This window comes from Leptopilina heterotoma, unplaced genomic scaffold (genome assembly GCF_015476425.1).
Source record: "Leptopilina heterotoma isolate Lh14 unplaced genomic scaffold, ASM1547642v1 Lhet_606, whole genome shotgun sequence".
Lineage (NCBI taxonomy): Eukaryota > Metazoa > Arthropoda > Insecta > Hymenoptera > Figitidae > Leptopilina > Leptopilina heterotoma.
In genome coordinates, this window is record NW_025111139.1 from 53,050 (window position 1) to 125,138 (window position 72,089).

The following is a 72,089-nucleotide window of genomic DNA, read 5'->3' on the forward strand; positions in this document are numbered from 1 at the left end:
CAGTTTATACATATATCCGCTTCGGCGTACTCGAAAAAGTTGGCTCATATAAAAAGATATGTTTTTATATAAACCAATCGTCTTTTTAATATTGCATGTTAAAAAAAATTGACTGTCTCACAACTGGAGAGTCTCCCCTATATTTTAATTAAATTTTTACAACAAATATGTAGCAAAGAAATTTAGTTAATAATTTTATATTTAATTAAAATAATTTTGTGCTTGTGAAAAATAATTCTACATTTTTGTTGCGTTCTACTTAACATATATTTTTAAGTGCGTAGTCGATGTGTAAAGCCATTAGTTTTAACCATTCATATGTAGAAAGTAACTGAAACATATTTAAATTTAATGTAGTTATTAGTGTCAAAAATAATGCATCCTCTAGTCAGTGTACAATGTGAACAGAAGCCTTGCAACTTATTTTTGTAGTAATATAAAGTAATACAACAGTAAGCAAATATTTATATTAATTTCTCTCTAATAGTTATCATGAATTATTGTTCATTTTTTGTTATAAGTTTACTCTTTTTCGAATGTGTTATAGCTACTATCATCGTTAATAGTCACAGTAAGTATGACACTCACCAAAATTTATATTATAAAAATACTATATGTGAAATCTGATTTGAATATTAAGAATCATGTATTATACAAAAGAACTCCGTAAGTTCTTATTCATTACATAATAATTATCAGTTACATAATTATTTTCTCTCCAGTTACAGTAATGAAATGACATTTAGTCTCACACAATAATTTAATTAGTATAAAAAAAACAAAAGAAAAATTAACCACTTTACCATCACGTCCATATTGTAGTTCTGGATTAGGTTAAGAGTGCAGTATCGCAATAGAAGTAGCAAACAAAAAGAATCACTGACACTAACATTATGCTCAGTTAGCTAATGATTTTCCCAAGTTATGATTTGTGAAGAATTCTTGAACTTTAGTATTAATAAAATACTTTATATCAATCCAAATAGTCTGGTTATTGGAAATTAATATACCTTTATCTCTACAAAATATGTTTGTTAATTAGTATAGTTTTTGATGAAAATGAGTAGATAGAATTTCATTTGAAACGGATTTTGACATTATGAAATCTCTATAAAATAAGATGTCAGAAACCATTTCACAGAGCATTTTCGTAAAACTTTTTTTTGTTTAAGGACACCCGTGATGATAAGAATTCCTTTTTTCTTATTAATAATTATAATAACTTTCTAATTTCGCAAAAATTTACTTATATATTCAACGACTTCACACTAACTGTCCGATAACCGCCAGTACCTCTATCCTATATACCGAGAAATTTAAGTTAATTCCTATGTGGGAGAACACGTTTTTTATTGACTGGTAAATGTTTCATTTGTATAAGTTTAATAATAATTAAACTCTATAGAACTTTACCAACAAAGTTATATTCGCAAAAGTAGGGTTTAATAATTTGTTAACAAACTTAAATTTATTCGTTTCAGATTTAAATAAACTGACAGGTTTCTTCTCATCTGCATATATTTACACTATAAATCAACGAAAATGCAATTGCCAACCGTTGGCATTGTCTTGTACATGCTGCGAATCAGTTTTCATATGGTACAGCCAATTGTCAAGAAAATGTAAGTAAAATCTAAACACCTTTGTAAAATTTGTCTCGATAATGGGGGGTCCCTATACTGTAATGACATTTCGTAGAAATGATAATTAGCAAAAATGAAAATTCGTAAAATTGGCAATTCGTCAAAATGACATTTCTCAAAAGTGATATACACTCGACTCTCGGATCTTTTGCACTTACGGGACCAAATCCTCTCATACCTTTTACCAAAACAAATGCCATGGTAACACAAAACAAAACAATATGTATAACCAAATATGTAAATTAATGACAGTATTTATGTTTTAGTTTTAATATTTACATTTATAATAATTAAAACTTTAACATAATTTTAATCACATAATGGAGGAGCTGTTCTAATTTACTTTAGATAACCAAAGTTATCGCGAAATTAATGTTTTGACAATTTGATAGTCATTTATTTATTTAATATAAAAGGTAAAAGATGCGGGAGAAAAATTGCAAAAGAAGCGAGAGTGTAAAAGAACTGAATGCAAAAGATCCGAGAGTCGAGTGTATTTCGTAAAACTGTCGTTTCGGATAAATAATAATTTGTAAAAATTACAATTTACAAAAGTGAAAACTCGTAAAAATGTCGCTTCAAACAAATGACAATTTGCAACAAGGGCGATTCGTAAAGCTATAACAATTCGGTTAAATTTAATTTCGTCATAAAGGCAGTTTGATTACAATACTTTTCGTGAATATGATAGTTTATCAAATGAAATTCGGTAAAATCTCATTTCAGTCAAATGACATTTGGGAATAATCATGTGCCTCTTTGTATGTCCTTATTTTAATTCAAGCACGCATTCCGTGCTATAAATACGCATGAATACTTATGAAGAAATTAACTTTACAGTATGCCTTAATTTTCGATACAATATAAATGTATTGATGGTGGAAATAAAATTTGATGAATCTACGCTACGATCACAAGTTTTATCTAGTAAGTAACTTTCAATTGCAGTTAGTTTTTAAAGTGGAACGGTGCTCTAAATACACTGAGAAAACGCTTTATTTGATTTAAATATATTTTGTTTAAATCAAACTTGAAATATATCTTTGCTATACAGTTAAACATATTCAAGTTTAATTTAAACTAAAACTTAAATTGGTTCATTTAAAGAAATAATGTATTTAATTCAAACATAAGTTGTGGCTGATTTTAAATTATTTATAATCAACTTTTAAGTTTGAATCAAACATAAAATTTTTAAACATATTTCTTGTTTAAATAACAACAGAAAATATGTTTGAATCAAAGCAGTATATATTTTCTATATTGGAATTAAGCTTACAAACTAATTTCAATTAAACAAAATCACTTAACCCTTTGAGGGGCACATTATTCATATGGACGGATTTTCTTTACATCTCATGTCTCAATATTTTTGGGGTGGTTGATTACGAATTTAAAGTTAGTTTTTTAAAATTCAAAATGTCAGATCCAATATGGCGGACATTATTTTAATTAATCGGTTTCGCTTGAAAATGTTTACTTGGAGGTTTTTGAGGTCGCTAAGGGGCCATCCATAAACCACGTTGCCTCTTGAGGGGGAGGGGGGGTCAAGCAATTGACTACGACAAGATGAAAAAATGGCGCTAATACATGTAATAGCGTACTACATGGGGGAGGGGGGGGGCAAAATTCCCAAAAAATGGGGCTACGTGGTTTATGGATGGCCCCTAATTACAAATCTGATGTTAGTTTTTAAAAATTCGAAATGGCGGATTCAATATGGCGGACAATTTTTTTTAATTAATCGTATTCGCTTGGAAATGTTTACTCGGGGGTTTTTGGGGTCGCTGATTACGAATCTGATATTAGTTTTTAAAAATTAAAAATGGCGGATCTAATATGGCGGATGACTTTTTACAAAGTTGATACAATTGACCTAAAAGTTGGTTCTCGGGTGATCCCCGGTCACTGATTACAAATTCGTTGATAGTTTTTTAAAATTCAAAATGGAGTTTGCAATATGGTTGATGAGATTTTTCAAAATTTATTCAGATTTGCTTGATACTTATTTTCAAGAGTTAATGCTTTTTAGAAATCTAAGATCAATTTGATAATTGTAAAAACTGAGTTGCTGACTAATTAGAAATTTTTGTTTTAAAATTAGCAGGAGTTTTATAATAAACATATTCCAGTTTATTAATTTTAAAAATTTCTCCTCTAATTATTAATCCACAATCTATATTTAAAAATAGACTTAAGATTGGTAATCAGGGACTACAACAAGCTCCGAGTAACCAGTTTCGTGACAATCTAATAAATTCTTACATTTGCCATCTGTTATATTGGATCCGCAATTTCGAATTTTTAAAAACTAACATCAGATTCGTCTTCAATGATGCCAAAAACCCCCGAGTGACAATTTTCAGGTAAAAATAGACAATTGAAAAAAAATCTTCCGCCATATTGGATCCCCCATTTTGAATTTTTAAAAACTAACATCAGATTCGTCATTAGCGAACCATGAAACCCCCGAGTGATAAGTTTCAGATAAAACTACCCAGTAAAAAAAAGTATTGAGTGGAGCGTTTACGAATTGAGTGAAGCTCTGAGCCAATACGGATTCGAGTAAAAACCGTATTGGGACGTTTGACTCAATCTCTTTTTCATCCGCCGAATACGGTCTTATTTTAGCATTAAAATTAAAATCACATGAGCAAAGTTCACATTATAAATTGAAGGCACAATTGTCCTGGAATGTAAAAATGCCGATTTCGATAAGAAACAGTGAATATTTGTTAAAAATTGGTAAAAACAAAGTTTGACAAGCGCGACTGAATTTACCATGTGAATAAATGAAGTAAGTTTAAATGGACTAAAAGAATTCTACTGTTACTGACAGAAAGTTCTTAGAGAATTGTGGTAAATTCAAATGGAGAAAACAGCTTAGTGGCCAAAAGGCTAAATTGCCATTTTGCTAAACCACGCACAGCAAAACTGTTTTACCGACTGAGTGTTTCGAACCTAACCTCTTACTGTGTAAAATTTTAATTTAGCGAAATAGCAATTTAGTCTTTTGGCCACCAAGCAACAAAACAATGAAATTTCATTGTTAAAAAAAACCAAAATTCTCTAGGAACTTTCTGTCGGTAACAGTAGATTTCTTTTAGTCCATTTAAACTTACTTCATTTATTCACATGGTAAATTCAGTCGCGCTTGTCAAACTTTGCTTTTTCCAATTTTTAACAAATATTCACTGCTTCTTATCGAAATCGTCATTTTTACATTCCAGGACAATTGCGCTTTCAATTTATAATGTGAAGTCTGCTCATGTGATTTTAATTTTAATGCAAAATTCGACCGTATTCGGCGGATGAAATAAAGATTGAGGGTGGAGTCCCATGGCACCGTTTTGTGTTGCGTTTTGTAACTAGGACATGAGTGTGAGAGAGATGGAGACATATGTTTGCTATATTTGCACTCATGGCCTAGTTACAAAACGCAACGCAAAACGGTGCCATGGGACTCCACCCTGAGTCAAACGTCCCAATACGGTTTTTACTCGAATCCGTATTGGCTCAGAGCTTCACTTAATTCCTAAACGCTCGACTCAATACTTTTTTTTACTGGGTAAACAATTTTTAAAAAATCGTCTTCCATATTAGATTCGCCATTTTTAATTTTTAGAAACTGATGTCATATTCGTAATCAGCGACCCCAAAAACCCCCGAGTAACAATTTTTAGGCGATTTTAAAATGTTTTAAAAAATTCGTGATTTTTAACAATAATTTATGAATTTTTTTAAACAATAGGAATTTTTTAACATGATCTAGGTTACATATTTTAAATGCCCTATTCTTTCTGAAGAGAACGCACTAAATTTGACTCAAAAATATTAATTTTCGTTAAAGATATTCAGGTTTTTTGTATGAGGGACGTATACGTCCCACGGCCCCTCAAAGGGTTAAAATTATTTTTCTATTTAAATTAAATATTATATTTTCTCAGTTTATTTTTCAGTAGTAGGGTAATGTCACCTTGAGTGGACCGCCTAAGATTTTTTTCGAAAAAATTCTTTATGATCGAAAGCAAATTAATCGGAGGTTTCTATTCCAAGCTTTAGTTTAGATCCCTAGATAAGTGTTTATACCATAATAGCTTTGATTTTTTCTTATTTATAAATAAAATTGACTTTAAAAAAAGCTAATTTTTAAGGAATGAAAAAAGTGTAACCTTGAGTGGACTACTCCTAAAAAATTGCAAAAGTTATTTTAAATTCTTTAATGTATTTAATATTTCTGATATATTTAAACAAAATTTATGCTTATGCAGCTTCAGACCACGTACGTGTCGCAATGTTTACAAGTGAAACCATTTTTAATAATTTTGGCACATATCACATCAATATCACAAAAGAAATTAATAAAGAACATAAAACATAGTTTTAAACCAATTTATTGTCAATTTATATCCATAAAAATGGTAAACTGACATTAAAAATGGAAAAAACAAACAGTCCATTCATGGTTATAAACAGTGGTCCAATCATGGTGACATGCAACTTTTTATGGCAGTCACCACAATTTTTTTGAGTCAAAACTATCACTTAATTAAACAAAGAGTACTAAGACAATCAATTTCAATGTCCAAAGTAGTAGGAAAAAAATAAGTTACCTTTTAAAACTTAAATTTTACACTACTTTTACACTTCCAAATCACTTTACTTATTGTAAGAGCGACTTTTTGCTGCTATTCGCACTATTTATTTCACGTTTCCGCTGTTAGATAACTTAAAAGCTTAGGCGGTCCACTCAAGGTGACATTACCCTATCTTATTGTACACTGTAAAAAAAGGAGAGTTAATTTTTAACTTCCCAGGGGATTCTATAAAAGTCGCACCCGTTGGGGAGTTAATGCCAGGGGGTTTGGATAAAGAGAGTTAAAACTTTACACCCAAATGCTAACTCCCCAAGGAATAAATAACTCGCGCGGGTGTTGATGAAGGGAGTTGGTAAATTAACTCTCTTTTGGTGTTGATTTTTAACTCGAAAAATTTCACTCCCAACTCCCGAGTCCGTTAACTCCCTAAATTTTTTACACACAGGAAAAAAAAAGTCTGACTCCGTTTACACCTTAAATTCAGCCCATGTATTTCACATAAGTCTGTCCTTGTTTAACGGGGCTGACTCCGTTTACATCTTAAATTCAGCCTCAAAAATAGGCTGAAAGTAAAACTTTTTTTTTAGTGTGCAGTGAAAAAGACAAAAGATATTGTATTCTCTGATGATAATGTTCAAATTATGACTATAATCTGTTACAAAATCGCTATTACTTTTGATTTAATATCATACACTTAGGCCGCAGTCCCATGGCAGCGTTTCGCGTTGCGTTGTAATGAGAGAGAATGCAGCAAACGTATATTTGCGTCTTTTTCTCTCCCATTACGACGCAACGCAAAACGCTGTCATGGGACTCCATCCTTAGAATTTCGTTCGGTTACCCAGATAGCCCAGATAGCAAAGGTATCCTGCCCGCCCGGCACGCTTCGGCCGCCACACTGAAAAAAATACATGAGACATTTTCAACTACATCCCCTTAGTAGAGTAAAAAGTAATAAAACGAACTACTTTTTTAGTTAGTCTGGCTACTTTTGATACTTATTTTAACTGTTTTATGTTGTTAAAAATTATTAATTAAATTAATGTAATTTTATAGTTAACTTTGTACACTGAGAGAAATGGATTCAGGTTAATACAACCAGAAAAAGGTGGTTAATGAAATTCAGTTACTGGACCAACTTAAAATTGTCTCTGTAACATGTTTTCTGGTTACAGTAACCAGAAATTTAGTTATATTAACTAAAATTTAAAAAAAAACAATCCTGGTTGCGACAACCAAGATTCATGGTGAAATTTGTCTTTAACTACAAACGCCTGGTTGTAGTAACCAGGCAGTTATGTTAGATTTCATTAGTCGGGAGCAAGCGCAGTACGTCTTTATACTTTCTGCTATAGTTTGACTTTTAACACAACGTAGAATGCTCTCGTCAAGTTTTTATTTTAAAGTACATACACTGAGAGAAATTTCTGGTTCATACAACCAGATTCTCGTGGTGAAAAACGTCTTTGACTACGATTGAAGTTGTTCGAACATGCACTCAAAAAAAAAACTAGTAGATTTGACTACTTTTTAACTACCCTGAGTGATTCAATAGGTCCTCAACTGAATTTAAAAATTTATATTTACTACCGAAAGTAGTAAAAAGAACTAAGAATTTAGTTGATGTAATTAGATTTTGTAGTTGTTTTTGCAATTTAACTACTTTTTTTAGTTATATAAACTATTATTCTTCAACTATATTCAAAGTAGTAAAATCAACTACACAAAAATTGTTAGTAAAACTAAAAAAGTAATTAATTTGACAACTTTCAACTCAACTAGGTAATAGTAGTTAAAGATTTCGACCGAATTTTTTTCAGTGTGACTAAACATAGTTGCGTTGACGATAAAACCTGGTTAGTATAAATTTAATTGCTGGTTATAGTAACCAGGATCCTGGTTGACACTGAAATTATGGATGTGATTATAAAGCTATAATTGGCAACAATGTATATTATCTATAATTAAGAGGTTAAAATGATATATTTTTTCATCTTATTTTAGAATTCATTTTCATAATATTTATAAATAATGTAGTCCATCCTTCGTTGTCAAAAAAATAATTTTAAAAGTCAAAAATATATAGGTTATATGAAATCATTCATCACATTAATCTAATTAATTGTCAAAAATACTGTCACTGAAATAAGTAAAACGACTTGCATCAACACATATACATTCACTTTTATTTTACACAGTTTTGTTAATAAGAGTATAGATGAAAAAACATAAAGTATGTACTTTAAAATAAAAACTTGACGAGAGCATTCTACGTTGTGTTAAAAGTCAAACTATAGCAGAAAGTATAAAGACGTACTGCGCTTGCTCCCGACTAATGAAATCTAACATAACTGCCTGGTTACTACAACCAGGCGTTTGTAGTTAAAGACAAATTTCACCATGAATCTTGGTTGTCACAACCAGGATTGTTTTTTTTTTAAATTTTAGTTAATATAACTAAATTTCTGGTTACTGTAACCAGAAAACATGTTACAGAGACAATTTTAAGTTGGTCCAGTAACTGAATTTCATTAACCACCTTTTTCTGGTTGTATTAACCTGAATCCATTTCTCTCAGTGTACTTTATGTTTTTTCATCTATACTCTTATTAACAAAACTGTGTAAAATAAAAGTGAATGTATATGTGTTGATGCAAGTCGTTTTACTTATTTCAGTGACAGTATTTTTGACAATTAATTAGATTAATGTGATGAATGATTTCATATAACCTATATATTTTTGACTTTTAAAATTATTTTTTTGACAACGAAGGATGGACTACATTATTTATAAATATTATGAAAATGAATTCTAAAATAAGATGAAAAAATATATCATTTTAACCTCTTAATTATAGATAATATACATTGTTGCCAATTATAGCTTTATAATCACATCCATAATTTCAGTGTCAACCAGGATCCTGGTTACTATAACCAGCAATTAAATTTATACTAACCAGGTTTTATCGTCAACGCAACTATGTTTAGTCATGTTCGAACAACTTCAATCGTAGTCAAAGACGTTTTTCACCACGAGAATCTGGTTGTATGAACCAGAAATTTCTCTCAGTGTAACTGCAGGTATGTTACAGAAATGACTACAGAAAGTAGTAGATTCTACTACTTAAAGTAGTTCGATAGACTAATTTTGTAGTAGTTTTTACTTCTTCTAGGAGTTGAATTATTTTCCATGTAATTTATGTTATAGGTTTTTATAGAAGATTATCAACTGTGAAAAGTTGTAAATGCAACTACTTTAAGTAGTAAAATTAACAATTTTATTTGAAGGTTAAACTTCTAAATATCTTAAAACACGTTATATCCGATTTTGATAAAATTGATGTCAAAATAAAGCATAAATGTAAAAATAATCTTCGACATTTCAGTGGATTTTGAGAAATTGATTAAAATCCACAATCGTTTCAGAGGTTAAAATATGTATTAATTGAGAACCACTTATTAAATACAGCATTATTTGCTTTTTTATTGACCTAAAATTGTTAATTAATAAGTTTTTTAATATTTAAAAAATTTTTAATCATTGATGGAAGCAGCATTTTTTAATTTTTTCAATTTTTTCAACTGTTATCAAAATTTTATAAAAACAAAAGCTACTCTATTTAATAAGTGGTTCTCAATTTATACATATTTTAACCTCTGAAACGATTGTGGACTTTAATTAATTTCTCAAGATCCACTGAAATGTCGAAGATCATTTTTATATTTATGCTTTATTTTGACATCAATTTTATCAAAATCGGATATAACGTGTTTTGAGATATTTAGAAGATTAATCTTCAAATCAAATTTTCTATAGAATTACGTTATTTTTTTAAAAAAAGCTTTTTACTATTATAAAGTTCGATAATTTATCTTTTAAAACTGCTATGAATATAATATGGCGACATATTTTTAAAAAATTTAACGGATTTGCTGGAAACTCTTCACTCGGGTGTTTTAAGGTCGCTTATTACAAATCTGATGTCACATTTTTGAAATTTAAAATTACTGTGGATCTAATATGGTATTATATGTTAGTAAAACACCGACAGATTAGCTCGGTCGGATAGATGCCTGGCTCGTTGGGCGGACCCAAGGGTACTTGGTTCGCGCCCATTAGCCTGGGATTTTTCCGGCACGTGAGATAATCTGAGCGGGAGGTTTGACGTCGAAGTATAATGATGTGTACCGTCGATTATTGTCCGGTACACACTATTAGAATTCGTCTGTCGATAAACCGGTTGTACTCGGAGAGGTTTTCTACAGTTTCCCTCTCCACTGGCGAGAAAACCCATTAGACGGGTGGTCCAGGCAAATGCGAGCACTCCTAACCTCAAAAGTCGTTCTGTAGAAACGCAAATCTAGTTGGTATATAAAAAATGTGTGTGTTCTGACAGTTGGCCTTGCTTAAAGTCATTTAAAAAGAAAAAAAAAAAAAAAAAAAAAAAATCGAAGAACGTAAAATTCGAACATTTAGGGCATAATTTATACACTCTTTTAGTAAAGAAAATTTAAAGTTTTATTTTTCTTTATGAACCTTTACACATTTTTCTTCAAAAGATTTTCGTATAGTTGGTTTCGTTTTTAGAATATAATACAGAATCACTTCTTTGCTTATATCTAGACCTGTAAATACATCTTTTCTCAATTTAGATATCTATGGGTGTGGAAATCTTTTTTTCAAGTACGCCAAAGACTTCGAATTTCACGTTTTTCGATTTTACTAACATATAATACCATATTAGATCAACAATTATTTTAAATTTCAAAAATGTGACATCAGATTCGTAATAAGCGACCTTAAAAACACCCGAGTGAAGAGTTTCAAGCAAATCCGTTAAATTTTTTAAAAATATGTCGCCATATTACATCCGCCATTTTGAATTTCGAAAATGTGACATCAGATTCGTAATTAGCGACCTTAAAAACCCCCGAGTAAAAAGTTTCAAGCGAATCCGATCAATTTTTTATTTTGACAGCCGCCATATTGGATCCGCCATTTTGAATTTTGAAAATCTGACATCGGTTTTCTAATCAACGATTCCAAAATATTAAGAATCAGATGCTTAAGTTAAAGTCCTTTCCAATTATTCTTTTCTTCGTTTTTTCAGTTTTTAGGTCGTGTAACCTAAACTTTAAATTGTTGTACCTTAGTGAAAAAAAGTCGGATCGGATCGGGTGTAAAATATTTTGAAAGGTGAATAATTATACTTTCCTTTAAAATTTGTTCGAATGATAAAAAAAAATTTTTGTAGATTTTATTGAGAGTCGAATGTTGCCAAAAATGGCCTTTTTTACTCTTTTAGGTTAGAATATCTCAGAATCCTGACGTGATAGAGCAATTTCGCTGCCAGTTTTGGATTCAGGGTGACAAATTACATCGGAAATGACTTATCCCGTTTCTGGGTCTGAAATTTGTAGGCCTGTGTAATTACCCAGGTGCGAAAAGTTGGTCGGGCCATGGTCGCGCCGACCAAGTGGATAGTCGTGCCGACCTTGGCAACCAAAGGTCGGCCGAACTAGCGAATTGTAACACCCGCCGTCCAGTGGCTGACATGGTCGGGCCGACTATGGCTACCAAAGTCGGACCGACCAGGGGTGCCAAAGTTTTGCCAACCATGTGAAAGAATGTCGGCTTGACTTTGGCAACCATGGTCGTGCCGACCTTGGCAGCCAAAGGTCGGCCGAACTAGCGAATTGTAACACCCGCCGTCCAGTGGCTGACATGGTCGTGCCGACTATGGTTGCCAAAGTCGGGCCGACCAGGGGTGCCAAAGCTTTATCGACCATGAGAAAGAAGGTCGGATTCACTTTGGCAACCTTGGTCGTGCCGACCTTGGCAGCCAAAAGTCGGCCGACCGATTGCAAAAAATTATTAATTATTTATTATTATTATTAATTATTATTATTCATTATTTATTTGTTTATTGTATACATCTTAACACTAAACGCAATCTTACACATAAATACAAATTAAAATTTCTAACGCTCGCAGGAATCGAACTCGCAACCTAACGCACCGAAGTCTAACACGCTAACCATTACGCTACGCTTACATGAAAGCCTAAGAACAAAAATGATTTTATAAGCTGCAACTTCAAACTGACCATCGGCCCGACTCTGGCCAAAGTCGGCCCGACCAAGTGAAATTAGGTTTTTTGCACTCTGGCTGCCATAGTTTTACCGACCGTCGGCCCGACTCAGGCCAGAGTCGGCCCGACCAATTGAAATTAGGTTTTTTAAACTCTGGCTGCCATAGTTTAACCCACCATCGGCCCGACTCAGGCCAGAGTCGGCCCGACCAATTGAAATTAGGTTTTTTAAACTCTGGCTGCCATAGTTTAACCCACCATCGGCCCGACTCAGGCCAAAGTCGGCCCGACCAACAGAAATTAACCTTTTTAAACTCTGGCTGCCATAGTTTTACCGACCGTCGGCCCGACTTAGGCCAGAGTCGGCCCGACCAATTGAAATTAGGTTTTTTAAACTCTGGCTGCCATAGTTTAACCCACCATCGGCCCGACTCAGGCCAAAGTCGGCCCGACCAACAGAAATTAACCTTTTTAAACTCTGGCTGCCATAGTTTTACCGACCATCGGCCCGACTCAGGCCAAAGTCGGCCCGACCAACTAAAATTAGGTTCTCTAAACTCTGGCTGCCATAGTTTTACCGACCGTCGGCCCGACTCAGGCCAGAGTCGGCCCGACCAACAGAAATTAACCTTTTTAAACTCTGGCTGCCATACTTTAGCCGACCATCGGCCCGACTCAGGCCAGAGTCGGCCCGACCAACTAAAATTAGGTTCTCTAAACTCTGGCTGCCATAGTTTTACCGACCATCGGCCCGACTGAGGCCAGAGTCGGCCCGACCAACTAAAATTAGGTTCTCTAAACTTTGGCACCCATAGTCGGCCCAAACTTGGGTGGAAACAGTAACCAAAGTCGGCCCGACTTTGGCTGCCGACCTATTGGCAGCCATAGATGGGCCGACCTGCGCCCGACCTTCCAACTCTGGCGGCCGACCAAAATTCGCACCTGGGTAGACTTTACAGATTTAAAATTGATTTTTTTAAAATAATTTAATTATTGAAAAACTGCCGAGAAAAAATTATTTTTTATGAATTATTTTGGAATAATTTTTTATTTACAAATTAAAGAAATAATTGAATTTACGAAATTTGTATTTAAAATTTTTTTATTAAGTAATATAAATAAGTAGCAACTGTCACGCCCCAAAATTAAGTATTTAATTTATTATTATTACTCAAAAGAAATAAAATTATCTTTACAAAATTTCAATAAAAAATTCTTCGAAAAATTTATGAAAAATTACAAATATGTTATCTATTCAAATTATTGTATAGGTAACAGCTAAACAAACGCGCGCTAAAGCGCGCGTGTAGTTTCTCTTAGTATCAATAGATAATTAATAATAATGCCTATAAACAATAAAAACGGGATTACACATGTTTAATCACAAAAATGAATTCAAATATTTAAAAAAAACAAAATTTTGTGCGAAAATTATGAAAAATAAATTTCGTTAAAAATTAAAATTTACAAAATTTATCACTGCTTTGCTAACTTTGCATAAAATTATATAAGTGCCTTACTTGTGCCTTCAAAAAATGAATTATTTAAATAATAGAGTTGAAATTATCGATCACCCCGAGTCAGGTTGTTGACTCGGGGTGAAAAAATGAATTAGTTAAAGTTTTTTGAAATGTTACTTCAGTAATTTACGACAAATTCCTGTTACAAATAACAAAAAAACTAAAAAAATTTGTGAGCAAAAATTTTGAATGCTTTGCTAACTTTGCACAAAATTCATTTTGAAACCTCCCAATAATAAATTCAATTTTTGAAAATTTATAACTGATTGCATAAATGAAATTATTTTCAAAAGTAATAAAATTTTCGCAGAAATTCAATTATGTTCATGAATTTTTTAATATTCTCGTCAAAATGTCAATTATTTTTAAACAATTTAATAAGAAATCTATTATTTACAATATTTTTATAAATTTCTTCGCAATAATTTAATTATTTTTATAAATAATAAAATTTCTTTTAGGATTTCTGAATAATTTTTATTTCGTAAAATTGATTTGTAAACAAATGGATTTTAAAATTATCAAAGAACTTTTTTCAAAAATTATTAAAAGTAATTTATTCCTGTGAGAAAATAATAATGATTAAAATTTATTTAGAAAAGAAGTTATTAATGTTTTTAAATAATTTCAGAAATTGGTAAATAAATGTAATAGAACATTTTTTGAGTGTCTAATCATTTTTAGAGTGTATCAGAATTTTCTTCAGGGTTAGGGAAGAAGTCAAAATTTTGTCAAGTAATTAAGTTTTTCATATAAAAAAAAGAAAATATTTTGCAGGATTTATTTTTTAGAAACAAAGGAAATAATGAATAATATAATAACATTAATAATTTTTTTAAATTAATAAAAATATTTTCGAATTATTTGAGAAATAAAAATAATATTATTAAATTAAAAAATTAGTGAAAAAATAATGACGTATAATATTATCTATCAGAATATATCAAAATAACAAAAGCATGCACAATAGTCTAACTTCAAGTGTGGACAGACTGGACAGACCAGGACAGACTGGACAGAATGGACAGAATACGACGATTATTATAGTTAATTTTTAAAAATTTCTTCGCAATATATTCAATAATTTTTATAAAATAGTAAAACTTATTGCAGAATTTCAATTATTTTTAATAAAATTTTAATCAAATTCCTTGAAAAATGTAATTATTTTTAACAATTGTATTAAAATTAGTCGAAAGAATTCAATTATTTCTAGAAACTGTTTCCATAAATTGCATAATTCTTCAGATTTACTAAATTCAGGCACGCGCGTGCCTGTCAACATGGTCTGGCCATATGAGGTTTGTTCTCGCTAGCTACACTGCTACACTCGAGTGTAACAAGAGTGTAAAACGGAGCATGCGCACTTAAACAAAGTACAAAATCTAGCGAGAACGCAAAAGTGTAGAGAAAGTGCACGAAAAAATTTTATATCTGAAATTTTATTTCAAAACAAACCACCTTATAAACAATTATCATTGTGAAGCAATTTTTTAAATAATTATTTATCTTATTTATTAATGCCAAAATTTATTTACTATTAGTGATTTTAAAAGAAAAATTTCTCAGTTTTATGATGGTAAATTTTTTTTCAAATAATAGGATTTATTCCCATTATTACCTGTAAACATTAAAATGGGCAATTCATGAAAATTTGGGATAATTATTCAATTTTACAAGAATTTCGAAGGTTAAATGTATATGTACCGAGCGGAATTAATTTTTTTCAAATTTTTACACAGTTTAAACTCTGACATCTTTGTAAAATTTAATTAATTTCTTAATTTCAACCGAATTGCTCATTTTTACAGAAAATAAAACTAGAATTTTTAAGCTTCATTTTCACATAAGTTTTAAGAAAAACGGAAGCGACATGTTTTGAAATATTCTAAAGGTTATCTTTCAAATTTAATTTTTTTCATAAATTCTATTATTTTTTAAAAAATATGTTTACCATCATAAAATTGAGGAATTTTTTTTAATTCACTATAAATAAAGTTTGGTTTTAATGAATGGGAGAATAATTATTTAAAAATTGCTTTACAATGTCAATTGTTTATAAGGTGGTACTTTATATAAATATTATAACAAAATAAGAATTGCTTACTAATAATTTTATAAATTAAAAGTCACTAAGAAATATATCATAACTTTATGTTCATAAAATAATTAATGCATTTTAAATAAAATGTCCTTTTACCGCCATTTTAATCAGAACACTCAATTACACTCGTTCGCAATCGGGTGTAATAAAATAGGGAAAAGTGCAGAGGCTTCTAGGGAGTTAGGTGTACACTATTGCGTCACTTCTGGTAACGAGAACGCCGTAGTGTACACTTTTGTACAAAGTGTAGAAAGTGTAGCTAGCGAGAACAAACCTATGGCTAACAATGGCGCGCACAAGTGCCTGCGTTATAGCCTGCCGCTCGGTCCTATCAATCGGCCCACGAGCTAGCTCTGGGCTGGCCATAAGCCAAGCATTTTGCTATCTGGGTTAGAGGAATATTGTCACAATTTGGAAAACCAATCAAGAACATGCCTTATTAGAAATTAAATAAAAAACATGCATATTTAGAAACAAACAATTTTCAAGATAATTTTCTTTATTTCTAATACCGGAGAGAAGATTTACAAAGTATTTTCAATTTTTGCTCTCTCAAAAAAATATCTTGAAAACACCCAAAAACACGTGTTTAGGGCCCAGTAAAAAAAATTCGATACACGGACCGCGGAGTTCGTATAGGAGCTCGGTAGCTCGTATGAGAAATAGAGAAATCTCTCATACGAGCCTTTTCCGTAATGAGAAGTGTATAGATGCTTGTATACGAGGTGACTTTTAAAGAATTTTTATTAATGTAACACTATTTTAAAGTAAATGTAGATAATAGAAATGAATTTCCAAAGTAAAACAAAGCTAAATTTATAAGGGAAATGAAGTTTTAAGAAAAAAGGATAATTTTGTTCAAAAAATTTATTCACACTGTAAAAAGGTTTGAATTTGATAATTCCTTGTTACTCTAACTAACCGACATTAGATATTTCTCGGATGCGGTAAGGACGATTTTGTATTAAATTTAATTATTTTATATGAACATTTATATTATAAATAAATAATATTTAAAAGTTTAACCTTTAAATAAAATTTTCTATTATTTAAAAAAATTAGATACTCAGACAAAAATAAAAAATACGTATTCCTTGTATTCCGAAAGAAATAAAAAAAGTAAATATATCTTTATTATAAATATAATATAATTTGATAAGAAAGATTTCTTTCTACAATTTTTGATATAACAAAAAATGATTTTTTGTACTTTGTTTACTAAAAGTATATGGGTGATTAAATTTAAAATGTCATTTTTGATCCTACTAACTTTGATTTTTCGATGTTGGATTTTGAACTTAACGATACTCTATTTTGGTTGACTAGAATATATGATGGACAAAAATAATAGTAATAGTTAAATAAATAGTAGTAGTATTAATAATAATAGTATTAGAATTAACTACTTTTCTTAGTTAAATAGGAACCAATGACAGTTTTGCAGTAGAATTAACTGCTGATATGTAGTTAAAGTTACTAAGATAACTCAGTAATAAAGACAACTACTGAAAATGGTAAAATACAATTATTTATAATTTATTATAAATATTATCGAGTTGTATTTTTTTATATTTCCCCCTACCCACTTTTGTTTACCTATACCTTATTTATTTAATGTCTATATACCTAACGGAGAAAAATCTCTAAACGTTGGGAGTTGAACGCTCGACCCTAAAGTCCAACGCACAATAGGTTTGCGAAAGTCGTTCGCGAACGAGACGCATGCGATAGACAAGGACACAAACATATCTCTGTCCTTTTCTAACTCATGCTTTGCGTTCGCGAACGACTTTCGCGAACCTATTGTGCTTAGGCCTTTACATTCGTAAACCGATAACCTAACCACCTAACCACGCTCGCCCGCTACGATGAGTTGCTTAATACTTAAAGGCATTCCTCACACAGTTCAACTGATAACTGTAGTTAATTTTACTACTTAAAGTAGTTGCATTTACAACTTTTCACAGTTGATAATCTTTTATAAAAACCTATAACATAAATTACATGGAAAATAATTCAACTCCTAGAAGAAGTAAAAACTACTACAAAATTAGTCCATCAAACTACTTTAAGTAGTAGAATCTACTACTTTCTGTAGTCATTTCTGTAACATACCTGCAATTACAAAGTTAACTATAAAATTACATTAATTTAATTAATAATTTTTAACAACATAAAACAGTTAAAATAAGTATCAAAAGTAGCCAGACTAACTAAAAAAGTAGTTCGTTTTATTACTTTTTACTCTACTAAGGGGATGTAGTTGAAAATGTCTCATGTATTTTTTACAGTGAGGTTCATCAGCAGGCAAATCATTTACATCCCTATTTATTCTATCGACGCCTCCTGACGAGATAATATTATTTCAAACGTCAGTTCAGTATAAATCTATCTCAAAAACAAATGCAAGATGAAGTTAACTCACAAATTAATGCGAGACAATTTGATTTCATTCTTTAATTCAAGATAATGCTATCTCACGACCCAATGCAACAAAATGACAACTAAAGGTATAACGTATATGATTCTCTCTCGAAATATATGTTATTAATTATAACCATTTAATTCCGATTAATATATTTAAATACTTTTTATTAATGAATATTATGTTAAATAAATTATAATCGAATTTTCATCTATATAACCTTGTCTCAAAATAATCATATGTTTTACAAATTCACAAAAAATTTTAGTACAAATACAATATTTTGGACTGTGTTCGAAGTGACGATGCTTGACTAATATAATAAATAAATAAAAATATTGAAATAAATAATTAGCAAACAGAAATAATAAATAAATTAGAACAATAAATTGAACAATAAATTTGAACAATAAATTAGACTTCCAAAATGAAAATCAATTTTTTTATTTACATTTAGAATTATTTTAATATTATTAAAATCGAATTAAAAACAAATTTAGCTTCTTTTACAAAAAGTCCTTTTCTTTAAAATGGATTTGATAATTAAAAGTATCTGTTATATCATGTTCTAGTCTTTTTTTAAAATTGTTATTAGTTTTCTTTAAATGCACTGAATTTCTACGTATTATATTACCATTCTGATTTTCTACAATATAAGATCTAGGACTGATGTGTTTTTTTAAAATCTTTGCAGATTCCCATTTTTTATTTCTTTTGTTATATACGACCGCATTATCACCGACATTTAGATCACGTTTTGTTCTACAATTTTTATCATGATATTGTTTATAAATTTCCTGCCTCTTTTTGATCTGCTGATGAGCCCGTAGCTCAACTTTTGGCTTAAGTAATTCTGAATGTATTGGAAGTTTCGTTCGCGTGCGTCTGCTAAAAAGTATTTGTGCAGGGGATACATCAAGACCTGTTATGGGAGTATTTCGATATTCTAATAATGCTACTGTCAATTCTTTGTTATCATCGATACACTTTTTAAGTAATTTTCTAGCTACCTGTACAGCTCGCTCCGCTTGACCGTTACTTCTCGGGTAGTGTGGAGAACTAGTGGTTACATCGAAATTCCACTGTTGTGCAAACTTGTTCAATTTATAAGAACTAAATGGCTAATTATCGCAAACTACAATTTTTGGTATTCCATGTGTCGCAAATACTGTTTTGAGATTTATAATGACTTCACTAGCAGTTTTGTTCTTTAATTCTAACATTTCTAACCATTTCGAATAATAATCTTGTATTACAAGATAATTCTTTCCCGCAAATTCACAAATATCACATGCGACTCTGTTAAACGGAATATCAGGTATGTCATGCACTATTAAAGGCTCTTTACTATTCAGAGATCTGTACCTTTCACAAATAGTGCATTTCGATATCATATTTTCAATTTCACTCATAAGACCTGGCCAATAGAGTAACTGTCTTGCTCTAGATTTAGTTTTTTGAATTCCTAAATGAGATTCATGTAACAATTTCAACATATTTTGGCGTAATGAATTTGGTACAAATAACTTATAATTAAAAAATATCATATTGTCCTGAATACTTAACTCATTTTGAAATTTATAATAATATCTTAAATTCTCTTCTACTTGAGATTTACTTTTGGGCCAACCCTCTTAACAATAATGCTTTATTTGATTCAAAATTGGATCTGATTCTGTGGCTTTTTGAATTTCTATTTTCTTTCCCTCTGAAATATTTAAACTACTACTTATCAAATGCACTACTTCAGAAATCCAATTATTTTCATCAATCGATTCCTTTAAGTACGATCTCGATAGCAAGTCTGCAATATGCATGAGTTTACCTGGAATATATTTTGCTGTTATTTTGTATTTTAGGAGTTTAATTTTCATTCGCTGAAGACGAGGAGATGGTATATCTCCTATATTCTTTACATTTAGTAAATTTACAAGAGGCTTGTGATCAGTTAATACCATAATTTCACGCCCGTAAATAAATTGGTGAAATTTTTCGGTGAAGAATATAATAGCGAGGAGTTCTTTTTCTATTACTGCATAATTTTTTCAGCTTCACTTAAATTAAACTTCTAGACGCAAAATATACGGGTTTCTCATCTTGAATTAAACAACAACCTAGACCAGATTTTGACGCATCAGACTGGATGAAAACTTGAATATTCGCGTTAAAATTTGCAAGAACAGGTGCATTTTTTAAGGCCGCTTTTATTTATTGCAAGGCTTTAGAATGAGATTCAAACCACTGAAATTCAACACCATCCTTTAGCAACTCTCGGAGTGGAGCTGTTAATTCACTTAAATTCGGTATAAATTTTCTAACACAATTCACTGTTCCTAATATTTTTTGAACTTCTGCCTTTGATTTTGGATTTTCAATAGCATCAATTGCTCTAATTCTCTCCGGATCAATTTGCACACCACCCTTCGAGAAAACATGGCCCAAGTATTTAACTTTTAGAACTTTATATTGAATTTTATTTTGATTAAATTTTACCCCTAATTTTCTAGCCCTTTCAAGTACCCGTTCTAATATCTTACCATGCTCTTCTTCTGTTTCTGCAGAAATACAAATATCATCAAAATATATAATAACACCCTCAATGTCTCCAAAATTTTTTTCATTTACTTCTTGGAAATACTCTGGTGCCATATTAACTCCAAAGGGTAGCCTGTTAAATTTCCAGCTGCCAAAGATAGTGCTAAATGTGCATAGTTCACTCGATTTCTCATCCAATTCAACGTGCCAAAATCCGTCCTTTAAATCTAAAACAGTAAAAATGCTTTTGTTACGAAGTTTTTCACTTATTTCTTCCACAGATGGTATAAGTACATTCGGTTTTCGTTTTATCGCTTTATTTAAATCTTTTGGATCTAGGCAAATTCTCAGTGATCCATCTGATTTTTCTACAATGACCAGATTGCTAACCCAACATTTAGGATTTTTAACTTTAGAAATTATTTTTTTCTTTTCCAACTCTAATAGTTTATTTTTAAGTTTCTCTTTAATTTTAAGTGGTATCCTTCTTGGTGGTTTAGCAACTGGTGTAAAACTTGAGTCTACTTCTATTGTACATTTTTCTTCAAACCTGCCTAATCCTTCAAATACATCTTTATTTTTTTTATGAATTCCTCTTTTCCCGAGACCTTGTCTACTAAATCAACTTTTTTGATTAAGTTCAATTTAACACAAGCTTTCAATCCCAAAATTGGCGTTACATTTTTATCAAATATTATAAAGTCGTCATATATTTCACTGTTTTTCACTTTACATTTTAAACGCACTATGCCACGAGGCTTAATTTTAAATCCCCCAAACGTCTCTAATATACCTAATATTCGTCGGCTTTATTTCAAATTGTTTATTTACTTTTTTGAAATAGTAATTTGGTAAAATATTAACTTGCGCGCCTGAGTCTAATTTGAATCGAACATTAGAATTTTCTACCTCAATGATTTCATTCCAAGTATTCACATTACTATTAATTTTCTCTGTACATACCATTTCTACACATAAATTGCTGCTTTCCAGATCAATGTCTTCACTTGTCTTTTGCATGTCTAAATCATCTACTCGAAAAAGTTTTTCCTAAAGACCCGCATCATTTGTACCCATCACTATTCTGTCTCTTATCATTTCATCGTCATGTAGAGTTCCAAAGTCACATTTTCGTGCAATGATTTTTATTTCGGTTAAAAATAGTTCGAACTGTTTTCCTTCTTTTTGAGATCTATTGTAAAAAAGGTAACGTTCATACACTACATTTTTCTTTGGCGTACATACAATACTGTTCAAAAGCATCAATCACATTTTTGCTTACTTTTTTTTGTGCCTCTGTTAACGTAAATGTATTGTAGAGTTCAAGTGCTTCTTCACCAACCAGATTTAAAAACATTGCAACTTTAACCTCTTCATTTGCAGATGAATTTCCGGAAGCTGTCATAAACATGAGCTTGTTTAAATTTTCGCCAATTTTCACTAATATTTCCTTCAAGGCTTAAACTTTTAGGTGGTTTAAAAATAACACTCGTTGATTCCATTTTATTTGCTTGTTTTCTTTTTCAGAACACGTAATAACAACTTTATGTATTGATTTTGTCGAGTGTATATCTGTTTCAAGTTATTTGAATCAATTAAACTTTTCCGACTGCGCCATGTAGTGTTTTATATAAAATAACAGTGAATATCTTTATTATATTACAAATACATATATATATATGAAAACGTCTGTTGAACGTACGTGTGTTGTGTCGCCATGACAGTTGTATATGTGTTCGTAGTCAATATGTACAACGGTGCACTAACAAAGTTACTAGCTAGGGTTATATGGGGCTCATTGTAGCCAACTATTACAATTAATTAGCAATGAAGAAAAACTTATTTATTCTACCGCCAATACAAAATCGTGCTTACCGCATCCGAGAAATATCTAATGTCTGTAAGTTAGAGTAACAAGGAATTATCAAATTCTAACCTTTTTTCAGTGTGAATAAATTCTTTGAACAAAATTATCTTTTTTTTTCTTGAAACCTCATTTCCCTTATAAATTTAGCTTTGTTTTACTTTGAAAATTCATTTCTATTATCTACATTTACTTTAAAATAGTGTTATATTAAGAAAAATGCTTTAAAAGTCATCTCGTATACAAGCATCTATACACTTCTCATTACGGAAAAGGCTCGTATGAGAGATTTCTCATATTTCTCATACGAGCTACCGAGCTCGTATACGAACTCCGCGGTCCGTGTATCGAATTTTTTTTACTAGGGGTCTTTTCCCTAATTTTTCACAAAATCCTGACGCGTGCCGCAGTCAATTTTGCGGATACCAACATCTTGTTTATAGAAGACAAAATTAAATGGAAGAATACTCTGGTATCGAAAATAAAAAAAAGTTTAACTTTGCAGGCGTATGTATAATTGAGGGCGTGGAACGGATAACTGCCTGTAGAGTGTAGCGCATGGCTTAGAGGCGCTCACTATTGTCTGACTGGTATAGTCCCTTTCGACCATGCGCTACAGGCAGTTATCCGTTTCACGCCCTCAATTTTAATATTAATAATAACTTTGATTAATTATGAATAATAATTTATTTCTTACAGGCAATGAGCACATAAGAGTCTGCACGTCTATACCGGGTTGTCTTTTTTCGACTATATGTCTTAAAATATTGGAAGTCAACTTTTTTCCAAGGTGTAGTATTTGCTGGTAGATAATAATGTGTTTATTGCTAGGTATATAGCCCAAGTAATATGACTTTCAGGAATTGAGTTAACTTGAAACAGTGCAAAAAGAATCAACTTTTGGTAAACTTTTCTCAATTGCAAATACCTATAATCAACTTTCCAAATAAAATAGTTACAAAACATGAGATGAACTACAACTGTTTTTATGAACATTTAAACCAAAATATAAAAAAAAAAATTTTCCCATATTTTGACGTTTATCTTTGTTTATACAAGTTAATATAATGTCAAACTATTTAATTGGTATCTGGAAACCTTAATGAATCAATTTTTTCAAAAAACTATAAAATCGGTTCATTGGTTTTGAAGAAACATGTACCGAAAGATAAGAAAGCCAAATTTGACAGGAGACTAAAGTCACTAAAAACTAAATTCAATACTGATATACAAACGTTAAATTGTCATCGATTATTTACATTCCGATATAAAATTGACATCAAATTCTTTAAATCTCTAACCTATAGCACATTTGTCTTTTTAGATCAATTACGGTCTGCCCACAAATGAATGTAAGTTCCAAATCACGGAAATGGCAGATTTCGTACACATGTATCAGCATTAATACTCTAAACACAACATTACCACCAGGAATGGTTATGTCGGGAATTACTACTTTAAGACCACTAATTCAAAGCGGAGGAGTTCCTGCAGGACAGATTGGACAACCTAGACCAGCAGGAATGTTAATTGGTCAGATGGGATTAGCCAGACCGCCAGGAATGATAATTCTTTCAAGTCCAATGAGTTTAGGAACTGTGAGACCTTTATTACAAACTACGGGAATGTTAGCTGGACAAATGGGACAGGTGAGACCGTTAGGAATGATGACTTTAAGACCAGTAGTACCAACTGGAGTATCGGTAGGACCAATTGCATTACCTAGCCCGCCAGGTACGGTAATGATAGGAATAAATCCATTATTGCAAACAACAAGGATAGTGCCTGTACAGGTGGGGTAGGTAATAGCATTAGAATTAATTGCAAATGTAAGAACATTGAAACGACTAGTGGAACATTAGCGATACAAATGGCCCGAAATGGTCATGTTTTTAACAGGTTCAATAATTCTTATGACATTCACAATACAGATTATTTCCTTAACCTTATAAGAATAAGAATTAATTAACAATAAGAATTAATTCTACAAAAGATGAATATATCTAAACAAAAAATACCTGCACGCGTAACCCAAGAAATTTATATATGTGACAGGGACAGTTAAAAGAGATGACCTACGGTTCGAAAAAATCAATTTTTTAATGATTAGTGATTCTGATAGAGACAATTTTTTTTCTATTAGAATCATTAAATAATAAAAAAAATTGATCTTTTGAACCGTAGGTCTCTCTTAACTGTCCCTGTCAAATGTACTGCTAAATTAAAAAAATTGTACTAATTTAATTATTAAATGGCAGAGACTAAAGATTTCTTTATTTATAAATGATACGATAAAGTAGGTAAGAGTAAGAGATTTAATAATTACAATGTTTTAAATCGTAAAGACGACCGTTATAAAAACATTTTCATATATTAATTCAAGTACTGTAAAAGTGATAATTTTGGAGAAATTGTACCGTGTAAAAACTGTAGCTAATGTTTAATGCAATACAAGTAGTTTGTAACAGTAATAAAATGGAGTAAAATATTGTTTTTAATAAAAAAAATTATATATACAATTAATCTCTGCCGTTTTTTTATGAAAATATCTCAATAAATGAAGAAATGTACCAAAATAGGCCAAAATGACACCGCATGCGATAGAACAGGTCAGCCTCCGTTGTGTCTACTAGGGTGTTTTCGCCCTATTGAAAATACCCACATGGGATCCTATATGTGACCGGGTCTGAGAAAAGGGACCTACTTACCAAAATCAACTTTTTGAGAAAAACGCTTTTAAAGTTTTTTATCCAAATAAATTAGATTTGTTGAAACATTTTACATTTTAAATTAACATGATGAGTGTTCTTTATGTATTTTTTTATGCTGAATCCGATTTTCATTCTTAAATAATTGTTCAAACAACCCTGTAATTGTTATAAACAATTTATTTTGCAAAAGTCAAATTATGGAATTTTCAAAATTAATTTAAAGAGTTCCGGATGTCCTAGAGGTCTGAAATTTTTTATGCAAGTTCAGAAATGATACAATAATGAATAATTCTGAACTCTACAATAATCCATAGTTATTTTTTGACTTGCACAACCAGGTTGCCGATGACGGGTATACTTGGGGATAATCATACGTGGGTTCTTATACAAAAACCTATATAAAATCCCAGATCCCACGTAAGAATCCACATGGGATCCCATGTAAAAACAGATGTATATTTGGAACACGATTTGAAGCAGGAATTCATGTGGGAATATGAGTTTGTGTATCTACATAAAAATCCACATGAATTCCTATGTGAGAATACATAAAGGATTCCTTCAAAAATTAAATAATAAATTGTATTATCATTTCAAATCATCAGTAAGAAAAAAAATTCGATAATTTGAAACACTTCTTCTGAGCTATAAACTCTCAGTTATATAGTGTTAAAAAATCATGTTAACAGGGGGGAAGTCGCTCTCGCCACCTGGCGGTGAAAGTATATGAACTGTGGTATTCTGTATCATTAATAAAAAAACCACGTGAGATCCTATGTAAGATCCCATGTGGAAAATTACATGGGAAATAATATACGATCTCACCTGGGATTTCATATAATTTTCATTCCTATGTAAAATCCTACGTAAGATCGCATATGGTTTCATATGCGGGAAATAACATAGGAAATTACATGCGATCTTACATAGGATTTTACATAGAAATGAAAATTATATGAAATCCCAGGTGACATCGTATATTATTTCCCATGTAATTTTCCACATGGGATCTTACATAGGATCTCACGTGGTTTTTTTATTAATGATACAGAATACCACAGTTCATATACTTTCACCGCCAGGTGGCGAGAGCGACTTCTCCCCCTGTTAACATGATTTTTTAACACTATATAACTGAGAGTTTATAGCTCAGAAGAAGTGTTTCAACATATCGAATTTTTTTCTTACTGATGATTTGAAATGATAATACAATTTATTATTTAATTTTTAATTAAATAATTTTTAATCCTTTGAAAATTCTCACAATAGATCCCTAATGTAAACACATATCAAATCTTTTGTGAAATCTTATATATGAAACATGAGAACCCATATGAAATCCTTTATGTATTCTCACATAGGAATTCATGTGGATTTTTATGTAGATACACAAACTCAAATTCCCACATGAATTCCTGCTTCAAATCGTGTCCCAAATATACATCTGTTTTTACATGGGATCCCATGTGGATTCTTACGTGGGATCTGGGATTTTATACAGGTTTTTGTATAAGAACCCACGTAAGAACCCATGTAGGATCCCATGTGGGTATTTTCAATAGGGCGGTGTCAGAAAAAAGTCTTGAGTAACTCACATGAATATTAGTGTTCCAAAGACGGTAAATTACGTCAAGAAGAGAAAGATGATTGTGGTAATTTACCGGTAAATTACTGGTTCGTTTGTCTTCCGAGAATTTTTGAGAATTTAAAAATTTTTTTAATTACTAGTATCCCAGTAAGAAACGAAAAATTGAAAAGGATTGAAATAATTCAAACTCTGTATGGTGTAGTAGAAATTATCCAATACTTTTGAATGCCATTTCTGTCCAATACTTTTCTATACCATGATAGGACCACGTTTCGTCTAAAAATGAATGCTATTCAATTCTTTTTGTAATTTTTAACAAAGACAAAATTTTTTTCTGAATGCTTTCCAATCCCATCCGAAATTATTACAGCCTGTCATTATATCACTTTTCAATTTTTCATTGGAACCGCGTTTCTGCATGCATTCAAGCAATCTTCTGGATTTTTGTAATTTATAAAATACATACAGTGGCAGATTTTGTAAAAAATGTTTGTGTTCAAAGAAAAACTTGCTGAAAAATTGATTGTTTACCAATTTAACGTCATTTAAACGAGTCAGGGCCGTTATTCTGTTAGACAATAAATCATAACCTAAAAATTTCAGAGACCTTTAAACACTTTTAACCCTTATTTTAACTGATAATTTAATAATTATTCCTTTTTAAAATAGCAAATAAATTCATGAGTGCAGTTATTTGAAAGTAATTGAACATTGTATATGTGAACAATATTAGTATTATATTATTATACTACTGTCGCGGAATTCAGAAGCATAGGGCAGAAATGGTATTCAAAAGGATAGAATTTTTCTAATGCTTCTTAATCTTTGCTTTCTTACTGGGTATTCAAGAGGATTGATATCGTTACTATTTATATTGCTCTCACTGGATAGAAAAGTATTGGACAGAAATGGCATTCGCAAAAGAATAGAATCTTTTTAATACTTTTCAATTTTTCGTTTCTTACTGGGATTTCAACATACAATGACAAGCAGGTTATTCGAAAAGCAATGCAAAGAATGCATTCTACGCAAACGCAACTTAACCTAGATTTTTCATTGACTTACTGACTTTGATCACTCTGACTTTTTCTATAAAAATGAATTTTAGACCTAAGCCGAATAAAACGGGAATCTGTCGCAAGCATGAGATAAAAAAAGACATACATATCGTCTATCTTTTCTTATTTCCCTTTTTATTCTGCTTAGGCCTTTGGTTGTCATATCAGCCATGAAATAACGCCATATTAACCCTCCTACGATTTTATCATTTTTCCACTTTGCAGGAAAAAAAATTATAATTTTGTTAAAATTAATTTTGACTAGGTATTTCATATTTATTTTGATATTAAATACAACTATTTAGCTTCAAGTTACAATTAGAGTTTTATTTATATAACTCTCGAATTTAATTTTTTTAAATAAATAAATGAAAGATACACCCCGAGTATACTCGGGGTTAAACGTAGGGAGGTTAATCATTCTCGAATTAATGTGTTTAATTAAAGTCAAATTAATTAACATCGATCAAATGCCTTGCCCAAAAAGTGTGGTTTGGAAGTATTTTACACAAATAAATCCAGTTGGAGAAGCTTACGTAAAGCTTATATAATGATTAATAAATTATGTAATTTCATATAATAACACTTCTATCCTTTATTTTTAACCTACATACTAAGAAAATACATATTTAAATTAAAAAGTAAGTTATTAATCATTTAAATGAATATTCTTGTATATTCTTATAAATTCTCTTTTCTTCGGTAATTTACCACAATTTTCTTTCTTACCTTCTCTGGTTTCAATTTTACCGAGAATTTTAAAACACTAAGGGTATAGTCCCATGTTGAGCAGAAAACACAATGCAAAGCAGAATGTCGTGAGAGTGGAAAGGATAGTGATATCTGACTATCTCCCTTGCACTCACGAAGGCCATGAGTGTGAGAGAGATGAAGATATACGTTCGCTATATTTGCACTCATGGCCTAGTTACAAAACGCAACGCAAAACGCTGCTATGGGACTCCACCCTAATGAATATCGACTCAAATCACTCAAATTTAAGGGTGAAGTCCCATGGCAGCGTTTTGCGTTGTGTTTTGTAACTAGGCCATGCGTGTGAGAGAGATGGAGATATACGTTCGCTATATTTGCACTCATAGCCTAGTTACAAAACGCAACGCAAAACGCTGCCATGGGACTCCAGCCTTACTTTAGGTACTTGAAACATTCCTTCTTCATCTAAAAAGAAGGACTTTGCAAGCTATTAGGTTGAGTCCACAATAGGCATCGATTTCTATTGTTCGAACAATGGAAATCGATGTAGAGGGTATGCATCGCTTTAAGAAAAGTGCCTATTGTGGACTCAACCTTAGATTACCCTTTGTTTAATATGTAAAGTTGATTGAATTATCTTCATGATTGAAATACAGGTAATGGTTTTTCGATTACTACTATGGTACCACAAACATAAAAATTGGTTGTTTTCGTGAAACCTGCTTGTATCGGCTTTGTGTTTAGTACACCAAAATACATGGGGGTAATGTATGTCGTGCAGGATGCCTTTTTTGGTGCTATGTTTTCATTTGGGTTTTTAAATAAACAATTACACTGGCACACAAAAAATATTGATGTTCTAAGCTTTATTAGGTCAGACCATGACTACTTAATGTTTTTGGGGTCTATTTAACCCCATAACGCCAGGGTTTAGAGATGACATGAAAGAAAATTTAAAAATTTAATCTTAAAATTTGTAAATTTTTCGAATTAAATTATTAAACTGAATTAAAAAGAAAATCCTTTCATAGAAATGCGTAAATGAATTAATATTATTTTTTGTGAAAAAATCTAAATCTTGAAAAATTGCTCTTTTACTTCTTTTTTTGTTGTAATTTTATAAAATTAGGAAAAGTTAATTTTTTTAATACCAATTAAAATATACCTTTTCAAGTGATGTGAGCATGTAAATAAAGAAACAGTAATTGAGGCCTTGGATCCAATAACTCGCCCGACGCTCGAAAAAACGCGCAACTGCCAGTCAGTGAGCAGTGAGCGCCTCTGGGCCACTCACTGCTACCCGACTGCTATTAAGGAGAGTCCAGAATAGAGTCGACGTCGGTATCAACGCGTTGATACTAATGGCACGGTCACACCTCGGCTGCCTGCCTGCCTGCGCAGGCAGCCGCCACGAGAGTAAGAGAGAGGAGACGAATAATTTAAATTGTCTGACTCTCTTACTCTTATGTATTGCCATGACGACCTGCAGGCAGGCAGGCAGGCAGCCGAGCTGTGACCGTACCATAACGCGTTGTCCTATGTATTCCATATGGAGGTCACGTGACCAACGCGCTTCTACCGACGTTCACAAACCCTATTCTGGACTCTCCTTGACACTGAGAGAAAAAAGCCGCCGTTTCAGCGGTAAAGTGATGCTATTTTAGCAGGAGTTGCACCGCCAAGCGAAAACTGCTGTTTTAGCATAGGAACACTGCAGTTTTAGCATTATAAAACTGTAGAAGTATCAGGAAAGTCATGCTAAAACTGCAGTGTTCACACAGTCATTTTAGCATGCCATAGTGTTTCTCAACACTGCTCAACACTGCCAAATTTGCATGAGTAAACGGCGCCACTTTGGCGGTTTTTTTCTCTCAGTGTAGCGCGTGCCTTCAAGCGTCGGGCGAGTTATTGGATCCAAGGCCTCAATTATAATTACTACACGGAAAAAAAAAGTTCCCAGATATTTCAGGAATTATTTCCTAACTCTTGGATACGTTGTAACAGCTCTGAACTAGCGAACAGCATTCAATGGTAATCAATGAATGTTTGAAAGAAATTCAGGAACTGTATTAGAAAAAGCTATAAATAGTCCAATAGTCTCTTTTTCATGTAAAGTTCATGGCACTGGCCGCAACTGTTTCTGAAATTTTCGGGAACTCGTCAAGGAATCTTGGTGCGCACCAGTCTCAACAAGTCTCACAGTCAGTAAGACTTGCGTGCCTTATATATTTATTTTATGCTGAGGTATTTAACTCGCCTGTTTAGCTCAGCTGGATAAGACGCCGGACTTTTATTCTCGGGTACGCGAGTTCTGTTCCAGCCGCTGTCGATTTTTCTCTCATATGGTTTTTTCTATTTCAGAAACTTCCAAAAAAAATAAAAATTGTATGTGACCTTCAAGGATCAATGTCTGAGTGTGTGTGTGCGCACGTGTCAAGGAGGGAAAGTGGGAGGGGGGAAGCAGAATCCATTTTTTCTTGCATTCGCCTAACTTTTCGATTTTCTTGAACAGTTCCCGACTTTTTCAAGAACAGTTTGCCGAGAAGTGGTGAAATAGTTATAATTTGTAGAGAAATAGTAAATGACATATTTAAACGAGGCAACCTTTATAGTTATCTGTGTACTACCCGCCGTATCCAAGAGTTTAGAACAAAGTTCCCGATTAATCCTCGAACTTTTTTTTTCCGTGTAGAACAACTTTTCTGCGTACAACAGTTAAGGTAGGTTATGAGGGTGTACTGTAAACTTTTCTTTACAAAATTTAAATGTAAAATACTTTGAAAGATATTTAATTTTAAATAACATTTTAGTTGTAACCTATTGCGCAGTACAATTATTAGCATTGTTCTCTAAGAAAACAGAAGTAACAAATTTTGCATGGTTGATAAATTCCATACTGTGCGATTTTGAGGCATACTCATATTCTAAAACAATAAGCTCATTTTTACCAAGCTTTAAAATGACACCTGGTATGTACAAAGTTATTTGTGGACCAATTAATGGCCAATATCTGCCAATGTTGTATCCATTGATATAAGCAACACCTTTTCCCCATCCACTTGTATCCAGAAATGTGTCTACCGGATTTTCTTTTATAAGAAATGTTGATCTATAAAAAGTAGGTCCACGACGTAGGCATTCAGATACTGGGATTGTAGAATTTACATTGAAAAGTTGTTTTACATTTTCTAATGTGAAGCCGGTCACATTCCACGTTAATGATGTTTCTTCACTAAGGCTTACATTGAACAATCCCTGAAACAAAATATTTTCATACTTGAATATTTTATGGAAACTGGAGGCGCATGATTATTCCACAAATCTCATTTTGACCAAACTGTCATTTTACCGAATTGCATTTATCCAAACTGTTAATTTATCGAAATGTCATATTTGCGAATAGCCATTTTTGCAGATTGAAACTTTTGCGAAATTTCATTTTTACAAATTGTTATTTTTACGAATCGTTATTGTTCCTAAATGCGTCATTTTTTCAAATTGTCATTTTTACGAAATGTCACTTTTGTGTATCGCTATTTTAACGAATTGTCACTTTTGCGGATAGTCATTTTTGCGAATTGTCATTTATGCGAACTGACATTTTTTCGAATTGTTATTTTTTTCAAATTGTCATTTTTGCGAATCGACATTTTTACGAATTGTCACTTTTGCGAAAAGTAATTTTTGTGAAAATTGCTATAGTAAATCTATATATGCATACAAGTTTACTATAGCATTTTTCACAAAAATGACAATTCGCAAAAGTGACATTTCGTTAAAATAACAGTTTGGATAAATGCAATTCGGTAAAATGACATTTGGGGAATAATCATGCGCCTTGAAAATCTGAATTCGTGTTTTTAGATTTACTACTACTTTTATTAATTTACACTAAAAAAAATTTATTTGATTCAAATAACCGATTAGGTAATTGACTATTATCAATTAAATATTTAATTTAATCAAATAATATTTATTGGAGTCAATTAAATGTTGATTGGTAGTGGATCCCCTCCTTCCTACTAATTGTTCAAGTAGTGAGGTGAGAATCTCTACTGTTTGGAAATGGTGGATTTGTAGGTTTTGAAATTGTTTTGTGGATGCCAATAAAGTTGAAGAAATTTATAAAATAATGAGAATATATTATAATCTCTAAACCCCAATACAATTATCTAAATTTCCCTTATTTATCACAAAGGGATATTTAGTTACAAAGTCGATCGTAACAGCTTCAAATACAAAAATTATTGGTATAATACCACTTAATTTATACTCCAATAAATATTATTTGATTCAAGTAAATATTTAATTGATAATAGTCAATTCATCGGTAATTTGAATAAAATAAATTTTAATTTCAGTGTAGACTATTTTTTACTAAAATAAATGCTGCAGTGAATAATTAAAGGTATCTAACTGCGACGTCTAGTCGACGTCAAAGAGGTTTAACAAGACCCACTTGTACTCGAACTTGTACTCAAACCTTTCGAGTACTCGATTTGATTCGAGCTCTTGAGTATTGAAAAAAAGTTATTTGAAAAGAAACTATTTACTTGATCAATACCTTATAGTCCTTAATGTTTCCTCCGTAATTTACATGTCCTTCATTTAAAACAAGTAGTGTTAAATGTTTCTCATAGGGGTTATGTATAGTCAAATCGAATTTTCTATCCATGCGACTTAATATTCCAGTTAACTGACGATTTATGTAAACATAACATCTGTCGTGTACATGTGTCTTTAAAATTGTGGATGTTTCGTTTTTTAAGGGCAACTGTGTTTCGAATAGAACCAACTGCAAGGGCAGAATTTGTAATTCCTCAAAATTTGGAATTTTATTGGTTTGTACAACTATTGTGCCGAATAAAGATTTTGCGACAGGATCAAAAAGATTTATCACGGATTCCAGAACAGTAATACCATAATTTTTCTTTTTATTTCCAGCAGGAATAGGCAAATCTTCCAAGGGCATGTACTAAAACAAACAAATTTATATTATACCTACAAACTTTTTAAATATTTAAAAATTATAACCTCACATTTTAATTTAGAAAACATGAAAATTATTTATTCCAAAGTGTTTAAACAAAATTATAATAATTCTTATATTATTAGCGTAATGACTTTTACCGCAACTGTACAAAATTTCCTGTGCCATATTGTCGGTTCTAGTTTTCGAGATTTTCGCAATTTAGTAATTTTGGAGCAAAATCTTGATTTTTTAAAATTTTTTATTATCAATCTACATATTTTGACAAGTTGAAGCATGCGGTTTTCATTAATTTATAGATAATTTAACTGTTTGATTTCATTATGGTTCTTTAGAAAAATAAAAAGGGCCCATTTTGTCGGCCATTTGCAAAAGTAATCCGTATTTTAAAAATGGAGGTGTAGAAAAATTTAAAACCTCTTGATTTTTCATTTTTAAGGTGTCCTGATGGACTGTAAACAATAATTCTTATCTGAATAACTTTTCAGAAGAACCAGAGATATTGATGTTGGAGTCTTTTTTTTTGTACCCAAATTGTCGAAATGTTAATTTGGATATTGTGTCAATTTTTTCATAATAGCCCTACTGCGGAAGTAAAAAGATTGAAAGAGATAGAATTTTGGGGATAGTACCTAAGAGATAAAGTTTTTTCTATCCCTTTGAAATAGCCACTTTGGGGCTGTCCATAAATTACGTAAGACATTTTTTGGGTAAATTTGACCCCCCCTCCCCCCCTCGTAAGATATTTTACATACATTAGCGCCATTTTTCCTATTGTTCGTAAGATCTTGCTGACCCCCCTCCCCCCTAAATGTCTTACGTAATTTATGGACGGCCCCTTTGTATATGCGAAATAGTGTACATTTTTATCTCCAAATTTCCATCTCTTTTTAGGGTACATTTATACGACGGTCGGTAGAAAAAAAATTTACCGAAAAAGTCAAAATCGCGTTCACACTTTGCTTTTCCGATAGAATGGAAAAACTGTTTCTAGCGGGAATTTAAAAATTTATATTTTATTAAAATGAATTAAGACTGTTTTAAGTAAGAAAAATCAAGTTTTTATTAGATAAATATTGTTTTTTAATGATTTACAATAGGAAGATGAATTTTCTTGATAAATAACCATGTAAATAAATATTAATTAACTTTTGTTTTGAAAAGTTGTAAGCAACGTCACAGCTCTTGTTGATGCGGAATTTTGTGTGAAATTGTATAAGTATAATTATAAATTATTAAATAATATTTATATAATTTGAATAAAAATGTTTAATGGGGATATTTAATATGCATTTTATTATTTGTATATTTTACCGGCAAAACCCGAAGACCAGGCAATTCGAGAATTGCCTAAATTTATAGGAATTATCCGAAATTCCTTGTGATTCATAGGCATTTACGAAATTCCTAGGCATTTCGCGAAGTGCCAAAGGTAATTTAGGCAAATTGGAAAAGCAAAAAAATGTACGAAATTTGTATGATAATTGTGTATTTAATATTTATCATTCGAAACTATTTGTTGCAACAAGACGAACTATTGTAACATTTAGAGGGGGCACATGATTATTCCCCAAAATTTAATTTCATAATATTCAAGACATCGAAATTCTTATTATCGAAACGTCAATTCACATAATTTTCATATTTCGAAATACCATGTATCATAATTTTCATTTTGTCGAATAATCATTGATTTTAATTTTTAAATAATCGAATTGTTTTTTAACATATTATTTTTTTTTTTTTCTAAAAATTTTTTGACATATATTTTATTATTCTTAATGACTATTTGTCATAACTATTAATTCTCCGAATGACTACATAACCTAAAATTCATTCACACTAATCGCCATTTAATATAATTTGTATGTTTGAGAAACGTCAATTCACCTAATTTTCATATTTCGAAATACCATTCAACATAATTTTCATTTTGTCGAATAATCATTGATTCTAATTTTTAAATAATCAAATTGTTTTTTAACATAATCTGTTCGAATTGTCAAGTAGTAGAATGGTAGTTCGGGTTTTGCCGGTAACATATATACATGAGTATAAGTTATTTTTCGAAAAGTAGTAGATGTAATTTTGTAGGGGAGGATGGGGCAAGGATAGTTAGTTGCTGTTATGCTTAGACGGCTTGCTCAAAAATCGCGTAATTCATAGTATATTCGCGTTTTAACACCAAAAGATGATTGTAAAAATTGCAAGTCAATCTGTCACCATTTGCGAAGTTGGGAGATTATTTTTGAAAAAAGTCTGTTTTGCTAAAATGTCAACGTAATATAATGTTTATCATATTGTTTTCTACACTAGAGTTTCAGAATATTTATTTACGTAAGTGTTTTCCGGAGTGGAATTTCCTGCTGAACACGAATATCGTATTTATTTTCAAATTAATTCACGTCATTTCTTAAAATTTAGAAAAAACTGAAATATGGGCTCACGGGGCAAGGATAATTAGAGATAATACGGCACGGTAAAATCGTGTTAATACCATTGAAAATTTTAAAAAAGTTTTTAATTGTTCTCTTTAGGTTGATATACATAATGGTGCGTAATTACCCGAGACAAAATTTTCAGCCTACTTTCAACATGCTTTGAATCTACAATTCTTTACCCCCTAAAAATCTTATAATATTGATTTGAAACCGACTTATAATAGATATTTGCTCCTAACGAAGCTACAATCAGGCTAAATTTTGTCACTTTCGTCCAGTTTTTCCTATTTTCTGGTTGATTATAGTGTTGTAAGGTTTATTTTGCAGCCTCAAAAGTTTGATAGAAGGTTCGACAGTGCGATTTATACCTGCTAATAAAGCACGTAAGGGTTAAGATTCCTTAAGGTAGCGTCTGGAGTGTTTCCATATTTATGGCCTATTTTATTGCCAAGCAGGATTAAATGAAAGAAAATGACGTTTTTCAGATTTATGAATTTTTTATTTGTTACTTTTACAATTAAAGTTTTTACATTTTAAATTAAAGTAAACTTTAAACGTTACAACAAACATTATTATTAAGTTTCTCACTTAATTCGAATTTTTTTATATTATTGCTCTTTTTTCTTTTTGTATTTTATATATATTTTGTTGGAATCTTTTTTATTCATGATGTTGATATAATCGGCCCTTGTCAGCTTTACATCATCCAGTTAACAATCTTCTTGTCCATTCTAAACAATAAATAAAATAGATTAATATTGCATAGAAATATTGCCAATATTTTTGCAAATGTTATATTCGACTTAAAGCAATAAAGCATGGCGACATTGTAGTGTCGATGCTCGAAAATATTTAGGTAATATTGTCATTCAATACAGCGGTAATTTTTATTGTGATGATCTGGAGACAACGTTGAAATAATTTATAATATTTGTTCTAAATACAAAATATTTAATATTATGCGAAAATGCTTGGTATAATATCGTTTCAATATTGCCTCAGTAATGTAACATTTGATTCAAATAATTTTTTTAATGTAGGGTTAACAATGGATATTGTGATTTTACGCCTAATACCTGTGATATTTGAAGTTATTTAATATTATTACACAAAATAAATATCACTTACCTCCAAACATTACAATTCTTGCTAATTAACCTTTTGATTTTGGTTCATTAGGGTCAACCTACTCCTTGATAGTTTTTATCTTACTTGTCACCCACAACACAAGCACAAAATTGTTTTTTTTATTTTTATTACATAAATTTTGTTTAAATCAAATTTTATTGTACACTTTCAAAAAATGAGTGCAAACTTTGTCGTAGTTGACGAAAAACTAACTGCAATGTGAGTTTTAGGCCATGTGATAGTTGTGTTTTTACTATAGTAAATTTTTGGGTGGGCAATTTGGAAATCCCAAAACTATATTTTGTGTATATTTATTCATATATACCTCTTCATATCCACTAAGATCCACTAAGCTCCACTAAGCTAAACATCTTTAAACACTTACTTTAGGATTGCTAGTAATTTTTTGTTCCATTTTTATGATTGCCTACACTTTTATGGTCTGTTTCCGGAAACGAAAAAGGATATTTTTGGGACAAAGGAGATTCGAAAATCAATTTTTTAGGTTCAAACGAAGTCGGTGAGGAAGAAAGTAGTGTATGTTAGGGTTAAAGGAAGGTTAGTAAGGTTGACTATTTCAGAATCATAAAATTAAGAAGTTCTTTTGAGGTTCATAAGGTTCCTTTTAGGGTTGGAAATGTACAATCGAAGGTTGATTAAAGGTTGAAGTAATGCCATAAGGGTCAAACAATCGTTAAAAGGTTTGAATCAGTTTTAAACTAGGTTTTTATGGGCCAATGTAAGTTGAAAATTTCATCTCGGGTATACACAGTAAAAAGTAAATCTTAATTTAAGAGCTGCCTTAAATTCAACACTGTCTGCTATAATGTTAAAGGATACGAAAAACGTGCGTAAATTCAACATTGACTGTCTTAAAAATGTTGCATCTTAATTTAAGGCAGCTTTCGTGCCTTAAAATAAGATTTTCTTTTTACTGCACGGAGAGAAATCTGCTGCTAATATTACTCGAAAGAGCACATTACTTAAATTGCTTAACGTTCCCTGTAAAAAAAAGTATTGGGAGGTACGGGATTCCGTATTGCAAGTGCCAACCTGCCAATGCGGTATTCGCGAATTACCGCATTGGGTGTCGTGGTGAATACGGAAATCAAGGGGTCCTAATGCGGTGCCAGTTTTAAGCTTTAAAAAAACGAAAATACGTGACAGGAGGAAATAATTAGTGTCAGTGGAGAAATATGCGAGTTAAAGGAATGAGAAAATAATAATAGTGAGTGTAAAAATGAAATTTTAAGAAAGAAAGGTAAGTTGAACTGTCAAATATTGAAATATGGGCCCAATGCGGCATAGGCTGATTTCAATGCGCCACAGCAAAAGCAACTTTGACTGGTTTGAATGGCGTGAAATAGGTAAACAAACATTTTCTAACACATTTGTCTCCGTACACAGACACTTTTCACTAAATCTGCCAACGTACAATTGGTAAGCATCTTCTAAATTACAATAATCGAAAATATTGTTTAGATTCATGCAGAAAAGTGGTTATAAAATAAAAAATTGGAAAGTAATGTAATGCAAATCATATGTCAGCTGGGCCACTGTGTTCGCTCGATTCGCTCTGCTTGCTTCTGCCCTCTACTGGCGACTTGCACTATGTACCGATTGTGTACCGTATTGAAAGCAGCCTACGCCGCATTGGACTCATATTTGACAGTTCAACTTACCTTTTTTTCTTAAAGTTTCATTTTTACACTCACTATTATTATTTTCTCATTCCTTTAACTCGCATATTTCTGCACTGACACTAATTATTTCCTCCTGTCACGTATTTTCGTTTTTTTTAAAGCTTAAAACTTGCACCGCATTGGGACCCCTTGATTTCCGTATTCACCACGACACCCAATGCGGTATTTCGCTAATACCGCATTGGCAGGTTGGCACTTGCAATACGGAATCCCGTACCTCCCAATACTTTTTTTTACAGGGTTTCTCTTATATTTTTAGCATCGATTCATATACTTATTGTAAAAATACTTTCAATGCAATAAGCATAAGAGACAGTAGCAAATTTTGCACGAAATCTTTATTATAAATACAAAGAGAACGTGCTATAGGGATTTGAGATTTGATTTTTTGATTTGATTTGTGTAGGGATTTGAGTCTACAGTAAAAACCTATTAATGTATGACAATCCTTCAACATAAAGCAAGTAAATTTTTTGTAAACAAAATATGTCGTTGTAATTTATTGTTTGATAATTTAAACCACCAATAAATCTTTATTTGGTTTTGTTTAATTTAGACGAGTAACGTTCATAATGGATTTTTTTTACACAAACTTCCGCATCAACAACAGCTGTGACGTTGCTTACAACTTTTCAAAACAAAAGTTAATTAATATTTATTTACATGGTTATTTATCAAGAAAATTCATCTTCCTATTGTAAATCATTAAAAAACAATATTTATCTAATAAAAACTTGATTTTTCTTACTTAAAACAGTCTTAATTCATTTTAATAAAATATAAATTTTTAAATTCTCGCTAGAAACAGTTTTTCCATTCTATCGGAAAAGCAAAGTGTGAACGCGATTTTGACTTTTTCGGTAAATTTTTTTTCTACCGACCGTCGTATAAATGTACCCTTATACCCTATTATATCTCCTATCTATCTCTTTTTATACCTATATGTACTTTTATCTCTTTTTATTTCTTTTTGCTGCAAAAATAACTTGCATAAATGGTCAAATTTACTTAAATTACGTAAATAATCACATTTACGTAAGATTATTTAATTACGTAAGTTATTCCAGTTGCGTAAGTTACGTAAGTTTGATTAATTGCATAAGCTATTCTATTTACGTAACTTACGTAAGTTATGTTATTTACTCTGGTTACAACTCGGGCGTATTATGGTCACTTTATCTACTTGTACAGGCGCGTACCAAGTTTTACCTTATAACCCAGCTGGTCAATAAAGAAACCATTATAGCCCTAAGGAGATAAAGGGTACATTATTGACCGCTCACAGGTCAATAAAGTATCCTTTATCTCCCTAGGGCAATAATGGTTACTTTATTGACTTGCTGGATTATATGGGAGAACAGGTAGCATAGAGTAACCTTAATACGCCTTTGTTGTATAAAGCAAAGTATGCAACAAGGGAGGTAACCTTGTTTATAACCTCGCACAATATTGAAAAACGAGTCGTTTAGTTAAAACTCAGTTTGTTAATTTAGTTTCGTGTCGTTATTGAAAAAGATTTATACAGAAGGAGAGATAAAAAAAAAGTGATTGAAGTGATAAAGTAAGGATAGACAATAAGATAGCGAAACTTTATCTCTTTCCATCTCAGAGATATAAAAAAATATTCAAAGAGATAGGATTTCTATCCCTTTACTTCCAGCAGGGAGAGTCTGTCAAAAAATTTTAAATAAGTTGAATATCTATTCTTCTTCTTCAAATGACATAATAAAATATTGTACCTAATCATTAATCTTGTAAAAAAATGGTTTCTTAAAAGAAAAACTGTCTTTTTTAGGAGACGCATGCATTTCCCCTAAACGCCAAGTCATCGTCGAATGGACAAAACGTGGAATGCTAAAAACATTGAATGGACAAGAGGTCGAATGCTAAAAACATTGAATCGTCATTTAGTCGAATGCTAAAAACATTGAATTGTCAATTCGTCGAATGTTCTAAACATAATTATCATTTCGTCGAATGCTGAAAACGCCAAATGTTCAAAACGTCGAATTTTCAATTCGTCGAATGTTCAAAACGTCGAATGCTTAAAACATTGAATTTTCAATTCGTCGAATGCTAAAAACGTCGAACTGTCAAATCGTCGAATGCTAAAAACATCAAATTGTCAAAATTTTGAAAAATATGTTTGATTTAATTAACATTAACTTAAAACAAACAAATGTTTACTTAAATCAAACAGATTTTCCAAACTTTTGACGATTCGACATTTTGAGCATTCGACAAACTGACAATTCAATGTTCTGAGCATTCGACGAATTGACGATTCGACGTTTTGAACATTCCACTACTTTACCATTCTATACTACTTGACAATTCAAACAGATGGCGTTTCGACAATTTTGTTCATTCGACTACTTTACCATTCTATACTACTTGGCAATTTGAACAGATGGCGTTTCGACTATTTTTTGAACATTCGACTACTTTACCATTCTACTACTTGACAATTCGAACAGATGGCGTTTCGACTATTTGAGCATTCGACGAACTGACAATTCAATGTTCTGAGGCTGTGTTTACATGCTTGTGTTCAAACGCTGCGTTTTGCGTTGAGCGATGATTTAAGCATTCGACGAATCAACAATTCAATGTTTTGAACATTCGACGAATTGACAATTCAATGTTTTGAGCATTCGATGAATTGACGATTCAATGTCTTTAGCATTCGACCTTTTGTGCATTCGATTTGTTTTTAGCATTTGACGTTTTTTTGTCCATTCGACTACTTCCCGGTAAGAAGCGTAGAACTGAAAAGAATTCAAAAGTTGTATTCTTCTTAATAGGCGAATTTACCTCGGAGCTCTATTCCACGGGAACCACCAAAATTTCAAAAAAATCTATTATTCTGAATTGACTTAACAAAAATATGAAACGCGCAGTCAAAAGAATCAGAATCTACAGCAAATCGCAGTAGAAATTTCTATTCCACTGAATTGACTCACTACCACTCAAGATTCCACTAGAAAGTGAGGTTAGGTTTCAAAACTTGACGTTAAACATTAAACATGAAAATTCCTTTCAGTAAGAGCATTTTATACTTTATCGTAAGCACTTTGCGTTTTTTAACCATATTTTCACTAGTTTTAATATTTAATTTTAATAGTTTAGCACTGAAATTACAATGAAATTCACACGACGCGAAACATAACTGTCACTGCGTTTTATTTAAAGACAATAACTAGAGGAGCTCCTACAGACAATTGGAAAGTTTAGGCTTTTCCAAATTGTTTGTCAAAAGTTGTATTCATTTTAATGCGCTTCTGATATTCGAAGCAGTCTATTGAGAAGAATAAACATTTCATACTTACTCGTCGAACATTCTATTCTTTTGAATTGACTACCTAGAATCGTTAGAAGTCAATCCAGTGAATTTAAAAGAATAGAACTCCATATTTTTTTCAAGAACTTTTAATACCACAAAACTTTGCGCATTAAGAAAAATAGAAAATTTGGATTCTTTTCTATCTGCAAATCGACGTGAGCAATAGAGAAGAATTGATTTTTTTTTAATTTGGATGGTTCCCGTGGAATAGAGCTTCGAGGTAAATTCGCGTATTCAGAATAATTCAAAATTCTCGTTTTCAAGCATATCTTCTGAAAATTGAATTCTCTTCTATTCTACGCTTTTTACCGAGTTGGTATTTGACTATTTGAACATTCGACGACTTGGCGTTTAGGGGAAATGCATGCGTCTCCTTTTTAGAAAAGGGCCCATATTGTTGATTTTTCGTATTTTCAAAATTAAGAGGGGGGGGGGGTGGTTTTGAAAATTTAAAACCTGTTGGTTTTTCATCTTCAAGGTGCCCTGAACTGGAAACGCTTCTTATCTGAATAACTTTCAAGAAGAACCAGAGATATCACCATCAATTCGTATCACAATCTTTAATTTCGTTTTTCTCGAAATGAGGTTTTTGGCGTTCTAAACTTTGTAATTCCGCAACTCGGCGAATTTTTAACCAAAAAAATTCCAAGACCACTCAAAATTTTCCAAATTTTGCCAGAAATACGCCTAAATATAGACAACTCCAATAGTGCCCAAATAGGCCCTTTTCATGTGGACGTCCACATTTAATTAGGGACCGTTGAAAAAATACGTAACGCTTTTTGGGGGGAGGGGGGTCGAGATATTTGTTACGGTCAGCAGAAAAAATGGCGCTAATGTATACAACATTGCGTTTCATGGGGGGAGGGGGGGTCCAAATTTCCGAAAAATAGCGTTACGTATTTTTTGAACGGCCCCTTATAATAAAATAAAAAATCAATAAGCTTTGAGAAACTGAAAAGAACACTTTATAAAAATGTATATATCAAACTAAATATAAAGTTTCAAACAATAAAATATGAAGAAAACTTTTGCTTTATTTTTCCTGTAAAAGTGTGATATTGCACCAACTCTACGCTTTTTAAAATTAAAATTCTTATACATATACTTACACTTTTAATAACATCTCTCATTGCAAAATACTTTGGTGTCACGTCTCCAGCTTCCGTCAAAGGAGCATCGTAATCATAAGAAGTCAGTAGTGGTCTAAAGTTTGGATCAGTATTAGCACCTGCGTATTACAATACATGTGTAGTAATAATTATATTTTAATTGTATATTTGAGCAATTTTACAATTCCCTGGTGAATCTCCCTTGAGTCAAAGACTTTTGGTTATGGTAAGAAAATACTTTTTGTCCTACAAGATTTTTTCTTAAACCAACCCTTTGTTAAAAAACCACATTTGTTTAAAATTTACCCAAAAAAATTAAACATTTAATTCATTGCTAAATGCATTTGAACAATGAAAAACTCGTTTTATTAATGTATTATTTTCATATTATTTATGAAAGTAGAAAATATTTGCTTTGAATTGAGACCTTGACCAACTTTCTATTTATCTTTACTAAAAAAATTAAAATATAAATATAACTTTTTGTAATGTCTTTATTTGCTGTATAGGGTGGGGGCAAATCCTACCTGATTTAAACCCGAAATTTGTTCCTCCGAAGAACATGTATATATTTACTGATGCTCCAACGGACAATATTTCATCTAAAGTTTTTACTACTTTCAGTGTTGAAACTTTCTGCATAGGCTCTCCCCAGTGTGTTAACCATCCTGGATAATATTCCGAGTTTACAAGAGGTCCCTAAGAATTTTAAATCCATATTAAGAATATTATTTAAAAATCACGTAAAACATGTGCCCTAAATAGCAGACCAGTAAAATTACCAAATAAGATTCACCAACATGACTTACATCCCAAAAAATAATTTAAGCTCAATCGCGTGTCAATATTGTCTAAACATTAATTATTTTCGCCCTGTGGAAACATTGCGCATACTAATCTTTTGAAGCCTTGCAAGGCAATATTAATGCAATCTAGAGGCAACTTTGCCTGGTAATGTAATTGTAACAAAATATTATTATAATAGATGTAAATGTTTTTTGGATTTTTTAAAATGAGAATTCCAAAAAAATTTTTTTTGCAACAAAATATATTATATTACTAAATACCATTGTTGAATTATTTGAAAAAAATTAAAACTTGTAACATTTTTGAACATTTGCCATGAAATGATGCCTCAAAATTAACTGACTATATATTTTATTAAATTGGTAAAATTATTTTTAAACATAATATAAAAAAATATTGACCGCAGTCTCTCATGTCCAAATGGACATGTATATAAGCAGTACTATAATACTGCGGTCAACTATGTGAAGGTTAGTTTTACTCGTTTGACGCGGAGGACATCCCAAAAACGAAAAGATTTCCGAATAAAGATTCGGAACCCATCAAACTATTACAACTGCGAACAAGAAACTAGGTAGCATATTGGAATTGCAACCTATTTAAAAAATTACTAAACGTATCGGAATTCAGTCAAATTCACCCTGTTCCGCTTACCTGCGCGTGAACGTTATTGACTGCAGATTTTTTCCAAAAACATCGTCGCGTTTAAAAAGAACTTGGAATTTCCATTTTTATAAATGTATGTTTCTATAGATACAGTCAAATCAAAAGGATAATAATATATAATGTTCAACGATGAGTAAATCTGAAATGTTTATTTCTGACAATTATTGCGACAGCGTCGAATTTCAGAACCTCGATAAATGGAATATAATATTTGAAAAATAATTTGAAAAAACCTCATCTTTTCAGGAAATTCTATTATACATATGTGACTGTCCACGAGAAAACAAGGCTTAGCTCCCAAACGTGAATTTCACAGGGCGAGCGATTGAAGTACTACGATTGAAGTTAACTACGCTTGACATACCCATCTTTAAAACGATATATTGTCGAAAGTAATTGATATTTTAACTTTTGACTTTTGCATTTGAAAAAGCAACATAAAATCTGTCGATTACCATAAAAAAATAAAAATTGATTTTTTGGACCTAAGCCTTGTTTTCTCGTGGACAGTCACATATTGCTCTCTCGCTGTAGCACAATGTTTTCAATACTCTTTGTCTATTTCATTAAAAGTAACTAAAGTACTATTGTAGTGGTACAAATAACATTACAACTACTTTTGTGTTATGTTACGTCACCGTAACCTATTTTCAATAATAATATGTAGAATAATAATTAATAATAATAATAATCATGATAATTAATAATAATAATAGTAATAATCATAATAAAAGTTGATAACAAAATTGTTATTTACATATTATTATAAATAATAACTATAAATATTAATACACGGAAAGAAAAAGTCCGTCAACCATTAATGGATTAGTATATTACTTTGAGACGGGACTCTTTTTCCGTTGATGGTTACTTAACTTTACTTAACGATTGAAAACGAGTCATGGATTGATTAGAAGGCCAGTATTTGACCAATTGTTTTAGATTTAATGCTGAATTGTTATCAATGGCTGTTTGAATGTTTACGAATCATTAGTGAAAGTTTGTGAAACGTTAGTTGACTCGTATTCTAAATCGGCGCTCTTCACTAGCGCATTGTTGCGCAGTGTACCGATGCGCATTTCTTCCGGTTTCTCTATAGTCCATGTGTTTTTGCTGTCTGCTATACATATCCCTATATACTATAATGTGTAATGTGAATATTTAACTTAACTAATAATTTGCAGTTGAATTGCGTCTAGGAATTGACCTCGATAAAAATATATTTTCTTTTATATTTCTCGCTAATTAAAAAGTAGTTATTAGTGCAAAATCATTTCTCACAAGTTGTGAAAAATTTTGTTATTTGGTATATAAGAACAGTTCGCTTCTAAACTTAAAGTTTTATAAGTGTGCGTTTCTACGTGTAGTTATTATAAGTGCGAAAATGTGTTGGTCTAAAGCGTCTAAGAGTGTAAATAAAATATCGGAACTGTGCAACGAAAAAAATGTGTTCATTCTGAACCAAATAGTGTCTAAAATTAGGGATAATTCTGAAAGAAGTTGAATTTTTTTAATGCTTTTGATAGTCATAGAAAATTTAATAGACAGTTTTCTAAATTTTAGCAAGCAACTCGTCACTGATTGTGACTCAAAGTATGTTATGCATTCAATGATTTTGTGTCCCGTCTCAAAGTAATAATACTAGTCTATTAATGATTGACGGACTTTTTCTTTCCGTGTAATAATAATAAACAATAATAATCAATAATAAATTGTAATAATAAATATTAAATAATAGAATTGTAATAATAAATAATAACAAATTTAAACAATTATATTTATAAATATAATTAACAAAGTAACAAAGTAACAAAGTATAAACAATTAATAACAAAATTATAAAATAACACGAGTAATAGGGAATATACACGTGCCATCTAAAAATGAGTCACCACAAGTGTTCCTATAACAAAGGGTTTCTCAAATGCATGGAAAACCGAAACGATTCCTCAAATACATGGCAAAGCGTAACGATTCTTCAAATACATGGCAAACCGTACAGTTTCTAAAAATACACTGGGTTTGGGTATAAGAAGGACCAGACTATCAAACAATCTTCAGTCTAAAAATTTTATCTATAACAAGTGGTTCTTCACGACACAGTGCTCTAAAAACCCAGTCTTAGTGGTGGTCCTTTACTCTACGTTAATTTCAAAAGTGCATTTTTAAAAGTCAATCTGAAAGTCAAATTTACTGTTATAGTTCCTGTCTCAAGTCACACAATACTACAACCACTTTGTCGACCATTATTTGAATAGTACCATTATACCTCAACGACCAGGATCACCCATTGTTCAAGGTAGAAACACGTGTTCATCTCTTATTTTTCATCAATTTTCTTACCCAGGCGCGAGCTGACAGTGAGTTCAGGCTTTACGAAGCTTAATTGACGCTTGGTCAGTATTGCTTGAAGATTGGTGGGACAGCGAAAGCAAGGCTGCTTGAGTCCGGAATAGTAACATCGATGTAAACCTGACGCTCAGTCTTTGTTGAAGACTGGCGTTCAATCTTCAATCAATGCTGCGAAAGCCGAAAGCAGGACTGAACAAGACTGCTTCCACTGTTCCCAAATTTACACGCTTCTCACGCGTTCGTTCAATATAACTTGAATATATTAATTATTATTATTAATAATAAACAGCATTGTTATTAATATATATGCATTTACATATTTAATGACAATAAGTTATTATTATAATAATTATATTATTTTCATATAAATATTATATTACTAACAATAAATGTCATTTAACATAATAATATTGAAAAATAATTTTAGCATAAAAAGACAATTTGTGATAATTGGTACATTTTTTAACTTCATTTTTAACAGACTTTTAATATTATTTACAAACAAGTTCACAAGTTTTTTTTCACAACACTTATTAATTATACAGATTAAATAGTAATTTTATTATTTTATGTAAACGCTTATAATGAGAAAATCTGCTCGCATGTGGGATCGAACTCACGTCCCCTCGCCCCAGACGCATTGCGGAAGTCCTAGACGCAACCACTTAAACCGCACGGCCACTGAGTCTCGATGAGACCTCGAGCTAATCTAATATATTAATGCCAATGCCGTATATTTTGTTACTTATAAGGGCAAAGTGAAAACTATGATTAAAAATTTTACACATACTAATCCTGAATTATTTTAATTATAAAAAATGAATATTAAATAACTCATAATAAAATTATAATCATTACAAAATTCAACTTTTAAAACATTTTAAAATTAAAAATATTTAATGAATAATTTAATAAACATCGATAAATAATTGATATTTTTTATTATTCAGTAACAAAATTATTAACATTTATTATTAGATATATTAATAATATATTATTTAAATAAATATAATTTGGAATAATAATGAATTATAATGTTAAATATTATAATTATTATTAATTATAATAATATTTATTAATTCAATAATAATTATTAATAATTATAATAATTAATTAAATTAATATTAAAAGTTAACATAATTAATAAAATGATTAAATATGATGCAGTGTCAGGAATATTAATTGCACATTTTAATTATTATTTATTAATTAACTATAATAATTTTGAAAACATTTATAAAAAAAATTTTCCATTTAAGTTTTTTAAATATGAAAGTTACAATTAATAATATATTTATACTAAATAAATATAAATATTTATTTATCAATTGATAACTTAATGTTAATTATTATTATTATTTGAAACAATTATTATAATTGTTATAATATTATTTAATTAAGTGAACACGGTAATAAATAAAGATAAACTGAATATTGTGTAAAGATTGATTCAAGCTTGAATCAAGAATAGATGTTCGAGCTTCACTCATAAAAATTGACCGAGTCTTGAATCGAACATGGGACGAGCATTGGGCCCAATGTTGAACCAATATTGAACTAATATTGAGTGACAGTGATGTAAAGACTGCTTCTACTGTGGCTTACCCACACTGAGCGTTCAAGACTCAATCAAACTTTAATTTATCGTCAGCATTGGTCTTTCGCGCCTGGGATATTTCAAAATATATATATATATATGGGGTCGTTCATAAACTACGTCACACTCCTAGAGGTGGGGGGGGGTGTCAAGCCGTGTGTGACGAAGTGTGGAAAACAATTTTTTTGTATGTAAGAAATGTGACGAAGGGGGGGAGAGGGGGTAAAAATCAGTCCGAAAAAGCGTGACGTACTTTGTGAACGACCCCTTATATATCTGTTCAACTAAAATATATTCTTGTTTTTACCAAACCCCGTCCCTATTTTAATTAATATTAAAATAAAATCTGGAAAACACTAGGGATATAATAATTAGGATCGTAACAGTTGGTAGACAATGATTATTATTATTAGTAAAAGTTTAAACTAGAAATTTAAACTAGCAATTACCTTTGGTTGAAATTTACGCAAAGTTTGAAAATTTTTAGATACATTTGTGGAAGGTCCAAAGTCAATTGTTGCAAAAACACCAGGAATAATTCCACATTGAAGCATAGTTTCTTGAAGTCCATCTGTTGTAAATAAAACAGCATTTGATTCTACATGTTTGAAAAATATCTCTCTCAGTGCATTTTTATATTGAAAATCACAGGCATTGAAGGTTCCGTACTCATTCTCTATCTGTAACAGAACAGAACAAAAATAATTCTTTGCTAATTAGTCAAACACAATAAAAATTTAATTACATACTAAAATTCTAATATCCAATTTTAGAAGAATCATTACTAATAAGTATATTTAACTCATGATTTGCAATAAGAATAAATATACCTGAAAATGAACAGGTAATTATTGCAGAAAGATATATAATTCTTTTTTTTATTATAAGTTATATATGTAGGCAAAATTTTTTCAAGTGTAACAATCTTAAAAGTGAAAATTGTTAAATCAAACAAACACTATATTAGAAACTTTGGTAAGTCGATTAAAAATTTTAGTCATTTTTGAACAGTATATATTTCTCAGAAAGCCGTTTAATGGTACAAAGAACATCTAAATAAATACTAACCTGTACCATTATAATAGGACCTCCATTACCTCTGAGAAGTGATTTTATTTTTATCAATACAGTTTCCAAATATCTTTGTACATATTTCATGTACCCTGTAAAATATGTAAATTACAATAATATATATAAATTTTAAGAATTCAATGATAAAAGTTGAAATATATGCTGTAGAGAAAGGGGGTAAAGAAATTCAAAATTATTTTTTGATATTACACGTATTATACACGCACGGAAATCTAAATGCAATTCCGTCCGTTATACGAAAATTTTGTTATGAAAATTCCGCTAGGAATCCGGTAATAATTTCACACGTAATAATTGCCGTAAATTGTTTTCAATAATTTCCAACCACTTTTTCGCAAACGAATTTTGTACAAACTTTGTGCAAATTCCACACACGTAACAATTGCTGAAAATTTCTTAAAAATAATTTCCGACATATACTTTTCTTTTAGAATTTTGCTTGCGTATATGTCACTAATTCTTGCGAGGCCAAATTTTTTCTTGTATGTGTTTTGACGGACTTGACTAATATTTTGCAAGTGTACTACAGTCACAAATACATCTACATTCAGACACAAGAATCTTTAAAAATATCTAAAAAAAAATTTTTTTGATCAACTTTTAACTTTTTGAAAAAAAAGAGTTTTGTACTTTTTGAAATGACTTTTTTTCTTTATTGATATTTTAATTGATTTTTATCGAAATTATATATTTCTTTATATAAAATTAAAAAGTAGGGTGATGTGGGGTGATGTGCAACGTTTTTTTTCGTTGGACGAAAAACATGTCAAATAATTAAATTTTTAAATATTTCAAAATTGAATGACTTAGAGGCATTATAATAGAATATTCCTGCATTATTAGATTTTCAGAATTTTAAATTTTTCTTACAAATTTTTCGCTTTTACAAAAACATCAGTTTTTGCATTTTCCAAAAAAGTTGGGGTGATGTGCAACACCAGTAAAATTTAGGTATGTAATGCATAAATATCGATGAAAATCTCTTTAATTATTCATTTTATGCTTTTTCAATGCAAACTAATCGAAATCTGCCAAAAAAAAATTTACTAAGGTATAGTTGACCTCTAAAAAGTTTAGATTTTACTAAAGAAAAATAAATTTTTTTTGTTTAATTTTTTATTTATTCATGATTGAATAAGGAATATAATTAAAGGAAAATAACTAAGCATTTTTTATTCATCATGTGAATCGCAGTTATGTCACGTAAAAAGTAGTTACGTCCACCCCAAAAAAAGTGTTGCACATCACCCCAAATATGATATTTTGCGAAAAATGATTTGTACGCAATACAATGCAATGGAAACACAAAATATAAACAGATATTTAAAAACACTTAAAGAACCAACAATAAACACATTCTTATCTATAAAATAAATTAAAACTCGCTTCACGAAACGACTAGAATTGTAACGCGTAGAGTGTAACTCGTGAGTTTTATATAAAAAACAAGCTACAGAGGACACAAACAAATGGCAATACTTGGCTCTGTTCAATATCGAACTGTAGATCAGAAATCGGCGGTGTTGCACATCCCCCCATGTTTCACATCACCCCACATCACCCTATACAATTTATCATCAATATTTATAAAATTAATAGCCATTTTTATTTTTAAGGGAGCGTTCATAAACTACGTAGCATGCTAAGGGGGAGGGGGGGGGGGTTCGGCAAAAGTCTACGCTAGTCTACGTGGGGGGACGGGGTAGATCGACTCTTACTACGTAGTTAATACATAGAAGCTAAAATTAATTTTACAAACTCACTACCCGTCGCCATTGTTAAATGTTGCTATATGCCAAGAATAAAATATTTTATTCAGAATATTTGACATTGTTTTTAATTGTTTTTAATGCGAATATAGTTAAATATGCAGTTTAAAAAAAAACTACGTAACACACGGGGAGGAGGGGGGGTTCAGCAAAAGTCTACGTTAGTCTGCGCAGGGGGAGGGGGGTTTAAAAAATGACAAAAATAGGTCTACGTATAGTTTATGAACGCTCCCTAACAAAAAATTCAAATTTTGTATTTTTTGTCCATATTTTTTGGGAAAACCCCATTTAGGGCTGTCTAATGCAAAAAAGATTGAAATCTGTATTATTTCTTAAATACTTACATCTGTCATTTGTTCTTAATTTTATTTCCGACGTTACGTTTAAAAGCCAAGTAGGTAATCCACCCTACAAAAGGAATATTTTAGTAAGTAACCACACTGAAAAAACGTAAATCTGAATTTAAGAATACCATATCTTGGCTCCTATATAAGAATATTGTATAGGTACTTATTCTTAAAATGAGAATATATATATATATATATATATATTTATATATATATATATATTTATATATATATATTTATATATATATATTTAATATCAGAAATATATTTCAAGTTTATATTCCTCTTGAAATTATTTTTCTAATATGAACTATATATATTCTTATCTTATTTTAAGAATAGTATATACTTGATTAAGTATACAATATTCTTAAATAGGAGCCAAGATATATGGTATTCTTAAATTCAGATTTACGTTTTTTCGGTGCAAGACTGACAAAACTTGCTTCTAGCTAGACGTCCTGATGCCTGGATAGTCCAGACTAGAATCAGCATTTACACTCGATTCTCGTTATAACGACGATCTCGGGACTTCAAAATCTCGATATTACGACGAAAGGAGAGGATCCTACTTCACGTTCTATTCAAACGTCAAATACGTGCTAAATTTTTCGTAAAGTATGTTTATTTATATTAAAAGTTTTTGAATTATGGAATCAGTTTAAAGAAAAAGTAAGTATTTTTAATAATAATCGGATCACTAGATTCTTTAGGTTAAATAAAGTTAAGAGTCGATTAAATTTGTCGTTTTTTTTAGTTAACCAAAATTTTGGTTAAATTAAATTCTTAAATTCGTTCGTGTTTTTTTTTGTCGTTGTATCGAGAGTTTTAATGTTCGTTATAACGAGAGAACGTTGTAACGAGATTCGTTATAACAAGAATCGAGTGTAGTTGAGAATTGTAGTAGTTTATTGAAAATAAAAATAAAAATATTTTAATTACTGTAGTTTTCGGGTTAAAAGTTGTATTAAAGTCATAAAAAAAGTAGGGGTCGTGTAGCTTACTGACAATTATTATTAATTCCTTACTAAATCTCTTTCAGCACAGATATATGGACCTGGTCTCAATATAACTAGTAAATCTTCTTCTTCTGCAATTTGAATAAATTGAGTAATATTTGCATCATCTTTCCAAATCCATTTACCTGGTTCCGGTTCATGAGTACTCCATTCTATGTATCTAAGTGTTTTAAACAAAATTTAAATAAAATATGTATCAAAATTAAAAAAAAAATTAAATTTATTTCAGTACAGCTAGAAAATATATATGTAAAAGTCTGAGAAACGAAATTATTTAGTTTCAAATAAAAAATTAAAGCAAAGAACAAAATATTTAATGAAATAATATTATTAAAAACTTTATAATTACAAACTAGAATGAAAATGCTTCAATATAATTACTAAAGTGGAAAAATGAATCCGATTATCATGTTCGCATTAAAACATTAAATATTTCATTTTTTAGTAATTTTTTGGCAGAAACTAAATAGTCAAGTTTTTCGAAATTTATAGTTTCGAGTCGACACGAAATAACCAATCTGCATGTAAATTTTTAAATTAATTTCGTTTAAACATCCTTGGATAAGCATTCTTAAGGGGGTCCCCCGCACAGTCGATTGGATTTTTACATTGAGCTTTAATGGGAAAATTACATTGACTGTGCGGGACCCCCCCAAACATGTATAATTATCGCGCGCTGACGAGAAAAGTATCGCGAAAGAAGAAAAATAACAATACACAAATTGCATATAATAACACATTATTTTAAAAATCACTGAAAAAACGTTAATCTAAATTTAAAATACATCTTTTTGGCTCCTGTAGAATTGAGATTCTTGTAATCACTATAGATGTCAACAATGGTATAAAAGTATGACTCATGCGTTAGAATTTTAGTAATTGAGGTAAGACTTTAGTTCGACTAGAGTCGTCAAGCTGACTGCTTTTGCTGAGTGCATTAGACGATTATTTTCACAATTGTTAATTAGTCGCGTAACAATCATTTTGTTAATAAACTTTATATTATACTATTTGACATCTATATGAATAAATGAACTTATTTAATAAATAATACAATTATTTATTCCTACACTCCTATTCAAGTATAATATTGTATACTTGAATCAAGTAGATTAACGTTTTTTCTGTAAAGAAAAGGAACCAATAAAAGATGACGTAAAGTAACAACAACTATTATCTACCCAATAAAAAAGCAAATTGGCTGTGAGATAATGGAACAGAATTTATTGGCTAGAATTAACATATTTAATAAAAAAAAAACAAATTGTTTGAAGTGTAAAAAATGCCGATAACAAACAGGAAATGTGAAATTTTGTTAGAGTTTAAAAAAATTAAATTTGACAGTCAGACTGTACTATCTAAACTCAACGCCAATTCTATTTGCTTATTACAGCCAATTCTGCCCTTTTTACTATGGGTAAACAATAGTGAGCAAAATGTCGATAGATTTGCTAGAAATACATTTTTGTAAACGAATTGCATCTCAAAGCGGGTGTAAATATCCATATCTCTTGAACGGATTCATTAAAATATTATCTTAAGAGTGCTGATGGAAATAAAAATTTCTGGGTCAGATAAGATTTACAGATAGTTATCGCCAAACGAAAAGTGCGCACTGACGGGTTTAAATTGACATAAAATTCGTTGACAATAATTTTCAAACAAGTTTTTCTCTATGCACACGACACTTTTTCATAAAATCTTGCAACGATATATCGACACGTATGTCTTTCAATTATTGATATATAAATTCAAAACATTTTTTTTAATTGCCCCATCACGGCCTTTACCGCACTTGAATAACGCAGCAGCCCTGTCGCATCCTTTTGATGGACATTCAATAAAAAAAAGTATACACAAGGCTCACAGGCTGTACTGTAATAAATAATATTTAAAAATACTTGCGTTGAGACAGCATTTAAACCGGCAGCTCTCATTTTCTTAAAAATTGCACGCCAATATTGATTTGGTGTCCTAAAATAATGAAAACTTCCAGAAACATATCGAAATGGCTTCCCGTCAAGAAGAAATTGATTAGCTTCATAGTCCACCGTAAAGCTATTTTCGAGGAATTTCTGTACATTTTCAAAAAAAAACCATAAGAAAAAATTTCTTTTTGTTTATACATATACCCTGCACAACATTTGATCTCATTGCCCAGCGCAATATGTTCTCGCACAGCGCGCAAAACAGTTTTTTTTTGAAAATTATTTTGCAGATATTTTTCTAGTTTAAATATTAATTTTGACATTTCGTAAAAATAGTTTAGACAATTATTCGGTCAAATGTCATTTGGGGAATATTCATACACTTTGATATAAAAATTTATACGTTTGTAAAATAATAAATCTTTAATTTTTTACATTATATAATACATCCCGAGTCGAAATTTAAGCCCTACTTTCACCCTGAATTTTCAGGGTCTATTGAGTGTTGGCAGTAGTAAAGTAGGGTCTAATTCTAATACAGTTAGACCCTACTTTGACTCCCAAAACAGGCGGAAATTTGACAATCTTCCATTTGGAGAAGCAAAGGAGGGTCTACTTCTAAGAAACCTATACCGTACTTTTAAACCTCGTAGACCCTACTTTCATACTCTTAGACCCTACATTCTAAAAGAAAATTTTAAATTATTTTTTAATGCATTACTTGAAACACTGCAAATGCAAAAAGTACTCTGAGCAAATCTTTAAATTTTTCTTTTTCTAATTGTAGGGTCTAGGAGTATAAAAGTAGGGTCTACGAGGTATAAAAGTACGGTATAGGTTTCTTAGAAGTAGACCCTCCTTTTCTTCTCCAAATGGAAGATTGGCAAATTTCAGCCTGTTTTGGGAGTCAAAGGAGGGTCTATTTTTTAAAAATTGTATTGAAATCAGACCCTACTTTACGACTGCTAAACCTGAATAAACCCTACATTTTCAGAGGCTAAGTAGGGTCTGAATTTCGACTCGGGATATATATATATATATATTAGAAAAAATTATTAAACTTTGAATATAGTTTTGGATAAAGTATTTATTTGTATTTTAGAAATTATTTTTCAGTTTTAAAATTATTAAATTGTTTTTCTTTTGACTTACATGGCCTGAATTTTGTAAATAAACGTTTGTAATTGCTTGAAAGTGCTAAAAAAATTAAAATAAACTCTAAAGAGGATGGTCATGACCTGAAAATCACCCCCCTGGATCCTCCACTGTGTACATTTAACAAATAAATTTATAAATATCAGAGTTTTTATTACCAAATTACTAGAGTCCGTTGATACTAATGTTGTTAATGTAGTGATTACTGCTAATAATGAAAAAGACACAAACAACATGATTCAATCAATTTTTCACTAAAAATATTAAAAAAGGGTACACTAAAGTAAATCTTATTTCATCAACAGTACAGATGATGGTCACTTGTTTGTACATTTAATTAAACTTTGATAAAACCAATTTATCAAGATAAAATTCTGTCGATTAAATACAAAGATGACAAATAAATCACGATTACGATAACGTTGCGCAAAGAAAATTAAATTCACTGGTCGACAAAATTAAGGTTTTTTCTTGCTACAAGAATAAATGAAAGTGATTCTTACAGGATTTGCGACGTAGATTACGAACCTGTAAGTGAAATTGTCCCATCAAGTCTCAATTTTGAGAAAAACGGGGTCAAAGTGCCAAAAAATGGCTTTTATGGCACTTTTTGAAGTACAATAAAAAAAGAACGCGACGTGATAAAAAGCTCAAATATGACTTACATGAGAGCTTAAACCCTCAACTTTAACATCCAAAAGCAAAAAACCATGTAGAAATAATTCAAAATTGTGGGGAACAACTTTTCGCTAAAATATCGCCAAAATAATATCTGTTTTACGCGCATGCGGTAAAAAGTTGTTCCCAACAATTTTGAGTTATTTTTACATGGTTTTTTGCTATTGGATGTTAAAGTTGAGGGTTCGAGCTCTCATTTAAGCCATATTTGAGCTTTTTATCACGTCGCGTTCTTTTTCTATTGTACTTCAAAAAGTGCCATAAAAGCTATTTTTTGGCACTTTGACCCCGTTTTTCTCAAAATTGAGACGTGATGGGACAATAAAATTTCACTTACAGATTCGTAATCTATGTCGAAGATCCTGTAAGAATCACTTTCGTTTATTCTTGTACCAAAATTTTGTCGAACAGTGATAAAATCAATGAATGTTTGAAAGAAATTCGGGAACTGTATTAGAAAAAGCTATAAATAGTCCAATAGTCTCTTTTTCATGTAAAGTTCATGGCACTGGCCGCAACTGTTTCTGAAATTTTCGGGAACTCGTCAAGGAATCTTGGTGCGCACCAGTCTCAACAAGTCTCACAGTCAGTAAGACTTGCGTGCCTTATATATTTATTTTATGCTGAGGTATTTAACTCGCCTGTTTAGCTCAGCTGGATAAGACGCCGGACTTTTATTCTCGGGTACGCGAGTTCTGTTCCAGCCGCCGTCGATTTTTCTCTCATATGGTTTTTTCTATTTCAGAAACTTCCAAAAAAAATAAAAATTGTATGTGACCTTCAAGGATCAATGTGTGAGTGTGTGTGTGCGCACGTGTCAAGGAGGGAAAGTGGGAGGGGGGAAGCAGAATCCATTTTTTCTTGCATTCGCCTAACTTTTCGATTTTCTTGAACAGTTCCCGACTTTTTCAAGAACAGTTTGCCGAGAAGTGGTGAAATAGTTATAATTTGTAGAGAAATAGTAAATGACATATTTAAACGAGGCAACCTTTATAGTTATCTGTGTACTACCCGCCGTATCCAAGAGTTTAGAACAAAGTTCCCGATTAATCCTCGAACTTTTTTTTTTCCGTGTAGAACAACTTTTCTGCGTACAACAGTTAAGGTAGGTTATGAGGGTGTACTGTAAACTTTTCTTTACAAAATTTAAATGTAAAATACTTTGAAAGATATTTAATTTTAAATAACATTTTAGTTGTAACCTATTGCGCAGTACAATTATTAGCATTGTTCTCTAAGAAAACAGAAGTAACAAATTTTGCATGGTTGATAAATTCCATACTGTGCGATTTTGAGGCATACTCATATTCTAAAACAATAAGCTCATTTTTACCAAGCTTTAAAATGACACCTGGTATGTACAAAGTTATTTGTGGACCAATTAATGGCCAATATCTGCCAATGTTGTATCCATTGATATAAGCAACACCTTTTCCCCATCCACTTGTATCCAGAAATGTGTCTACCGGATTTTCTTTTATAAGAAATGTTGATCTATAAAAAGTAGGTCCACGACGTAGGCATTCAGATACTGGGATTGTAGAATTTACATTGAAAAGTTGTTTTACATTTTCTAATGTGAAGCCGGTCACATTCCACGTTAATGATGTTTCTTCACTAAGGCTTACATTGAACAATCCCTGAAACAAAATATTTTCATACTTGAATATTTTATGGAAACTGGAGGCGCATGATTATTCCACAAATCTCATTTTGACCAAACTGTCATTTTACCGAATTGCATTTATCCAAACTGTTAATTTATCGAAATGTCATATTTGCGAATAGCCATTTTTGCAGATTGAAACTTTTGCGAAATTTCATTTTTACAAATTGTTATTTTTACGAATCGTTATTGTTCCTAAATGCGTCATTTTTTCAAATTGTCATTTTTACGAAATGTCACTTTTGTGTATCGCTATTTTAACGAATTGTCACTTTTGCGGATAGTCATTTTTGCGAATTGTCATTTATGCGAACTGACATTTTTTCGAATTGTTATTTTTTTCAAATTGTCATTTTTGCGAATCGACATTTTTACGAATTGTCACTTTTGCGAAAAGTAATTTTTGTGAAAATTGCTATAGTAAATCTATATATGCATACAAGTTTACTATAGCATTTTTCACAAAAATGACAATTCGCAAAAGTGACATTTCGTTAAAATAACAGTTTGGATAAATGCAATTCGGTAAAATGACATTTGGGGAATAATCATGCGCCTTGAAAATCTGAATTCGTGTTTTTAGATTTACTACTACTTTTATTAATTTACACTAAAAAAAATTTATTTGATTCAAATAACCGATTAGGTAATTGACTATTATCAATTAAATATTTAATTTAATCAAATAATATTTATTGGAGTCAATTAAATGTTGATTGGTAGTGGATCCCCTCCTTCCTACTAATTGTTCAAGTAGTGAGGTGAGAATCTCTACTGTTTGGAAATGGTGGATTTGTAGGTTTTGAAATTGTTTTGTGGATGCCAATAAAGTTGAAGAAATTTATAAAATAATGAGAATATATTATCATCTCTAAACCCCAATACAATTATCTAAATTTCCCTTATTTATCACAAAGGGATATTTAGTTACAAAGTCGATCGTAACAGCTTCAAATACAAAAATTATTGGTATAATACCACTTAATTTATACTCCAATAAATATTATTTGATTCAAGTAAATATTTAATTGATAATAGTCAATTCATCGGTAATTTGAATCAAATAAATTTTTTTTTCAGTGTAGACAATTTTAGACGCGTCAAAGAGGTCTAAACAAGACCCACTTGTACTCGAACTTGTACTCGAACTTTTCGAGTACTCGATTTGATTCGAGCTCTTGAGTACCGTAAACTAAGGGCTATTAGGAACAGATTTCAACTTTAAAGTCTTGCAACTTTTTTGTGTATTAAAATATTGCCTTGATTTTTTGTTTTTTTCTTGATCTTGGCGAGCACATTGAAGGGTTAAATAATTACCTCTATCAACTGGAATTTTAAACAAAAAAAAAGAAAAAGACGCATTATTTCGAAATTATAAAATGGGGCTATTAGGAACAAGGCGGTAAAAACCATTAGAAAACGTATTTTAAATTAAAGAAGTTATTTTTTATTGCTCGAAAGCAAACACGGAATATAAAACAAATGTAAAAACAAAACTAAAAGAGCAAATGTGAGTAGTATAGCTAGGCCGATTCTGGATAAAATCGGTAATGTAGATTCCTACTTACCGACCGCGAGGGTAAGTTACCGACCGTTGGTGGGGTATATGTAGGTAAGTTACCGACCGTTGGTGGGGTATAAGTTTCTGTCGTTAGATGGCGTTGCTTAGAAGGGTCTAATTTGCATTTATTTAAATTAGTTAACCCTTTTAATTTGCATATATTCAAATTAGTTAACCCTTTTAATTTGCATATATTTAAATATGTGGCAAAGTTACTGAGCGTTGGTAGGGTACTTGATTTGCATATATTTAAATTAGTTAACCCTTTTAATTTGCATATATTTAAATATATGGAAAAGTTACAGAGTGTTGGTGGGGTACCTGATTTGCATATATTTAAATTAGTTAACCCTTTTAATTTGCATACGTTTTCTATTGTTTATTATTTAACTTTCATTGTTAACCCTTTTAGTTTATGCAAATTCCACCCACTATCCACCCTTTTGGACGTAGAATATGTAAATACCACCCCCTCCCACCACCCACTCACCTATGTATTAGTTAACCATCCCCCACCCACCTACTTTTTTCCTTTATATATATATTTCCAATATTACCACCCACCACCACCACCCACTTAGTATAAACCAGAAATTTCAAAAATCGTATAGAGAAGCGTGAGGGATTAAGCGTTCGCGAGATACCGCGCAGGCGTTGTGGGTAGTGGGAGTGGGTGGTGGTGGGTGGTGGTAAGGCCCAGTGCGCAGCAAAAGTGCGCGTACGGTTACCGCGTTGAGTGAGTGAAAGTTTCATGCGTCAGACCTGTCTACCTGACTCTTGCAGCATGCTTCACTGGTACTACAGCACCATGGGGATAAATGTATTGTCTAAAAATATGTAAGCAAGTTTCAACTTGTCTTTTTCTAAGATAACAATAGTATTTTTTGAATATCTTTAAACAAGTTTCAACCTGCATCTTGAATAGAATAAAGACATTGTCTAAAAAACCTTCAGACAGGTTTTAACTTGCCTGTTGATAATAACAAAGACATTCCTTAAGAAACCTTTTAGTGACGTCATTTTCATGCGAGTTTGAACACGTCTTCTAAATGACTCTTCTTTTGAGGTAGTTGCGTGCGCAGTCATTAAAGTGGGGGTAAAAGAGTGGGAGTTGAAGAAGAGTGGGGTTTACGGGATATAAGGTAGGTTGGAATCAACGATTCGACACTTCTATTAAAATTTCCAGCAGCAGCAGCATCAGCAGTATCAGCAACATAAGCAGTACTAGCAGTTTTAACAACTACAGCATCATCTACTCATTTGGTACGTAAATCTCACTTCCTTGATTGAAACATTTTGTATTCCAAATTAGTTTTTTTAAATTTAATATTAAAAATCCATCTTTTTCTTTTCTTACAGATATTAAAACAATGGACTTCCAAAAAGTCAACGCCACTGGTCGCATGGAGAGATTTCTACCAACGAAGCCGCTTTCTGAGTTGACTGTAAATGAGTTATACAACGTAACTAAAATAAACAAGGTGCAGACCAAATATGGTTCTAGGATTGTAGTAGACCTGGATGCTACATTTACCACTTTTCTGCCGGCAAGGTTCGCAAAACTATTTGACGCTGACCCTACCTCCTTCACAATGATGGAAGAAGCCGTACAGTTGGAGAAGTTGCGATTAAAATATATTGGTGGCAAATTTAATGTTATTGAATTTGAATAAGAATAAATATTATAATATTATACTGTAAAAATTATGTAAATATTTAAATGCTTATAATAATAAAAAAAATTACTTTTAAATTGCTTCTTTTATTATTCTACCTTCATATTTTAAACAATTTTTAAATTAATAGAATTTTGTATAACATTGTATAAGTAAATTTTTATTAAAGTAAAAGGAAAAAAAAATTCAAGTATATAATATTAAAGGAGTAGGTATATCAAGAAAGACAACGTTTTTTAAAATTATAAAATTAATTTATTTTTATATATATGTAGAAATTCAAACTTATTACAATAGTTGTTCATAATTTTCATAAAATGATTTCAAATTAGTATTCACATCATCTACTTCATCGACACCATTTGAGAAGTTTCTCAGTTCACTCGTTACATTCAAAAACCAATTTCGAAGCTTAAATATATTGTTTACTGCACAATTTTCAGTTTGTATAATGTGATGAGTACATGTAGGTGATGAAAATTCAGTTTTAATATTCTTAAACGCTGGACAGTCAATTTCTTCTAAATTGTATACATTCATAACATACTTTTCTAACCACTGTTTTTTTTCACTACCTTTAACATAGATAGTTTTTGCTCCTCGTAATGCATCTTGTAAAATAGTTCGCACTTCATCATAACACACATCTCCAACCATCCAAGGGATTGAATGATAGTTGTTTGTTAACCACAGGTTTTCACTTTTATAACGTCCAGGTAGTGAATTCCAAGCACAAGGTGGTTCAAAAAGGTAAACTCTTGGTTGAGCATCTGACTCCAGAGGAACTATAGCCAACTCTTTGAAAATAAACTCATTGCAGGGTTTTTTAAAACCTTGAACGTCTACTATGAACTCCATTTTAGAATAGAAATGAGTATCTGCTTCAGAAATATGTCTTATATACCTCTCCACTTCACCCCCACCACTTTGTTTCCCTCTCCACTTTCTTACAATTTCTTAATAATACCACTGATTGGTTTATACTGAACTATACGATCATGTATGACGAGACAATATGCAGTTGTATCAGCAGGTATATTTTCTCTAGCTTCAAATTCTAAACGTACATCGACTGAAGACTGCTTTAAAAACTCATTTTGTTTCGAACAATCAATAACAATTAAAGGTGCTTTTGATTTAAAAGTATTAATAGCTAAAGTAGGTTCTGAATCTTTTCCATAATAAGAAGATTGAAAATTAGCATACATATCATGTAATAAAGAATACTGATTTTGATCAAAATTTAAATTTAAATTTCCATAAGGGTAAGATTGTGAGTTCAAAAAGAGTTTTACATTTGTAATATTACAATGATCAAAGTAACAGGATGTATTTTTTAGTTTATTCTTTCTTCCAGTTTGAAATCCAACAATTACATATCGTGGTTTCTCTAATTGAGATGAAGATTTGAGTTGCCACATAATTCTTGAACTTTCTGGAAGTAAAGGATACTCATACATTTCCCACGATCGGAAACTCATAGAAATTAATGGATCCTTCTCAATAAATTTTAATAATTTAATTTTATTATTGTCTGATGGTAAAATATATGGTACTAACCATTCAATTTTATTAATTGTAATTTTAAATTCTTCATTATTGTCAAGATTTCCTGTTTGAATAACAGCATTTAAATCATTTCGTGATCTTATCAAAATGAGTTCATGTTTAGCATTCATAACAATTTTCTTATAATCTTCAGCAAAACCGAAAAGCATACTAAGTGGAATTGTTACATTAAAATAACCATTTTCTATAGTCATTTTTAAATCCAAAGCAGAATATTCAAAGACACCTGCATTTCCAACACGTATAAGTTGAGAAGGAGTTAGTGAAACCAGGTTTTTTATAGTTGAAGTATAACCAACATATTTGCATCGATCAATCTCGATACCATTTAATTCATAACGAATTTCATCAAATAAGTAAGCTATAGCATTATTAATAAGAGAAACATTTTCTGTTAAAGTATTTCCATCATTCTTTGTCAAGCGTCCAAATACATGTAAGGAACTGCTACTCGGTAGAATAGATAAATCCTGATTCTGAACTATAATCCGAATTTCATCACTATTGTTGAAAGATGATGATGCATATGGTTGATGACTATGAATTTCATAATTTGCTATAGATTCATCAAAATTCACTTGAGTTGGAATGCTGAGAATTTCATCCATTTTTCTTATAACAACGACACAAAATGAATAGATAGAATTTTTCACCTCTCTTCTGCTTCTTCTTTATTTTTAATGTCTGATTCGCAGACCAAGTTTCTTCAGAAATATTTGATTCTGAGGTGTTAACACCTTGCGAGTTACATTCACACTGCTTTTCTTTACACATGTTGGTTCACTTTTATAACTACCACCAACTTTTCTTTTTTGATTGTAAATAATTCCCATTACACTGATTTTATATGTAAACGTATTGTTATTGTCTCTCCTCTAAAATTTACTAAATTACCGTCCTGATCAACTATACGCAGCTGAATATTACATATTGTCTTTACGGTGACTGGATAGTAAATGACATTATTTGGAACTTCTATGATTTTATATCCAGTAGGAACAGAAGGATAAAATTGATGTATTGTATGTACTTTCTTTCCATTAATATATGATCCTGTTGTAATATTACACTCAACACGTATAGCATTCACCTTCATTATAGATATAATTGAATCAGAAACATTAACTGTATTTGCTCCAAGATACTTGGGAGAAAATCCAAATAATTGTCCTATACCATTTTCTTTTCTGAAGTCAATTTCACGATTAGATGCAATTGTACAGTGTAATGTATTTGTATCAACCATTATTTTTAAAACAAGACCAGTGCGTCTTATTCTATGTTCAATATGCTTTCTAATATCTTCGATTTCATAACTACCTGTAGGTATTTCTACATTGAAACCATCTATATAAAATGTATTAGCACCCTTATCAATGTTGGGAATTGAGTTAAATGTAAGGAGTTCAACAAGACCAAGAACATAATTTTTGTTAGATGATAGTTCAATTGGTGGAAAGTATGAAGCCTCAAGGGTTGAAGAATTCCCTGATAACGTGAGAGTGATAGAATCATTCATGTTGAGTGTTTAGTTGTATACTGAAGCTTGAAATTGGTTACACATTCTTATATAGACTAAAGTTATTCTTCACTGTAAGTTGATTACACAGAAATTTAAGACACAAATGACCGCATATAAACGTATCAAAATTTTGATATCTTTCATGATTATATTTTATATAGCTACCAACACCTAAGTAAACAATGAGATGCAATGGTGGTGAAAGATTACCAAAACTGTCAAAGTATTCGGTTTCATTGTTCACCTTTTTATATGCAACCCAAGGAGTTCCAGGACCTTCTTTATTATCAAGATTTATTATTGCTGATTCATATTGAAATGGCCCTCCTATGGGTAATTCATTTCTCATAAAGACTCCTCTAAAATATGGTATTTTTAAACTTTTAGAATATTTTAGAAGATCATAATCACTTAGTGCACGGTGAGGTAGCTTCAATATTAGTTTTTTGATATTTTTTTCTTATTATATAATCCTTTGCCTTTGTAAGGTTGCATATAAAGGCCAAGTCCCCGTTGATATGGTTTCATGTATAGACCTTTTCCTAAAGCAATGGATTCCATAGTATGATTATGTCGTTGAGCTTCTGAAAGTTCTTTCTTAGCAACATTAGCTTCATTAACAGCTTTCACTATACCGCTAATTCCACCACTAAGCGCCCCTAAAGCACTCAGTCCAGCAAAAATTGGTACAAGAGGTAAAATACCCCCAACTTTTGAGGGTATAGGAAGAATTCGAGGTGATATAATCTTAGATTTACCGCCATACTGTTTTATAGCCTTTCTTGCACCAATCATAGCAGTTCTAATTGTATCTAAAGAGTTGTTATTAGATTTCATAGACTTTTTAGCAGCATTAACAATCTTCTTTAAAGTAACATGTTTTTTAGAAACAACCTTCATACTCTTCTTCTTCTTCTTCTTTGATTTCTTTGTCTTAATCTTTTTATATTTCTTATTAACTTTATCCCCATCCCAAATTTAGACTTGGCTTTCATTATATTAGTTACAGCTAATGCAACTGCTTTTTCACTTAATTTAGCGTCTTTAGAAACAACCCGTTCCCACGCCTTCTCAGCAAGTATTTTATCTGCAGAATTTCTTATAGCCACGTCTTTATCTTTTGAATAAGCTATATCATGATCTTTACAAGCTGCATCTAAAGGGTTTATACCAGAATCACCACGTGCAAGACGTTTTGCTAACTTCGTACCAGGTCCACAATATTGATAACCCGGGAAATGAAACTCGAATGGTAATTTATTGATTATAGTATTGAGAAAACCTTGACCATGACAAGAAATTTTTTTATTATTCTTTTTCACTTTATCATGAGTAATCATTCCTCACTCGACTGTGGTTCACAACTAACTGATTGGATACAGCTATATAAACGCTATATTTATACCTATACCTTCAGTCGATTTCAAGATGCGGTTTAATGTACAAGATGTTCAACTCCCAATAGTGAATGTTGATAACCTTCTTCCAAACAAGGATGATGGTGTAAAACGTCATGGATGTTTATTTTCAAACAGCATTCGTGCAGCTTTTTGTGGACCATCAAATTGTGGAAAGACAAATGCTCTTTTGTCTTTAATCATACATCCGAATGGTTTAAGCTTTGAAAATATATATTTATATTCAAAGTCTTTACAACAACCAAAATATCAATTTTTAGAAAAAGTTCTCAGTAAAGTTGATGGTTACTTTCCATTTAGAGAACATGAAGAAGTGGTTTCACCTAAAGACGCTAAACCAAATTCAGTATTTATTTTTGATGATATTGCTTGCGAGAAGCAAGACAATGTAAGAGCATTTTTTTGCATGGGTAGGCATGTCAACGTTGACAGTTTCTATCTATGTCAGACATATGCCCACATTCCCAAACATCTTGTTAGAGATAATATTAACTTACTAGTACTTTTTAAACAAGATGAGAGAAACCTTAAGCATGTTTATAACGATCATGTAAATACAGATATGACTTACAATCAATTTCGTGATTTATGCTCAACATGTTGGAATTCTGATAGATATGGGTTTGTTGTTATAGACAAAGACCGAAATTTAAATGAAGGAAGATATAGAAAAGGTTTCGATTGCTTTATTCAGTTATAAGTATCTATTGGTTTACAACTTTCATTAGTATAATTTTAGACATCAATATATAAACATGTTTCGGAAAGAACGAGAAACGCTTCATGAAATAGCAAAAGCAAGTGATGCTATACGCAAGAAACATCGTATACTTAAAAGTGGTAGAGAGACTGCAGAAAATATATTGAAAGAAACTTTTCAACCATTAGTTACTCCATTGGAGAAATTGGTGAATAGAAATTATAATCTAATCAAGAGTGAAAATGTATCAAAAAAAATAAAAATGGAAGAAGAAGAAGAAGAAGAAGAAGACTTTGAAACAACATTCAAGACTGCTGTTAGTGACGATGAACCATTTGATATACCTGCGTATAATAACTATACATTTGATGATCCTATATCTGAAGTAGAAGATTTAGAAAATATAAAAAGTAGAAATATAATTGATAACTTATCAAATCAAGAGTACCAAGATGTTATATATGAGCAAAACGATAGGTTAAATGATAATTTAACAGTTCAAGAGTCTTATGAGCAGAATAATATACAACAACAACAAGATTCCGACAAATTAACAAATAAATTCATAACATTATTGAATAAAAATAGAAAACAATATTTGGATATGGTTTACGGAGTGCGGAAAGTTAAAGATAGAGGTTTCATGATAGGTAATACAGAAATTAATTTTGATGGTCCTCTGATAGACTTAGGTGGAAAGAAAAAATATACTAAAACAGATGGATTACTAGAACTTTTATTTAGAGAAAAACCTAATAAAGATACTATAAGTTCAGATGATTTAGTCAACTATAAAGAAATATTACAAGCTACTAATGCACATAGAAGGAATTATAGTCCAAATAAACCTATTCGTATAAACAACAGTTTTAAATATACAAATGTTATTGCAAAGCTTTATCAGAAAACTGGAGAATCTTTACAGAAAAAGAATTTATTACCGCAATCTATGTTGGTGAAAAAAGAATCATATTCAGACTACATCTACTGGGATGATCCAAATGAACTTGTTGATCGTTACGATTACTTATAGCATCACGACAAGCTGGAAATCCGAGTCATAACAATGAAATTATGAGTATTATTGAAGAATTACGTGAAAGTAAAATTATATATTAAGTGTATGTATATAAATTTTGAATCAGTATTGTGTTGAGTATTGATGTATTCATATATACCTTAAAATGGATGACAAAAAGTTAACAGTTGTCACAGAATTACATAGACAAGCTAGAAGAAATTATCCACGTCGTAAAGTACAAATGCGTGGTGTGGATGAAACATGGCAAGCAGATTTGGTTGAAATGATACCATATTCGAAAGTTAACAAAGGATTCAAATATATGCTTACTGTTATAGATATATTTTCCAAGTATACATGGGCAGTACCTGTAAAAAGTAAATCTGGGAAAGATGTTTCTACTGCTATGAAATCTATACTCAAAGATGGACGTATACCAAAAAATTTACATACTGATAGAGGCAAAGAATTTTATAATTTAATATTCGAGAATTTAATGAAATCATATAAAATTAAATTGTATTCAACATATAGTAATTTAAAGGCTTCAATAATTGCAAGATTTAACCGAACACTTAAAAATATGATGTGGCCGCAGTTCAATTTAAGAGGAAATTATAAATGGGAAGATATATTACCATCTCTAATTTCAAAGTATAACAACCAGAAACATCGAACTATTGGTATGAAACCCAAGGATGTCAGGAAACAAGATGAAAAAGAATTATTGAAACGCATCTCAAAACAGAGGAAAATTTTAACTAAAAGAGCAAAATTCAAAGTTGGTGATAGAGTTCGAATAAGCAAGAATAAACATATTTTTGAAAAAGGATATACACCAAACTGGACAACTGAAATATTTACCATCTCTCAAGTTAAATCAACAAAACCAGTAACATATAAGTTGAAAGATTATCAAGATCAACCCATCGAAGGTGGTTTCTATGAAGAAGAAATTTCTAAAGTGAAATATTCAGATATATATCTCATAGAAAAAGTTCTCAAGAATCGTCGTGATGAAGTCTTTGTAAAATGGTTAGGTTTTGATAATTCACATAATAGTTGGATAAAAAAATCAGACATGTAATAGTTTATTAACTTTTAGAAAAATTAAAGTTAACTTTTAGAAAAGTTAAAGTTAACTTTTAGAAAAGTTAAAGTTAACTTTTAGAAAAGTTAAAGTTAACATTTAGAAAAGTTAAAGTTAACTTTTAGAAATTTTTAGAAATGGTTTAAGAATTTATTTTTACTTGTGTGAGTTATAAAATCAGTATTACTATTTAAATTTAATTTAATATTAAGTTAATATAATATTGAATAATATGTAAGCTAATTGTATAAGGTTTTATTAAATAAATAAAGTAGACATAAAATTGGTAACAAATTTTTGGTTTATTAATAATCTTCATATTTCACCCATCCAATCTTTTACAATATATATATAATACTATAATACTATAATATAAATCAATATAACATCTAATATATAAATACGTAGAATATATGAAACAATAAATATTTAAACTTCTAACATCACAACATCATTATTATCACAATCATTTTCATCGTTTTTGATTTTATAATGTCCCCAAGCAAGAGTGTCTGTACTGTTTTCTAATAAATATCTTTTATCGTCATAAGGACTCAATGCTATCTTTGTTTGTTTTAGTGTATATACATTGTGGAGTTTTGATCTTATAGAATATTGTACTCTAGTTTGTATTTTAATGTTCTTTAGACAGTACATGTAATCATCGAAAGAAATAGATTTTTTCACAACTACCGTCTTGACACCTTTTGCTTTTTTCATAAAATCTTCTCCATCTACACGAATACTATACATTTTACTTCGTAAGCCAACAAATTCTGTTATTATTCGTCCATTACACTCATCTTTTATGAGTCCTAAGACTTTTTTGTTAGCTTGCGGAATTCCATATATATTATCAGCAGGATAGTCAGATGTATCAAATTTACAAATATCTGCTTTCATATCAGAGTAGATATCTGTACATTTAATTTTATAAATAAGGCTGTCAGTATCAGTGTAGAGCAATTTACAATTTTTACCATACTTGTTTCTCATATATTTATAATGAAAATAAAAATGTATCAATGTTTTAGATATATCCAAAACGCTAAGTCCAATATAGATGGGTTTGTTCATGAGCACTTCAGTTTTGTTCAGCTCCACAGCAACCAAGTTTTCATTGAAAATAGCTCGTGTGTGGAAGTTTGGTTTTGAAATAAGAGCCTCTGCTCCATACCTACCCTCCCATTTTGTTACAAGTTTTACATCAACTCGTTTTCGTACATTCTCCATTGTCTTGCCATAAACTGCATTGTTCATGAGTTTGAAAAGATTTTTTTCAAACTCATTTTTGGCATCAGTTCGCATCTTGGTATTAAAATCGATATACTCCTTCAACCATGGAGATTGTTCAAATTTTAAAACTCGATGAATTTGAGTAAGTTTAAGACCACTCTCTATTGCTTGTTTAAGTGCACGATAATGGAGAATATACTTTTGTTTTGGTAGGAGGGTAGTGAGCAATTTCTCTTGTTTCGATCCAGGTGGCTTTGAGTGTTCTGGACAAAATGGTAAGTCACTATGACTTTCATGTAAATAATGCGGATATTCTAAATCAACTTCTAATATATAACCAAAATCTGAATCATTACCGATATTAAAGTTAAAAGACCTATCTACGTCTTTTACCCACTCAAAACCACCATAGGGAAGTGCTTGAATCATAGCCCAACCATAAAGGTTATTAGCATCCAAATATACGATGTAAGATGAATCTTCGTTTTGATTATAATTTTTCATATACAGATTATTGGCATGAGCATATCTGTTTGAACATTGGCTTATCCCCCTCTAATGCCACTTTCAACAAACATAACCATATCAATATCTGTAAGAAGTTCCAACTTTACATCTGTATATTTTAACATGGCATCCCAACTAAGTCCAGGTGTTGTATAATAATAAGCTGGATCTAATTCATATGCTTTAAGACATTGGTCTCTGAAATTCTCAAAAACATCTGCGAGTAGTAAAATATCAGTTTTCATGTACAAATATACATACTCGTAGAGATATTGACAATTAAAAGCAGACCAAACCCTTTGTGCATGACGATAATCTTCATCACTTACATGAGAATCATTAAGGGTACTGTAAAATTTTCTCTTTTGGCGGTAGTTGTGTCTCGTTTAATTTCGATCTATTGTCTAAATACTCATATGGAAAAATTCCTTTGCGTGTTAATAACTGGTCTCTAACCTTAGTATCTCCCTGACTAATAAATTTTTTACAAATGTGACATTCATTAATTATTTGAAAAAAATACTCTTGCTTATCACTTAAAACTTCCATCGGAATGATAGTTTTAAATATAGGCTCAAGTCTCTCAGCAACTTGTTTCAATTCACGAGCAAACCATTTCGCTGCATTTTCTTCATCAATGGGAGATGCCTTTGTAGATGGATTTTGTATTTGTTACATCTTTGTTCACTACATTTGAAGATAATATCCAATACTTAAAAGTTTATGGTTTTGAATAATTTCTGTATTACCTCCCACAGATGAAGAATGTGTTTTAGGAAGTAATAAGCTTTCGCCAGTCTGCATATATGATAAATGGAGCACGCTCCTTATTTAAAATATTTTTAAATTCGAGTTTATTTTTTTCTGGGTGTGGTAAAAATAATTTTCGTTTTATTTAAAAGGGAACAAGTTAAAGTAATGTGTAGAAAGTTTATCTTGACTATGAAAATAATGCAAAACAGCGATCGCCAAATATACTTCTTATGTTCCTTTTGTGATAACTGAGAGCTAACAAGTCGTGATAAATTTCTAATCCAAACATAATGATACTTAGTTTTTGCTTATCCACCTCATGATTATTGTAATTGTCTTGAATTAATAAAAGATTAACATGCTTTTCTTTTTTGATTGAAGTTATATG

General features: G+C 30.9%; 4 protein-coding genes across 5 annotated transcripts; 1 reads left to right on the top strand and 3 right to left on the bottom strand.

The window, feature by feature from the left end:
- The first annotated feature begins 23,458 nt into the window (after positions 1-23,458).
- On the top strand, positions 23,459-24,834 carry LOC122509560. The gene is made up of 2 exons (XM_043623725.1): positions 23,459-23,574; positions 24,109-24,834. The coding sequence occupies exons 1-2, from the start codon at positions 23,459-23,461 to the stop codon at positions 24,584-24,586; spliced, it is 594 nt and encodes a 197-aa protein (XP_043479660.1). The 3' UTR covers positions 24,587-24,834.
- A 6,794-nt stretch (positions 24,835-31,628) lies between these two features.
- Positions 31,629-56,640, bottom strand: LOC122509563 (beta-galactosidase-like). Of its 2 annotated transcripts, XM_043623728.1 has the most exons (11): positions 56,463-56,640; positions 56,302-56,346; positions 55,127-55,296; positions 53,231-53,381; positions 52,200-52,263; positions 50,063-50,157; positions 49,444-49,674; positions 44,100-44,271; positions 43,573-43,691; positions 33,420-33,830; positions 31,629-32,110 (listed from the first exon to the last, which is right to left on the bottom strand). In XM_043623728.1, the coding sequence occupies exons 1-11, from the start codon at positions 56,538-56,540 to the stop codon at positions 31,673-31,675; spliced, it is 1,974 nt and encodes a 657-aa protein (XP_043479663.1). In that variant the 5' UTR covers positions 56,541-56,640; the 3' UTR covers positions 31,629-31,672. The 2 variants fall into 2 exon arrangements, with proteins under 2 accessions (XP_043479663.1, XP_043479664.1); XM_043623729.1 differs by lacking the exon at positions 56,302-56,346 and having other exon boundaries at positions 56,463-56,639.
- Positions 56,641-62,832: 6,192 nt separating this feature from the next.
- LOC122509561 lies at positions 62,833-64,062 on the bottom strand. Its single transcript, XM_043623726.1, has one exon. It carries the CDS (start codon positions 64,060-64,062, stop codon positions 62,833-62,835), a length of 1,230 nt encoding a protein of 409 aa, XP_043479661.1.
- A 5,572-nt stretch (positions 64,063-69,634) lies between these two features.
- On the bottom strand, positions 69,635-70,966 carry LOC122509562. Its single transcript, XM_043623727.1, has one exon. It carries the CDS (start codon positions 70,943-70,945, stop codon positions 69,635-69,637), a length of 1,311 nt encoding a protein of 436 aa, XP_043479662.1. The 5' UTR covers positions 70,946-70,966.
- Positions 70,967-72,089: the final 1,123 nt, after the last annotated feature.

Coding starts and splice junctions, on each gene's coding strand:
- LOC122509560 (XM_043623725.1), top strand. CDS start 23,459: ATGAATAATAATTTATTTCTTACAGGCAATGAGCACATAAGAGTCTGC. Junction 23,575..24,108: donor GAAGTCAACTTTTTTCCAAG/GTGTAGTATTTG, acceptor TTGTCTTTTTAG/ATCAATTACGGTCTGCCCAC.
- LOC122509563 (XM_043623728.1), bottom strand. CDS start 56,540: ATGTTGTTTGTGTCTTTTTCATTATTAGCAGTAATCACTACATTAACA. Junction 52,264..53,230: donor TCTGTGCTGAAAGAGATTTA/GTAAGGAATTAA, acceptor TTCCTTTTGTAG/GGTGGATTACCTACTTGGCT. Junction 32,111..33,419: donor GAAACATTAAGGACTATAAG/GTATTGATCAAG, acceptor ATTTTGTTTCAG/GGATTGTTCAATGTAAGCCT.
- LOC122509561 (XM_043623726.1), bottom strand. CDS start 64,062: ATGGATGAAATTCTCAGCATTCCAACTCAAGTGAATTTTGATGAATCT.
- LOC122509562 (XM_043623727.1), bottom strand. CDS start 70,945: ATGAAAAATTATAATCAAAACGAAGATTCATCTTACATCGTATATTTG.